Source organism: Oryza brachyantha, chromosome 12, assembly GCF_000231095.2.
Source record: "Oryza brachyantha chromosome 12, ObraRS2, whole genome shotgun sequence".
NCBI lineage: Eukaryota > Viridiplantae > Streptophyta > Magnoliopsida > Poales > Poaceae > Oryza > Oryza brachyantha.
The window spans coordinates 7954561-8026649 of NC_023174.2; the positions used below are offsets into that span (position 1 = coordinate 7954561).

Here is a 72089-nt window from a genome sequence, read left to right on the forward strand (position 1 = left end):
GATGCTTTACTATTTACCTGAATGCTTGTGTCTTTGTTATGTAACAATTGATAGCTATTATCTTGGTTGAATGATGATCCTGGTTATTGAAGATTGTGTGGATTAAGCATTTGCTGTCCATTTCGGATATGATTAATATTATTCAGTTCTTTCTGGGTTTGCATTTACGCAGTACAGTTCAATGGAGACTCATCTGCAGCAGCTAGCTTCTTTTTTATTTCGATAATGGAAATTGAATCAACCTGTACATCAAAACATATATCTGGTGAAGTAACAACTAGCTGCTACTTGAGCCAAGAAACTACGAAAGCAGGTGGGACTACTTTTCTGATCAGATTGGAGGCTGAAGACCTGGAGTCAGACGTAACTGTAACATCAACGACGTCATGATTTAATACTAGAATGATTTAATACCAGAGTGGACGGCGTGCGTTACGCGCCCTACCAACCTATCTGCAATCAGGCCAACAAAATAACACTTTTTTGAGTTAGGAAGATTTTATGTATTAATCCACCTTTATATATAAATATATTTAGTTTGTGAACAGTCCCTATATATGAAATATAATATTTGTAGCAATACAGCATGGCTTTTATTTTAGTACATGTTGGATAAAAAGAGTTCATTTTTGGACGTGCTTGCATCAACTCCTCTAGAAAGTATAAATTGAGCCAATCTTTGTACGGTTCTTCAGCACGATCAAATTGGCCTTGCAATGGACTGTGACTGCCTTTTTTCGCGGAGTTTGGGGTTCTTTGCTTGCTGATGTGTTCACCTTTGCCAATTAATTAGTGTACTCTCATGAGAAACCTTTTAAAGTGAAAGTGTGACAAAAATTTTACTTGTATTAGTTGAGATGGACAAGCAAAGCTGTAGTAAACCACATTTCCTGACTAAGAAGAGTATGGTTGAATCTAAATAGGAGGCACATTGTCTCCAACAATACATTGACCAAACACTATAAAGCTGATGTAAAAAATATACCAAAATGACGCAAAAGGTTAACAAAAGCAAGCTAAGATCTTGTATATAGTATTAAAACAACAGCAAAATCAACCAATATAAATCCACAAGCTCTAGCATCCATATTTGTGAGAACTGCAGAACAGCAGCAGCGTTTTTGCAAGTTTGATCCTATGTAGATGTTTGTTGCTTTCCTGATGATAAAAAGAGTATCGACTGCAATCTGAATTTCAAGAAAGCAATCGATATAACCATGTATATATGCACCTGAAAAACTACATCCACACATGAAACCAAAAAGAAAAGAATATGAACCACCACTGTGTCAATGTTGCAGATTATTTTTCTGGCTCCTTTGAACGGTGTGTTTGTTTTTTTTGTCAAGAACACTTTCTTCTTTTCAAATATGACCTTTACTTGAGAATTTGTGTTATGATAATTGGTTATGTTCGTCGTCTGAAGGTCCATGTGTCTCTCATTTGGGAAAAAAATGATATGATCTCCAGTTGGCTGACTATCTAATGAGTTCAAGTGTTTTTGATATGTTAAAAAAAAAGGAGGGACAGCTAGCATAAACCTACCTTACTAAAAAAAACTGAAGCTCATTTCTCTGAATCTAAAGGATCTGAATAATTATAAGCATTTACATACAATTCTGACAACAACATATATCTAATATAAGGGACAGTGTAAATCAATCCCAAATAACAATATATAAACTATAGATTCACACATGACACATTTGAGAAAAAGGTGACAAATAGATGCATTATTATTACCTGCAGTGCACAGCTAGTTTGCACATTGGACCATCCGTTACAAGAAGCATACCAAACATGTCAGCTACGTGCAAGTTACAACGTACAACTCATTGTTATGAGCCAGCGCGAATGAGGGAAAATGACTAATAGCTGATAACCTGCATAAGGAAAGGGCTACTAACCTGAAAACATGGCTGTATCATTGAAATTGATCTTCAGCGATGCACATTTTCCTTGGTAAACTCAAATCAAGCAGGCCCTAAATCACAGAATATTTACCATAGAGCCAAATCAAATTTGAGCGCAGAGAAAGGATTGGCACAAACCTGTCGAGGGAGGCGAGCAGAAGCTATCGTCGTCCATGCCGACGTCCTTCTCGCCGGGTCGAATATTTACCAGATCTGGGCAGCACAGTCTCCCCTCCACCGGATCTTGTATGTAGTATTAAAACCTTGAATGAAATGTAAGATGCAGAAGAAAAGAACAGATGATAAAGGAGGTTTATTTTGCCTTCATACCAAAGACGATGGTCGTACAATGTTTGCATATGAAGAGGCGTTTACAGGAAGGGACCAGATTAGGTGTCTGGTATGGTGAGATCTGTTAAGACATAAAAATACCGACCATCAATGCATTCTATGTTTACAGAAGACAGTACATGCTGACCTTTATCTAACGACGGATCACAACCTGAGCTGAGCAGAAATAAGCCATGAAAATAAACATCTTCATAAAAAGCATCTAAACAGGGAGCAACCAAGGCAAATGAAATTCCACATACATGTGAAAGAATGGACACTTCTTTCGAGCTAACGATAGTCCCGCCGACAACTCGGCCAACCACACGGTCACCTTCCATATCAGACCACACCAAAACACAGCGAGAAACAACAAATGATATCATAGTTCCAATCGTAGTTGTGCACGCAAGGTGCAGAAGAGATAAAGGAAAATGGATGTTACCTTAATTTGTCTTTAAATTTCCTTCACCCATAACCAGACAAGGCAGCTACCATCCAACGCAGGGAAGACTAGGAAACAACAGTTGTATTGTTAATTGGCTTGAAAGCAATCCCTGAGGCGCTGACCACAGAAGCAATAGATGCAGCTGCATGCAATCCTGCAGCTAGCTAGGTAGATGGAGTGAGAAACCGAAACAGCTCCTAAACTTAGGCGGTATCTAGATTGAAAAATTTTTTGGGAAAAATATCACGTCAAATATTTGATCGGATGTCGAAAAGAATTTTTGGACAGGAATGAAAAAACAAATTTTACGATTAGCCTAGAAACCGTGAGACGAATCTTTTGAGCCAAATTAATCACACGATTTCTTTCATAACTGCGCAATTAGTTTTTTTTCAATCTATGTTTAATGTTTTATTTAAGTTTTCAAAATTTCGATATGATGTTTTTGAAAAAAATTTTGAAAACTAAACAAGGTCTTAGTGCTGGAATCTAGCTAGCTCAATACCATAAATGCAATAGATGTCATGCAAGAGTAGAAAATCCTTCGCGATAAACTATATTCCAGGAGCAAGCAGTACACCTACCATCTTCATTCTCAATTAGTATTTTCGGAGCAGTTTTAGAGGTAGCACGAGATACAAGAAAAACGCATGGCAAAGAAAAAACTCACAAAAAAGCAGGTCGAACAGCAAGCGGGCATACCTATACCATCAGCAAACACCATCGGCAAACGTGGCTCAAAGCAGGAGCACCAAAATTGACATCATCTGACCGAAATAAACATGAATAGACCTTGGACCATACATGCAGACACCATTTTTACAACATGACTAGAACCTTGGGCGTCGCCGCCGTCGGGCCCCAAGCCGGCCAGAGCCACTGCCCCCCGCCGTCGGAACCCGAGCCACCTAGATCTGCCACTGCGCCTTGATCCGCCACCCGCCCGCTCCGAGCTTTGGCCGTCGCCGCAGCGCCTCGACCCGCCACCGCCACGCGTTGATCCGTCGTCTCCGTGCCTCGAGCTCCGCCCGCCGCTGCGGTGCCTCGATCCGCCACTGCCGCGCGTCGATCCGCCGTCAGCGTGCGTCGAGCTCCGCCCGCCACCCGCACGAGCCGGCGTCATCTAGCCTCGCTCCACCGCCGCTAGGGTTGACGGGGAGAGAGGGCGTCGCTGGCGCTGTCGCCTAGAGAGAGGGAAAGTAAACTGAGAAAAATAGGTGCTTGCCACTTGCGTTGAGGGAGTGAGCCTTTGCTAGTATTTTTTTTTCATACGTGTGTTTGGATTGACGAGGCAGAGATTTTTTTTTCTCCGCATCGAATATTTGGATGTTAATTAGAAGTATTAAATATACAGTGATAATAAAAATAATTATATAAATAAAGACTATTTTATTAGACAAATTTTTAAACCTAATTAAGCCACGATTAGCAAATATTTACTGTAGCATCATATTCATTAATCATAGACTAATTAGGCTCAATAGATTCGTCTCGCGAAATAGTCCAAAGTATGAGATAAAATTTATTAATAGTCTATATTTAATTATTTTAATTAATATGTAAAAATTAATGTGATACGGACTTAAAAAAGTTCTTAAAAAAAGTTCTATAGTATCCAGGCTCTATTTCTTGCACTCTGAGAGGCCTACAGTGGCAGTCGGTGCGTCGCGTGCATCGATCAGGTACATATGGCCATTGCAAACCACGGTCACTGTTGTGTGGGCCTACTGGCCCCAGGCGACCTAGGGCCCTACTAACAGACAAAGTAAAAAACACGCACAGGCAAAAAGTAGCACAAAAGCACATCGAGCCGCATGGGCTGGTTGAGGAGGTCTGCACTGTGCCGATGCATGCGTCGGTGGCATTAAATGCAAGCATAGGTACAGTAAAACCAAACAGTGAAATCTGACATGATGACGTCTCCCTAGCCCCAACCTGGCACCAATAACATGGGCCCACGCGCACACAAGCAGAGCCTAGGAAACACGGCCCTGGGTCCGCAACATTACTAGATAGTTGCTAGCTAAAAGATATACACATCGTGAGCAAAATAGCCAGCAGTTCAAAGAGCCAGCTATATTGCTAGCTATTTATATTTTTAATAGTTGTATACACATAAAAAAATTAGATACACTGTGCACCATCTCTGTGGCTCACTGTGTAGAGTAGAGGCTTAGTGGCCAACTAAAGATAACCAACTTGCATAGATCTTGACTCAAGGTAATTCATTACATGACTAACTAAAGATAAGCAACAGGTACAACTAAAGGTTTTTAACATAAAAATAAAATAAAATGTCCACACGTTACTACAAAATGTATAAATTGATAACCATACTTAAGCCATACATATTTTTTTTCATACCACAAAAGCAAATTGAACAGTGCATCGTTGAGGTGTAGTCACCAAAAGCCAAAAGTCATCTCTAACCCAACAACCTCCTTCATAGCCTCCTAGAATTCCAATCAACCTCATATTAACGATTCTAGAAAAAGAAAACATAAAGTAAGTCAGCTTACTCAATATAAATAACTGTGCTAATAAAAAACAATTCCATGAAAGATCTTACATGAGGTTATATAAAGAACGACTAGTGGGGAGCCCTATAGCCAAAACGTTGCCAAATGTGCTCAATTAAATCATCTTTTAGTTGAATCATCTTTTAGTTGAATGTGGACTGAGTGAGGACTGAGTGAGCACGTATAGTAGAATTTCTACGTCGAACACCATTGAAGCATGGGTTACTGTTTGAGGCATTTTGAACTTCTGGAGGAAGAACAATTAATGCTCCAGGAATTGCATTAAGATCAATAGGCTCCTTAGCCATTTCTCCCTCATCTTCTACTATCATATCGTGGAGAATAACACAAGCTTTCATGATCTGTCCAATAATCCTTGTGCTCCAAGATCGACGCACAATATTGAAGCGAGCTTGCAGAACACCAAAAGCACGCTCCACATCTTTCCTTGCATCTTCTTGTTCTGCTGCATACACCTTGTGCTTTTGTAGTTGGGGTGAATTTATCGACTTCACAAAGGCTGCCCATTCTGGGTAAATTCCATCGGCTAGGTTATAACCCGTGTTGTATTGCCTACCATTGACAGAAAACTGAACCCGGGGAGCTTCACCCTTTATCACCTCAAGAAACAAAGGGGACTGATTGAGCACGTTGATGTCATTATTTGTGAGGGTGCACATGAAATAAACAAGAATCCCACAAGCCACAACTGCCCGGGATGCAGTTGCGCACAAAAAAGGTATAAAAGCACAAGCTCGACGAAGTACACTTACTTAGCAGCGGAAATATGGCACGTCGGCCTAGCTTTTCAAAAAGACAACCAGACAGCAAGCAGAAGACCCAACAACACCACAGGCAAGCTCGAGCGAAGGAAGCGACCCTAACACGGGCAATCTTGACGAAAACCTGCTCTTCTGAACCACATTTTATGCAAGGGGTGAGTACAAAAGTACCTAGCAAGCCATAACCATAAATAACAAGTATAATACATGCAAGAAGTAAAAAAGAAATAGGGTTCATCAAAGGGGGTTTAATAACAAACCTATTATAAATAGTTTTGCCCTACTTTCATAAACATTTAATTAATAAAAAGTATAAAACGATACTTTAAAACAATAGCAGTATTAATTCACCATTAATCCTAACATTATCAAATCCACATTTTAATTATAAAAGAGTACTCATACCATAAGAATAGGAATCACCCTATGACGTATCTCCATTAACCGGGAGCACGGCGTATTCGAATACTGTACGACTCTGCAGTGTCTGCCTAGCTTTACCCGCACGATATCTACAGTTTGCAAGGCTGTAAATAACATAACATAATACTGCCCCAAGCTCATCTAAGATCCACCTAGCGGGTTAAAGGATTTTGTGGCTGTTGGCCCCGTCCCGAACGCAGAGGGGATGTGTTCCAACCCGCCACAACTTCCACCCACTATTGAGCGTCTCAGAGGCACATCAGCTCCTCCTGACCTCTTTTGGGTATACACAGTACCCTGGGTACACGCAACACCCTCACTCATACAATTCTCACCAACACTCAGTGGCTAGTACACACCTAAGGCCGATATTGCCATATATACAGATAGGCTGCAGATCATCAATTCACTGGAGCAGGATACGCTAAAGTTCGGATATCTCGATCATGCGGATGGACGCAATTACATCGCTTCACATGACATAAGAAAATTATTCAAGATATCATCTTTACTCAGAATTAACCTCCATACCACTTCAAACAAGTGATTCATATCAAAACACATTTTATACAGGGTTTTGGTGGTATTACCCACTATAATATTAATCTGATGTAATATACAACCTATACCTAGGTTATCAGGGAACATGATATGGTAGTTTATGGTATTGGCAATGATAATAAATTAAGTATAGGGCAATAACTAATATAACAAGATTATTTAAAAGGCACGCCAAAATAACTTTGCAAGTAAATAATGCATAAAATAACTAAGTGGTTCTTTACTTAGGTTCTCAAGTTGATCAAAGATAGATTAATAGCTTGCCTTGCAATATGTGGTTTTCTGGGAGCTTCAACGTAGCCATCTGGGTCCACATCAACTCCTGCGGCGACCTAATAGACTTCTCTTTTATATGATCTAGCGCACGCATGCAAGAACAAACAATAAAGAAAACTATAAAACTAAAAGCTATAAATAAACAATAAAATAACAACTCAAGTTGGAGCTAGAAAGAGATATTAGTTGGATAGGAAATTGGACGGATTCGAAAGGCTTTATAGGAGGGGCGGATGATTTTATGTGTTAAACAACAAAAAAACTTAGTGTTTAACCCAAGATATTGTCAGAGGTAGGAAATTGATATAGAAAGAGATAAATGGATTCACGGTCAATAAATAGTCATAGATAACTAAATTTAGAACAAGAGTAACTAATTGAATTGTATGCGCATTTAAGATTAAATTATACGTATCAAAACAGCATATGGATCATATACGGTTGGCTTAAATCAAAGGAATGACTAGATATAATGATAGATTATTGAGTTATTGAATTAAATCAATAACTTGAATTGTGTATGGCTTAACGTATAAGAATAAAAGAATTTAGGAATTAAATGAGGCCAGGTCGAAAGAAATAATATGAAATCAACGTTTCAAACATCGCCGATATGTTAAAATAAACTCCAGATTTAAATGCACAATTATTCAGTATAGTAGAGTGGCTAACTAAATAATAATACATTTAATCAAAGATCGCGTTGATTTCAAGTGATTTTGCCGGTATTAATGAATAGTAAACCCTATGATCAAAGTAAGGGTTACAATTTTGGAGTTTCGGATGATGACGAAACCAATGCCATTGGATCCGGAATAATTCAAGGAACCTAGAATAGGTCTTGGATTTGAAATCAAAGGTCAAATGGATGGTCAAAATGTTTTGGAGTGAAAAAGGGAATTTTGGAATTAATTTTGAATAGGAAAATCAATATTTTCTCTCTCTTCCTTTTCTTCTTCCTTTCAGCCGTTCCTTTCTCTCTCTCTCTCTCTCGTTGCACAGGGGCGGCTGGCCATGGAGGGAGGGCGCCGGTGATAGGAGGCCGGCTCCGGCCGGGGAAAGCGGCGCTGGCAGCGGGGGGCCGAGGGGGTCGTGCTCCCCTCGGTGGCAGCAACCAGGAGGCGGCCTGCCGGGCTGGCGCCGGCGGCCTGGATCGGGCGGCCGGGGCGACCATAGCGGCGGCGCTCCGGCGAGCTCCGACATGGGTGCGATGGACAGGGAGCTACAAGAAGGGGCCGTGGTGCTAACCGCGCAGGTGACTTGGTGTGGAGAGACGCAGGCTGGCGGGACGCCGTGCAAGCCGACGGCGGCGAACAGGAAAGGCAGAACAGCAGCGCCGGAGGTGCCTCCGGGGTGATTCCGGCGACAATTTTGATGGAGAAAATGAGGGGAAATGAGTATGAGGACACAATGATTCCATTTTTACCATTTAATTTGGATGAAGAGCATTGGTGGCGACGAATTTTGCAATGAAGCGCCGGCGGCAAAAACCTTAGCTCCAGCTTGGCCGGGCTCGACAGCGGCGATTCCAGCCATGGGAGACGGTGCAGATTCACGGTGGGGTAGAGGGGTCATAGCGACGCCTTCCTCTGTTGGCGGCGACCGGTGAAGATGGATGGATGGAGGTTGAGAGTGGGGGCTACGAGCTCTAGCTGTGGCTGGCTTGCACCGAGAAGAAAAAATCGGTTTGGCTTGGAGGCAAATGGATATACATCATGAGGAGATTAAAATGATGACGGCAACAAGGTCGGTTGCACCGATACTTGACAGAACGAAAACAAACAGAGACGGTGGAGAGGGGATGAGGATGATGACAACGTCGATTGCAGCGGCGCCGGCGGATGAGCTCTATTTCGTGGGAGATAGAGATGAAGATGACATCGACGAAGTCGGTTTGCTCGGAACTGGGGCGGTGGAGGTGTGGGTCGGCCTGGGCTGCCTCGGCCTGAGCTGGTCTTGGCCGACGAACTGGGTCACATGGGTTTCGGCCCAAAATTAATTTAGAGGAGGCCCGAGAAAATTAATTTAAAAGATTTTAGATAGAAAAGCGAAACAATAGTTCGCGCAAGATCAACGGAATTTTAGAATAGATGAACTCGGGGTTTTAATGATCACGATAAGCTTAAAAAAATTTGATACACTTCTAGATAAAGGATAAATACAAAGGCTTCGAAAGTTGGATAAAGGTAACATGAATGGAAACATAAGACAAAAATTAAATAAATGAGACTAGAATTTCCTAATATCGGTATGACTGAATAAAAATTTATATGAACACCGGAATTTTGTGGCAACAAATAATTGCAAAAGAAATTGGATCGGTGTCGATTCTCGGTTCAATGGTAGGGATCGGATGATAGTTAGTTACAAATAAATTTGAATTAAGGATGGAAATTTTGGATAAATTGCAGCAAATAGGAGAAGATAAAAGGGATGGGATGGAACAAGGATAAACTTAAAAGCTCCAACTTGACAAAGTCAAAGAACGACAACTTAAAATATTGTCGCAAAAATTTTACGCTAAAAATTCGAGGATGTTACATTATTAGACCCGGCAACACCAAAGAATGCATGCCATGGAGGTCATGTGAAGCTACCGCTTCAAGGATGATGGTTGGGAATCCGTACCGACCGGTGGTATATTGCCCCTTCCATGCTGTTGGACAATTTTCCCATCGCCAATGCATGCAGTCAATACTACCCAACATCCCAGGGAATCCACGAGACTCCCCAACTTGAAGCAGACGCTCCATGTCTTCAGCTGTAGGTCGTTGTAGGTACTGGGAGCCAAAAACATCAATCACTCCTTGGACAAATTTTTCCAAGCACTCAAGGGCAGTTCTCTCTACAACCTTTAAGTACTCATCAAGCATGTCAGCTGCAGTCCCATATGCAAGCATACGGATTGCTGCTGTACACTTTTGCAGTGGTGAAAGCCCCAGTCAATTAGTACAGCCTACCCTTTGAGTGAAATAGGGAGACCAACTACCTAAGGCATCCACAATGCGTAAAAAAACATGCCTTCTCATCCGAAATCTTCTACGAAACATAACATCAGAATAGAGAGGCTCTTCTACAAAGTAATCAGCCACAAGTTGTTGATGAGCACCTTCACGATTCCTATTGATGTACTTTCTGGTTCGGCGCCTAGATGAACTACCCGCCAACTTTGCCTTAATCTTCGTAAAAATCCGGCCAGCAAGAGAGTCAAGGGTTTGTTGCTCAGCTGAGAACTCTTCTAAAGAGTCTATAGAATCATCGGATTGATCCGACATGTTTGGAGACAAATTTAGAAAGAGGTATAGAGGTTGGAGACTTTGTGCTGCCGTGCATATATAGATGCAGCTATACTGGTCATGTATATACACACACACAGAAGTACTAATGCATTTTGACTACTATATTGAACTGTATTGGTACTGCATACCAATAACAATGACAGTGCATGATAATTCACAAAGCATTGACACTATATGTTGACTGACTGCATTTAGTGTTACTGCATGATATTTAGCAATGCATTTATACATGTTGACTAGCTGTAAAAATAGCAGTAAACAAAAATAAGGAACTAACTTAGTTACTGTTGCCAGCCAATTTCTCCCTTAGCATCTTCAGGGCAAGCACATGCTCAGCTCTAATATCCTCTGTCATCTCCTAGTGTCCATGCATAAGAGTTTTTGATATGATTCTAGTAAAGCAGACTCCCTCCTAATCCTTGCTGTTTCAAACTTCTTATCAGTAATATGTTCTTGTGAATCTAAGAAGTCTTCCTGTCGTTTTTTTGTTGCTGCTTCAATGTCAATGAATTTCTTCAAGTCTTCATCTAAACTGACATCATCATCTTTGACTCTTCCTTTACCATTGTGTTGTTTCTTAGCTTTTTTGGTCCCTATAGGACATTCCTTTTCTCCTACACCTGAGATGTCAATTGCCTCACCTTCATCATCCAAACTCCTTTTATTTGTTTTTCCAAGTTCTTCCAAAATTGCATGCAACTTGGGTTCATCACAAAGAATCTTCCAGCAATGCTCAACTGTGAATGGGCCTTCCTTAGGATAGTCATCCAAATAAAACTGCTTAGCCATGTCTCTTAGCTGGTCATCTGAATATCCGCTAAGATAAATTGAGGTAGCCTTCTTCCAATATGCACAGAAAAAACCCATCCATCTCTTAATTTTTTGCCAGCGATCTTTGAGATGTTTCACCTTTCTTTTTCGATTTGTAGGTGTAGTTTTATTGTAGAGTTCATGTACATCACCCCAGTAGCTCTCATTTTTCTTGCAATTCCCATTGATTGGGTCAGTCGAGTGAAACAACCATGCACTGACCTGAATTTAGCACACATGATTAGTTGTAGATTCATACATTTGTAGCCTCTCGTCCTCATCTGGATCAAATACTAGACGCTTTGCAGTCCTGACATTATTTCCTTCATCTAAGTTGATGATAGTTTTGCTTTTCGATCTATTTTTAGCATTTTGGTTTCCTGAGCCATTTTTTGGTGGTGCCAATTGAGATTCATTTTCCATAGGTGGCCATGGGGATGAAAAATGAGGAATGAATGGTTGTCCAGCTTGTAGAAAGTTCATAAAACCACCAGGTGGATAGTAATCCATACCACTGGAAAATCAAGTGAACTAACTGTTTCTGAACATAATAAAATGACAACTAGTGCAACAAGAGAATTACATATAAAAAAACTTACCAATTTGTGGATGTGGCTGCTGAAGATGTGGCTTGTGGCAAAGGTCCAGGCCACCATGCTACAGAAGGTCATGCCATTCGGCCATTAGTTTAGAGAAATCATCCAGTTTTTAATGATGTGGTCATACATATGCACATGAATATCTAATACATGATAAATTTAAAGATTAATTGATAATGGTACTTCTTATTAGTAGATAGCAGTCAGTAGCACCTTAATATAATCTATTAATCGAACAAACACCAATTAATTAAACAAGGCAGACAACTAGCAAGGGATGCCAGCGGCGGGCGGCTAGCACCAAGCAAGCAACAGCACGCAGCAGCAAGGCAGGCAATAGCACACAGCAGCAAGGCAGACATGCAGCAAGTAGCGTCAGTGGCCGGCAGCTATCACCAGCTAGCAAAATCAATTACCTGCTTGACCTCTGTTACTAGGAATAGTAGAACCACCACCAAGAAATGTAGGAACTAGAGTAGAGACTTGATTCCCAGCAGCACGAGTGGATCCAGTATGATACGAAGGAGTAGATTCAGTCTGATGTAGTGGCGGAGCCATCTCTCGCTTGCTCCGGCAGCTCATCACCACAAGCAACAAATGGATTTCAGATCTTTGAATCACGCCCCTTGCAACGAATCATACAGATTTGAATAGAGCAGAGAAAGAGAGATGGGAAGAGGATGGATGGGAAGAGGAAGCGACCTTTGGTTTTGCAGGCTCTGGAAATAGATCGGAAGGGCGAGAGCAGCTGGATTGGGATGGATTGTCGCGTGCAGTGGACGCGGGAGAAAGGGGAGGATTTGCGCGCAACAGACGGGGGAAAATAAGGATTCACGGGCGCCACAGATCTGTATGCGGGAAGAAGTCCGACCGAAATCGCTAGTAGAAGACGAAGAGGCCAACGATTTAGGTCATCGTTCCGTGTGCGAGATGAGCGATGAGGGAATCGCTGGCTCGATTTTTTGTGCGCATTCTCTTTCCTCCACATAGGATACATGCTGACGTGTACAACCAAATAGCTAGCTGACTCAGGCTTGTTGCGGACGCCCTCACAGGCAGCACAGCCGAGGGAGAGTGGACCCACCACACAGTCAAACGGTTCACCATGCACCCAGTGTAGACAGACAGACACTGAAAACACCAGCGGCAACGTGTCGTGCGGCCGCTGCGGCCACGCCAGCCTAAAATTCCCTGGTGCGAGCATTTCCGGGCGGGTTTGAAGACTTTAGATTCTGCTCATATCAGGTGTATGCTGGTTGTTTCTACAAATAACTACTACTAGCTCAGGCCATGTTTAGATGGCAAAAGTTTTTGTGAAGAGGTCACATCGAACGTTTGATCGGATGTCGGAAGGAGTTTTTGGACACGGATGAAAAAACGAATTTCATAGCTCGGCTGGAAACCACGAGACCATTTTTTTGAGCTTAATTAAGCTCTCATTAGCACATGTTGGTTACTGTAGCACTTATGACTAATTATGTACTAATTAGGCTCAAAAGATTCGTCTCGAGATTTCTCACGTAACTGTGCAATTAGTTTTTCGTTTCGTCTATGTTTAATGCTCCATTTAAATGTCCAAAAATTTGATGTGATGTTTTTGAAAAAAAAATTTAGGAACTAAACAAGCCTCATATGTAGTACTTCAGTTTATTTGTACTACTAAACACTTTGTTGAAATCAACAATCCAGAATAGCTGTCATAACTTCTGAATCATAACTGTATTATTATAGACTGCCATGTAATCATCTCATTTCACTCAAAATTGCTTATATATATATATACTAGCAGTGGCAGCAAGCAATCTGCCATTTTTTGCCAAAATATTATGAACATTGTCGTCACCACCACGATCAGAATACAGAGAAATATACATCAATGTATGCCAAAAAAGTAGAATAAAATTCAGTTGACAAATTGTTCACTAAGAACTTAGAAGATTTTTCATTGTACTATCACACGTGGCAACCTCAAAATTTTAAAGAAGTGATTGCACTCAAGATCCAAACATGCAACCAAACACCATCTTCTAGATACTAATATTCATATCTAACATTCAGAGATACAACCAATCAAACATAACCACAGGTTATCCAGCCAGGACAACAGGTTATCCAGCACAACGACAAAGCAAACAAACAGAGTAAGATCACTCTAGCCAGGCTGATGTAAGATACGGGGCTAGGGACACCCGGACAACCAACATGCCCATACAGGCCGGCCACATCCAGCAATCCCCGGACGGCCGGACGCTAGACGCCTAGACTCCGGGTACAGGTACGCGGAGGATGGGTCGAAGCAGGAGGTCGTCCTTCCTGCGCACGGTGACGCCGAACGCCTCGGACATGTCGAGCTTGGTGGGGTCAGCCATGCCGGGTGCTTCCCAGTCGAAGTGGAACAGGAGGCTGGCAAGCGCAAGCTCCACCATGGCGAGTGCGAACCCCATCCCAGGGCACATCCTCCGCCCCGCGCCGAACGGCAGGAGCTCGAAGTCGGCGCCCTTGAAATCCACCGCGCTGGCTCCTCCACCGGCATCCGCGAACCTCTCCGGCCGGAACTCATCGGGGTCCATGGGCCAGTAGCGCTCGTCGCGGCCCAGTGCCCACGCGTTCACCAGAACCGTGGTGCCCTGCGGTACGTCGTAGCCGAGCACGCGGCACGTCCGCTCCCGGGACTCCCGCGGGAGAAGAAGCGGCAGCGGCGGGTGCAGCCGGAACGTCTCCCGGATGACAAGTTGCAGGTACCGGAGCTCGCCGAGCGCGCGCTCCGGCACCGTGCCGTGCGCGCCGAACGCGCCTCGAACCTCGGCCGTCGCCTGCTCCATGGCCTTCGGGTTCCTGATCAGCTCCGCCATGGCCCAGTCCAGCGCTGCTGCCGATGTCTCGCTGCCGGCAGCGAAGATGTCCTGCACGCACACAAGGATAAGAACTAATTAACGGCGTAATGAGTTACTAGCATGACAAGTAAATGAGCACGCAGTTGATACAAAGATGACGGCTTTGATGACGTCCATGTCAAGGGGGATTTGGAGTTCGGCATCCTTGTGTATCTTGAGAAGCACGTGTAGAATGTCCTCGGCCTCGCCGGCTCCGCCTCTGTCCTCCTCCATGCTCTCAAGATGCTCCTTGATGATGCCGTCGAGGATACGGAACACCGTGTCTCGGCACACCTCGGCGCGACGCATGGCGCGGCTGAGGCGGCGGGCCAGCCAGGATGACGGCCATAGGTCAGCCGGATTGAAACCGGCGGCGAGCTCGCTAATGGGGCTGAGCTGACGCACGAACAGGTCGCGTTCCTTGCACCGGTCTCCGAACACCGTGCGCGCCGTCGCGTCCGAGACGAGCGCGGACATCAGCGCGCTGATGTTGACGGGGACGGGGCGCGGGCTCACCGAGGCCGCGGTGGCGACCGCGCGCAGGATGGCAGCCACCTCCTCCTCGCGGACGCGGCGGAAGGAGAGCACCCGGCGTGCGCTGAGGAGCTCGGTCATGGCGATCTTGCGGAGCTGGCGCCAGAGGTCGCCATACGGTGTGAAGATGATGTCCCGGCCGCCGTTGGTGATCACGCGGGTCGTGGCGCTCAGTGGCCGCGATGCAAATGCGACGTCGTGCGTCTTTAACACCTCGCGCGCTGCCTCCCGAGACGACAAAACCACCGTGGGCACCTCGCCGACGCGGAGCAGCATGACCGGCCCGTGGCGCCGCGCCTGCTCCCGCATCGCGCGGTGCGGGAGTTGGCCGGCGATGTGGTGTAGGCTGCCAACGACGGGCAGGTTCCATGGCCCCGGAGGAAGCCGCAGCCCGTTGCCGCCGTGCGCCAGGCTGCGCCGACGCCAGCTGGTGAGCACGGCGAGCAGCGACAGGAGGGCTAATCCGAGGTAGAGTGATAGATCTTCCATTGGTGTGTGCGAGCTTTAACTTGGCTTTGTGTGTACAGACAAGGCAACTGACGAATCAGCTAGCACAAAACTAACCTGCATTGCATGTTATAGACATGGACGCTACTTGATCTGATCTGGTTCAATTTGTTTAGCATTATCGGCGACTTTGTTGGGTCTCAGAATCCGTAATCAAAAACAACTGAGCTATCATGACGATAAGACTTCTATAATTTACATCTATAGTTGTATACCTCATTTGGGAAGAAACTGCGTATTGTGTTTTGTCTAACTTCCTGGAATTAATAAAAAATGATACTACTGTTAGATAGACATACGGTGCATGTGGGATAATGCTCGTATGGTTAGATAGATAACAATTAGTTATCTACAGATGTTTAGACAGGTGTTATCTCCTGTAATCAAGGTGAGTTTGTTAATCACCTGCCACACATGTAAAAGCCACGGCATAGGCTGTTTGTGCCATATATATAACACGCAGGCGACGTACGGAAAAGGTACGATCGTTTAACCCAAATTTCCACAACTACTTCAGCATTGATAATATATGTCTAGTACACCCTGCACCATATATAAGAAAAGGTGCATCATATAGCAGATCAGTATGCATGACACGTGGTGCAGTTTATGTTAGCACTCTACTGCACCCCACAGTGCAATCCAGGCATTATTCTAATAGGGATAATAGATTATTTTTGGCATCTAAATTATCATTAAAAAATTTTAAAAAACATTGGCATGATAAATTAATACGATATATTATATTATATTATATATATAAATATAAAAGTCAATAAACATGCTAGTCAAACTTGACTTCTACCATCAAATTGAAATTAGTATACCCCACATTCACACTCACACAGTTAAACTTCTAGAGTTTGAAATCAACCTTGGATACATGTAGAGGAATATATCTGATATTAATCTATCTTATCAATTATTTCTAAATTAAAAGAAGTGGATATATAATCCATCATTGTTTCTTGCAAGACAAAAGAACTGCTATAGGACAAGATATAGCACAAGCTTGTGCGTACAGCTGTAGAAGGAAAGAAAACTTGTCATGGAGCTAGGAAAGAAAACTTGTCTGAGCCAGAAGACATGACATCTGGGTATTTATTGATAGCGAGGATTTAGCACGCACAAGCTAGCAACTAGGCAAAAGAGTGGTTGCCTAATAAAAATAGGGACCACCTAAGCTACGTTTAGTTTCCAAAAATTTTCGAAGAGAGATCACATCTGACACGTACGGTCACACATTTAAAGTGTTAAACATAGTCTAATTATAAAGCAAATTCTAGATTCCGCCTAGAAACCATGAGACGAATATTTTGAGTCTAATTAATCCATCATTAACACATGATGGTTACGGTAGCACTTATGGCTAATCATGTACTAATTAGGCTCAAAAGATTCGTCTCATAATTTCTTCATAACTGTGTAATTAGTTTTAATGTTTATATATATTTAATGCTTTATTTAGATATCCAAAGATTCGTTGTGATGTTTATGGAAAATGTTTTTAGAAATTAAACACGGCCTAAACTATACTGGCAGATTTCCACCATCCCATATGTCAGATTTTATCTAATTTGTTTAACATTATCGGCGACTTTGTTGGGTCTCAGAATCCGTAATAAAAAAACAACTGAACTATCATGACGATAAGACTTCTATAATTTACATGTATAGCTGTATACCTCATTTGGGAAGAAACTGTGGAGGCGTATTGTGTTTTGTACTAACTTGCTGGAATTAACGAAAAATGATACTACTTCAGCATTGATAATATATGTCTAGTACACCCTGCACCATATATAAGAAAATGTTCATTATATAGCTAGAAGATCAGTATGCATGACACCTGGTGCAGTTTATGTTAGCACTCTCCTGCACCCCACAATGCAATCTAGGCATTATTCTAATACGGGCTAATAGATGATTTTCATGGGTGGCATCTAAATTATCATTAAAAATTTTTAAAAAACATTGACATGATAAATTAATGCGATATATATATATATATATATATATATATATTATATATGCAAGACTAATATGTGCACTCCATTAGTATAAGTTATTCTACACTCCCTTCCTTCCAAGGCCCATCTCATCTCCCACCCTCCTCCCAAGGCCCAAAAACCACCTCCACCTTGTTTAAAGGCGGGTCAAATGGTTAATCCCGTGGGTCAATTCTTTTATAGACTTTCCCTCATGTTTATCTAAGCTCACCTCTCGTCTCACATGAATTGTGCAGTAACACGATAACAAAAATACAGTAACACTATGACTAATTTGCGTAACAACGTCGAAACATACCCATGAGGGATCTACTTTTTTAGTACATTTTTTTCAAACAATATGATACAAAAATTCTTAAAAAATAATATATGAGGTGAGAGATAAAGTTATTTAAAGTTCAAAATCTTAAGAAATATCTATATGTGCAGTAATGATGCGCCTCCTATACAGTAATAGCGTTATGTTGCTATAAAATATATATATTGTTACTGCACAATTGCAGTAACGTCATGATAGATGTGCAGTAACATCGTGATATACGTGCAGTAACACGTGTGTTGCATAGTTGCAGTAACGTCATGATAGAAATACAGTAACATCACGATAGAAGTACAATAACATCATGACTTTATATTGTTGTTATAGTACAACTAATGCATGTGAGAGAGCTAAAAATATTGTATTTCTAACTTTAGAGAGCAATATATCATGTGTTTTATATTATTTTTCAAAACCGTTTTCACTAGATTGGTTAAAAAAATGTGATTTAAAAAACTAGATCCGTCATGACTATATTTTAACGTTGTTACTGCATTTTTATAACGCATGTTACTGTATTTTTGGCTTCGTGTTACTGCACTTTTCAGATAAACGGGAGTTGACGAATATGAGGTGTGGAGAAAGGTCAAATGACGGGTTTGACCGGTGGGAGAGTGCTTTGACCAGGCTAAAAGAGGTTTTGGGCCTTTGGAAGGGGGTGGGAGAGGATTTGGGCCTTATGAGGGAGGGAGGCATAGAATAGCTTATTCTAAGGGGTGTACATATTAATTTTATTATATACATATATACATACATACATACATACATACATACATATATATATATATATATATATATATATATATATATATATATATATATATATATATATGCATGTATCAGTCAATAAACATGCTAGTCAAATTTGACTTCTACCATCAAATTGAAACTAGTATGCACACATTCACACTCACAGTTAAACTTCTAGAATTTGAAATCAACCTTGAATACTTGTAGAGTGATATATCTGATATTAATCTATCTTATCAATTATTTTTAAATTAAAAGAAATGGATATATAATCCATCATTGTTTCTTGCAAGACAAAATAACTACTATAGGACACCATTATGGCCACCAAGACCAATTGTTTGGATATGAAAAACAAAATGTGTAATGCGCATCAAGGTTTTTGCTTGGCTGCTTTTCTTGGATAGACTAAATACAAAGGATATGTTGGATAGGAGGCATTGTGCAAAGGAAGATGATCTAAGTTGTTCCATATGTAGGCAGGGTATACGAGAAACAAGGCTACATCTCTTTTTTGCCTGCCCCTTCAGTACATCATGTTGGCAGCACTTCGGTATTGCTTGGAACCACAACCTGGAATTCTTTCAAACGGTTTCTGTCACGCCCAGAAATTTACACCAAATTTCTGAACAATAGCATGCATTAAATCTCGGTCCAGGAATCAGCCCGAGTACACACTATGACAAATTAATACACAGTTCCACGACTTAAAAACAAATAAAAACAATTATCTATCGAAATGCAGCGGAAAAGGAAAACAAGACTAGACCATCTAATCTTCAGCTTCAGCTAGCGATGACGGCTCCACACCACAGGCATTGTTGACGGCGGACTGAACCTTACTTCAACCTTCGGAACAACCTTTTGACTCAGGCTCTGGCACTTGCTCTGGTGGGGGAAAAATTAAGCAAGGCTGAGTACAAACCACCATACTCAACAAGTAACACCCAAGAGAGGAGAATAATGAATGCAATAGGGTAACAAGGATAGGCTAAGGTTAAATTGCACAAAGCTGCAGTAATTTAGCAAAACAGTAGATAAACAAAATAGGCTGAAATAAAAGTAAAGTAAGCATTTAAAATAAACATCCACTGTCCAACGTTACACCACGTTGCAACAGGCTCAAACCACTGTCGAATACACCACGTAGCGACAGGGTCAACCCTCTGCCCAACGTTAAACCACGTTGCGACAGACCCAAACCACTGCCAACGTTACACCACGTTGCACAGGGTCAAACCAGTTCCAAGATTAATCAGGTTATTAATGGTTCAACTAATCCCAGTGAATCTGTCAGTTCGCCCAATAACCGCGGGCACGGCTATTCGAATAGTTTTACTCTGCAGAGGTGTACAACTTTACCCACAAGACATGGCTGCCAGGCATGTTACCATGCCCCAACGTATCACCACGATACCTCAGTACGGAAACCATGATGAGACCTTTCACCTAACCCTCCCTAGACAATCGCACCACACTTCAGGTTTCACCCCCTCCTTTACACCAAGTCGGGCAGTCCCCTCTTGTGCCTTGGTAGATCCGGAAGCAGCAGAGGCTTTCGTTACACCACGATTGCCCGTCCATACTCCATCACGCCTACCCTTGCCTCGGTACGTCGAATAGGGACAAGCTAGATTACGAGTCTCACCGTTGCCCATTCTAGCTTGTGGTTAGTACGTGTAAGACCTTCAGGGTTTTCTGAGAACCGGTCCTTAATTGCCATGGGCACGACTCTCAAAACCATGCACCCACAGCTCACCATAAGCAATATTTTAGTTGTATTAATCCTCAACGGGAAATTAATAATGATTACAACCATTAAAGGTCTATCAAACTGTAACAGTAATTAAACGATAATTGGTGAGCTAGTTGAACTAAGCATGGCTAAGCATTGACTAACCCTAAGTCTAGTCAAATTAACCCTGGGATGACAATAGGGATCAACGGGTATAAAGGTAAATGCCCAATAGATAAATACAATAGATAGATTTGCATAAAACAATGCATGTTTGAACGTAAAAGCGGGGGATTTTATAATCATAGGTTCAATATGATCAAAGAAGGGTGCCACTTGCCTTGCTTAGACCCACGAGGAACTTCTGCGACGACTCCGAGAACGAACGGCGCTGCGACGGGGTCAAAACCTACGACAAACAAGGCAAAACAAGGAAAACAGGCTATAAAACTACTGAAACAGAGAAAGAAACTATTTTTAATGGATTCTTGGTATTGTTTGGATTTAATGAAACTTGAATGGACCTAAACGGAGACTAGATGAATTACTTATGAATTTTAGAAGTTTTCTGGGTTTTTTAGCTAAACAGAAAAGTCCTAAATCAATTATTGCGCAATTAATGGGGCTGCTGATATCAGCGAGGAGAGAGGAGCTGACGGCTGACAGGTGGGGGCCACCTGTCGGTGAGGGAGAGGGGAAGTGGGCAGCTGACACGCGGGCCCGACCGAGAGGGAGGGGCTGACTGGTGGGACCCGCTGGCCAGTGAGAGGGAAACAGAGAGGGGGAGGAGGGCGCGGCTGGCGGCGAGCGGCGCGACGGTGCGGCGGAGACGGCGAGGGCCGAGGAGAAGGAGAAGGTGGCGACGACGACGGAGGGAAGCTTCGGGCGGAGAGGGGGAAAGTGGTGGCGGGGCAGAGGCACGGGGATTTTATAGGGTGGCGGCGCCGGCTAGGGCGGAGCGGCCGGTGGAGACCGGGTCGGCGACGCGGCGAACTCGGCGGCGGCGGTTGCGGTGGCGGCGCGGCGTCTGGAGGAGTCGGGGCGGAGGCGGACTCGGCCGGCGCCCGGGTTCGGTTGCTAACAGGCGGGGCCCGCCTGTCAGTGGCGCAAGGAAGGAGGGAGGCGAGACGGACTTCGCCGCGGCGCGGGCGGACGAGCGGGCGAGCTGGGCCGACGGCCCAGGCGGAGGGGAGGCGCGCGCGGGAGGAGCGGCCGGCCGGCGGGGCTGGCCGAGCGAGGAGTTGGGCCGGCTCGGCTGGGCCGGCCCGGGAAGGAGGAGAGAAAAAAGAAAAAGGAAAAAGAAAAGGAGGGGAGGAAAATTGGACTTCGGCCCAATTTGAGAAGGAAGGGAAAAAGAAAGGAAAAAGGAGGGAAAAAGGAAAACCCCATTTTTGCCGAATTTGAAATTAATTTGTTTGATCAAATTTTATTCTTCTGCAATTTGAATTTAAATCCAGTTAATTGATTTGGAACCTCGATTTAATTAAATTAATTTCTTTTAGAGGGATTTTTCCTGAGTTAATTAAGCTAATTGTTATTTACGAATTTCTTTTTACAATTTTAGGCTTGGGATAAAACTCCGGGCGTGACAGTTTCCCTTGCAAGATGGCAGTTCAGCAGAAATGGTACAAAAGGGTTCCTGGAAATCTTTTTCATTGCCTCTTGGCATATTTGGAAACAGCGAAACAGGCTAGTCTTCGATAATGTTAATCCATCTCTCAGTTCATGGAAGATCATGTTCAGGAAGGAGATCCTTCTGCATATAGCAGAATGAAGGAGTCAATGAAGCAACCTATTTTAGATTGGTTACAACATATATAATTTAGCTCGCTTTTCAGTTTTTTTTTCTGTTGTACATAAACTCTCTCTGTTCCTTTTATAAAATTTAAACTGCTGGGCAAAGCCCTGGCAGTCTTCCAAGTTCAAAAAAAAAAAAAGAACTACTATAGGACAAGCTTGCGCGTACAGCTGTAGCATGGAGCTAGGGAAGAAAACTTGTCTGAGCTAAGAGACATGATATCGGGGTATTCATTGACAGCGAGGATTCAGCACGCACAAGCTAGCAACTAGGCAAAAGAGAGTGGTTGCCTAATAAAAATAGGGACCGCCTAAACTATATATTTGACAGATTTTCACCCATCCCATATGTCAGATTTTATCCAACCCATTATAATCCAACGGTCCAAATCTATTTTTCTCGTTGCTTATATAACCCCCGGCCCTAATTTGGTCCTTCCCCCACCCAGCTATGCCACAACCTCGTCTCCCCTAACGGACTCCTTCACAAATAGCAGCAAGCTTAACGCCGCTGTCATGACCACCACCTCCCTTCTTTACACCACTCCCATTCCATACCACCTCCCTTCTTAGTTTGCTCCACCCATAGAGCAACTCTAAAACTTTAGATGTGACAAAGATGACCGGTAAAGATAACTTTACACGACGCATATCATATTGTATTGTCCTTTCATATCCATATCATGCTTGACACATATTATGCTACGTCATATCATAAGTCACGGCAGATAGGGGTTGGCCGTAAGATGAAGTCGTGGAGGTTGGCCGAAGCCGTTCAGCCCTAGTCAATTGTTGGATCACAAAAAATAAATCAGTTAAACCATAGGTAAAATGCAACTTCTATTTACCAATTTCGAAATGATACTTTTCTGAAGCTATTTCAATAGATAAGGAAAAAGCAACCCGGGTAACAAAACCACCTGTATTAACTACCCAAATAAGTAGTGACTTAGAGCTAATCCGAAGATCAACAAGAGCTAAACATGTACTCCCTCCTTGATTGATAAGCGTATTACATCCATGATTTGATACTAACAATCAAGAAGCAAATCCATGTAGGAATGCCTCCGAGCACGCTTTAGTTGTGCTATCCCAAGCCTTATTTCAAGGCCGCTGCATCATCTCTGCTACTACTAGAGTGGGAGACACTCCTAGATGCCAAAAACACATGGAAAAGCGAAAACACATGGTAACAAGGGTTACTAAGTGTCACTGTAAGAGCCCTAGGTTCATAACCAGGTATTTATAAATTCATTTGTTGTCCTTTAGATTGCATATTTACTATATTACAATTTGATCATATGCAATAACAAAATTAACTCTAATCGGTAAAATTGAAACCACTTCTATTTGAGCAATAACCTGAACAGAAGTATACATATTTAATATTTTATTCAAATATTAGTTTACTTATCATCACTAAATATAAATTTTGTTGAATTTTAACTCTCTATTTAGGTCTCCTAAAAATTCAAACCAAGTTTCAGCCTAACCCAATTCATCTTTTCACCAGATTTAAAATACTTGGGATTTATGTGTGAAACTTTCAAAAATGGAAACTAGGTGACTCAATCTATCTCAACACCAAAACACACATTTTTCACACTCTTATAGCTTAATCAAATTGAATTTACCAAGAGAGAGAAATAAAATAAATCCTGAAAACTGCAAGAGTGAATCTGTACTCAATTTTTCACCCACCTCTCTCACCCTCCTAAACAGCCATGACTTGGGCCCACTTGTCATTGACCTTGGGTGTCTCTTTAGCCCCCACAACACCCTCTTGGGCGTGCTCCCACCTCAGGATTTAAGGGGGAGGGGCAGAGAAAACCCCTTCATCTCCCTCCCATTCTGTTCTTGTTGCTGTTCTGTTCTTCCATGAGCTAAGCTCCCTCCTCATTTTCCTCCTCCCCAAATCTTCACAAAAATGCAAGGATCCAGCCCTGCATGTCACACCACAAGATCCCCAAGGTTGTAAGCTTTCCATCCATCCAAATAGCCTGCACATGCATCGGTTGATGAGTGAGATCGAGAAGAAAAGAGGAGCTTGCTGCTTGGTGTAGAGCAGCAGCAGCAGTTGTTTTCCTCCTCTTGGTGAGCTTTCTTCCCCATCCATAGCTACTCTCTTAGGTTCCCCATCATGCTGAGCATTCCTAGTCTCCTCCATAGGTCACCGGTTCAAGATTTGAAGGCTAGTAGCAGGCTGCAAGCTGTTTTCTCTTCTTTGGTGACAACAGCTCGGTGTCTTTGCTTCCCTGTTTTGGTGAGTTTTCAGCTTCTTCAACTCAAGCTGAAAAGTGTTTTCTTAGCAGTAGAATCAAGTCCTTAATGTATGTTTTCTTGCATGTGATGCTCTTGGCATTCATGCACTAGATCGAGCCATCCACACGTGCTGTTTTGGCTGAAAAATGAGTGAACTTTGAAAATCCATAACTAATTCATATGAACTCCGATTTCAGTGAAACAAATTCTTATTGCTTCATAAAACATATCTCTTCATTGTTATAAAATAAAAATGACCAACTTTTTACTGTTTTTCTCTGTAGGAATATAAATAGCTATATGTCTCCCTTGTGTGGTCTAGCTCTTCATAGATTCGTAAGAAATTATTGGTAAAAGCTAAAATTGTGAAACCAATTTTGTTGAGCTTATATTTTGTTACTCTTTGCTGTTGTGAAAATAGGCTTGACAATACTCCCCTTAAATCATGTTTAGGAGTGTATTTAGCATTCTCATGATTTTAACTTCTAAGATCCATAAATAAATAATGACAATACATAAAGCTGTGGAATAATTTTTCTTAGCACCTGTGAATGATGTACTGCCCACTAAAAATAATTATACATGTAAAAACTTGGTTTGAGTTGCAAGTTACTTGTAATGCTCTAAAGTAGACTTAATTATTTTTGGAGCTGTCATTATCTGACTTGAAGGCTTGTCATTTTCATATCTCCTAAACAATAAGTGATAATCTAGTGATTCTTTCACCTAAATTCAAGTTAACATGTGCTCTACTCACTGTATTTATTTCATGATTTATTGATCATTTCGCATGTGCATGTTTATTTGGCTCTTATTCGCATATTGCTTCTTTTCGGTAGATTTGGAGAATCCGGAGAGTACCGAGCCATATCCAGAGGAGGATAGTGACTACCCTCAGCAGGAAGGCAAGCACCTAAGCATATAGAACCTATGCTTTCTCTATAAATATCTTTGGTTGCAAAACTATACCTATATATGCATGTGTTTCCTAGATGTTAAAACGTCTGTTTTGGGTGAATTGGTATATCCTAATTATGCATTTATTCCCTGTTATATTGCTGACCTTATCCCTTGTCACCACCGTATAGGAGTGTTAGGCTTGTTTACTTCATTCATGCTTAGCCATGCTTAATGCTAATAGAAGTATAAGGATTGACAGTACTATCATTTGTGGTGTATAGACAACTTGTACTAATGGGCATAAAACTTGAGCACTTACACTAAATTATGGTTGATGAAATATGTTGGACTTGGACGGGTGGTAGGGCGATGAAGGAAGGTTGGTTTCCCCTGATGCAAGTAGCCCCGTCTGGGTCGTTAAGGATCGAACATTTTGACATCTATTCAAGCACCCTTCGTACTTACCACATGCCTTATTTGGGACCGGCTTGTTCTTTACTAGCTCTACTGTGATTATTTATACCACGTTGGAGAGATGTGAGGGCAGGTAGCCCTTTGGAGGGCCTCGGGTGCCTATGTTGGCCGGGGGTGCCTCCCGCGTGGTGCGCCCGCCTTGGTCACACCACACAGGCACGTGACTAAGTCGTCGGGAACCCCGGCGTGGTATAGGTGGTTGGGGTGGGATTAGGAAAGACATGTAATGAGCTTGTATCACTCGCGTACAGCACTCGACGGGGTGTGTAGCTTTTGATCCTTGTTCATTTCATGTGGGTACAGTTGTACACCTCTGATCAGAGTATAATCTATTCGAATAGCCGCGTCCTCGGTTATGGACATTGCTTGATGTGTTAGTCAGTTATGTTAGCATCAAGTGTGGATTAATATGGATGAGTTTGTGTTTGATGGTGGTGTTGGCATGCTGTGCCATGATGGTGTGGACTTGGGTAGTCCCTTGTTGTTGGTGAGAGCGCCGTTTGGACTCTTTTGCTTATGCATTTCAGAATTGTATACTTGCTGTCAATAAGTTAAAATGATGTTATATTTACTATTACTTAACCACTTTTACTGTTATTTGCTCAATAAAATTGGCTTTATGCAACCTAGATGGCTTAGGTTAAGGTAAACCTTGCATACTCCTCTCTCCTTTTATATATAGTTTTGGGTAAGACTTGCGAGTACAATCTTGTACTTAATCCGGTGTCTGCAATTTCAGGTGAGGATTCCGGGTATGAGTTGTGCTTCTTGTGTGGTCACTGCTCTGCCGGGGGTGGCGAGGGCAGTGAGTGATCCTTTCTCTTGCAGCTTGGCTCTTGCCCGGTTGGTTTGCCCTTGTGGGGTTGTGGCACCGCCGGCTTTCGTTTTATGCTTATGAGCTTTATTTGAGTCTTCCGCTGCTACTCCTTCTGTGTATGTTGGGACCTTGGACCCTATGTTGTATCATGTACCTTGCCACTTATTATCCATGATATGGTACTGTTATGACTATTAATTGCTTACGATGAAAATGTGAGGCTAGTCGCATTCCTGGGGACTAGCTAAGCATGAGTAACGGGTTTTGATCGCTTGAGATAATCGGAGATAGCGGTTTGGATCGAGTCACTGGGGTATGCTTTTAGTCGCTACCTTCGAGTGGTTGATGGGCATATGACGGAGTAGACTGGCAAACTATCTTACGGTTATGTCTTGCGCTCACTACTCGGCATTCCGATTATTATAACAGAAGGTTGTCAACCGTGATCATGGACACATTGAGGACGAGTGGCTATTTATGCGTGTGTGGATCTCACTCCTCCAATAGTATGTGATGGTCACGTTGGACATTGGATGTTATAATACTTGGGGTGTCCACAGTCACACCCAGAAATGCTCACCTAGGAGTGAGGCTGAATTCCTAGACAAAGATGCCGGGTGTTTTGGGTGCAATCACACTGGAACAACAGAAAAGGGACAGTTATAGACGAGATAGCATGCACTCGTTGAAGATGGTATTAACATAACTTCACGCTCACGACAACGTGCTCCACTCGACTACCAATGTCGCCTCTGTGTTGGCAAGGTATCCAGTATAGGCCCACATAATCATAGTTGTGTGCTCTTGGTGCTCATCCCACACTGTACTTGTGCCTTATATGTGCATGCTAGTGTAGGGTGTGGTCATTGTCTTATTACATGATGATGTCTTTTAGATAGGACCTAAAGACATATATGCAAGCATGACTTGGTGTGATGTCTCTGAGAGGGTTAAGGCACTTGGAAAAGAGCAATGCTCAAGTTGATCATTTGGTCATAATACCTCGTAAAGTCAGCACATGAGAGCAAAAAGGAAATGCTAGAATACGGTGTACCGCACATGTTGTTAGTGATATGATGGTTTTTTCTGTGCTAGCAACCACTCAATCCATTACTTGGGTTGGATTTTTTCATTCTTCTATCATTTTTCAGTTTCTTTTTTTATTATAATTAAGATATTTTTAAGGTATCATTTATATTTTAGAGTATCATCCTTGCACCAATGAGTATTGTTGGTACTATCTAGGTATCAGTTGTTACTGATAGGCATCAACTAATACCATCCTATATTATCAATTGGTTCCAACCGAGTATTAGCTGGTAATAACACTGGTATCAACTAGTACAAGTGCATACCAGTTCTGGTTACGATGTGGTATCTGATCTGGTACATGTGAGATATCATGTTTGCTATTCATAAGAATCATCCCATTCAAGAAACTCGCTAACATACGCATCTAAGAAAGAGGATGTGTCTGCTCAGCTACATACAGAATCAACACACTCGACATAGCTTAAGCATCCTTTTTCTTCACATGCAAACATTTTGGATGCAAGGCAATCAATCCACTCTACTTTCTCTATATGCAAATGTTTAAATCTTATCATTTATGGATATTTTTTCAACTTGGGTATGTGCTTATCAATTGTGGACAGAGGGACTAGTGTTTTTCTCTGTTTTCTGGATTTTTTTAGCTCCTCAAAATGGTTGCCATGGTAGGGATACGTATAGGCTATGATTGCATAAAATATTTTTTCTACCATGTAAACGAGAAACCATGCTAGCAAAATATCATGGATAGTTACCGTAGTCGATCGTAGCAACCTGATCTTCTCTTCCACACACATTCATCTCATCACACAACTGTGTCGATCAACACCACACGTCCAGAGAAGGAACGTCATGAACGGACATGGTAACGCCCACATTCGACCAGGGTTTGGCTTGGGAGGAGAATTGGTTAGGGTTTTTCTCACTAATGATTAGCCTCCTCGCTCCTAAATATATAGGATCTGAAACTGGGTCTCCAAGACCCACTAGATTTCTACTAGGATCTCTATCTAAATTGAGCCTCTATTGGATTACCATCTAATTCCCTTATTCTATCCCACTAAATGTGTGATGCATAGATCCATGTATACTCGGTTAGAACCCCAAGACTACATTTCTAACCACGTATCAACATCGGCTCCTAAAAGAACAAATTGACCCACCGAGCAAACATAAAGATCACACGGGTGAACCTCTGTTGTATCCTTCTATTATTCCCTTTCCCTCATGATATCGGTTAAGCTCAAGGCTAAATATTTGTCATCTTTTCAATAGCTCAATCATTCACTTAATCTTGTAATACATTACTAATCATCTTTGGCATGGCCATGCACTTTCATAATTTGTAACGTCAAGGGGCCCAATGATATCACATCCTACTACATGTTTCATAGTATGACCCAAAACTACTTTTATAATTAGCCAATTGTGGAGTAGCATTTAGTAGTTCCTAAGCAATCCACTACATATGTTAGGAATCATGATAATCTCAAGTAAATGTATTATACATACGCACTCAATGACAATATGGATGGCACATCACATATATCTATCGTAGTGTCTCATGTTAGATCTCTCCAGTAGCATGTTCTCCAACATGTATCCATATTATCGATTTGGTATCTCCATACCATGATTTATGAGACATGATCATCAATCAATGCATGTGTTTCTCATATAATCACATTTGTTCCATATGTGATATTTGATACGAGATCGTTTTAAGAAATAGTAACTACAACATAAAGAGACTAATGAACGAATCACATATTCATTAGGTAATAATAACACATATCCGGCCTTTGGTGTCGGTTCTTAAGAGTTATTTGCACCAGGCATATTTCTGGCACAAAATCCCTAGCACAAATGACCCAACCTATTTGTGATGGGTCCAAAACCAACATGGATGACGGTTCAAACCTCACTGCCACACGCCCATTTATTGCCTGGCACAAATGACGCTATAACTGGCACAAATAGGACTATATACCTGGCACAAATAATGTGTTTGTGATGGGGATTTGTTAAAGCTGACACAAATATTATTATAAACCTAACATAGGTAGCTATATAACCAGCACAAATAGCTATATGTAATTGAAACGAATAACGGTGTGGAAACGACACAAGTAACTACGTATACTCGGCACAAATCATATTTTTAAAAATAAAAAAAATTAAAGAGGTGGTGTCTTCGACACAAATCATACACGCCACATATTTCACATTCAGAATAGAACAAAATATCTGGCATACAAGCCTCAAAACTCTCTGACCGGTACATAAACACACATACTTCCAAGCCACACTTACACATTACATACTACATTTGTGCACTGCCAATAAAATAATCTGGCATGCAAGTCTCAATACTATCTGACATGCAAATATGAGTATTTTTTCCATTCTTGAGGAGGTACCACTGTTTTCTATATAAAATTTGATATCTTCTAGTATCTAAGGTATCAAGAGATACCAAATTTAACATAGAAAACAATGGTACCTCCTAGAACTTTCTTAAGGATAGTAAAATTGCTCTACAAATATATATGAAACGAAGACGCTATTTATCCTAGAACCGAAGAAATGGGTACCTCATCAACTTCTCATGTCCATCCTATAAACAAAAAAAACCCGGTCAGTTCAATAATCTTTGGCAATAATCATTAACAAAATGGACAACTTGTAGATCCAAAGTTGAATTGAACGATGGACCTCCATGGCTGACACCTCTTCTTGTACTCATATAGTAATAAAATAATAATTCTAAAGTTTGTAAAAGCAATATTATATAAAGATAGAATTTGAAACCTATAGGTGACGCCTTGAAATAAACATCTGAATAATTTTTTGTTACGAAACCGCACATTAGTATCATAGGTAAATGCAGGAAAATATTACACGCCATGTCGGCAATGTAAAATTTGGGTGTCAAACGTGGTAAAATAGCCATGCCAAAGTTGAGAATCTACACATGGAAAATTATTTCACAGGGAACCATCAAACAAACCAAAAAATATTCAAACCATACATGGAATCTTTGTTTGGGAGCCTCTCTCCCCATAACCCATATGTGCAGGTATCTTTAGCTTCCTCTTTTCACCGACACACATGTAGGGATACGGGTAGGCTACAACAGTGTAAAACAAATTTTCCACCACATAAACTAGGAACCATGCAAATAGAGGATCAAGGATCATTACCACATGACGCGTTGTGTAGCAGAAGATGGTACTAGAAAGCCAAAGTCGTGTCGGTGATTTGCCATGCCTCGATGTAGAGGAAGTAGTCAATCGTTGTAGCCCGATCTTCTCCTTCATGTGCATCCACCTCAGGACGCAACTTTGCCAATCAGCACCACAATCTAGTGATGCCTCTTTTTCTATCCACATGTATAGGGAAAGAACTTCCTGCGTGGATGTGCTAGCATCCGCGTGCGGCTAGGGTTTTGTCTCGAGAGGAGGATGGCTAGAGATTTCTCACGTGACAAACCATCGTCCTCACCCCTTATATATAAGACCTAAAACCATGCCTCTACGGTCGTAGGTGTCCTACTCGAATCCCTACCTAAACTGATCCTGTATTGGATCAACATCCAGTTCCCATATTATAGCCCATTAAGTGTGCGACTCATAGGTTCATGAATACTCGGATGCAACCCGAAAATTCCTTTTTGGTCCAACGGTGACTCCTAGGAGAACATATTGACACACTGAGCATCCATAAAGATCACATCGATTGAATCTATAGTATATCTTTGTGTTAATCCATTTGCCTCACAATATCGATTAAGCTCAAAGCTACATATGTGTCATCTTTTTAATAGATCAATCATTTCTCGATCCTAGAATAAATTATTTAACTGGTGATTGACTCCTGAATTACCTTTGGCATGGCCATGCACTTACATAATCTATAATACTAAGGGGCCAAAGATATCTCTCGAATGGAGAGACAAATTCTATCTTGATTATCCACATCTAACTACATATTTCATGGTATGCCCAAAGACTACTTTTATAACCATCCAGTCACAATGTAGCATTCAATAGTCCCAAAGCAATCTATTACACATGTTGAGAACTATGATAATCTCAAGTCAAACAATCATACCACATGAGCAACTTATCCCAACGGGTGAACACGTTTGATCATGAGGTTTGTCCATAAGAACTCATGTATTAATCTATCTTATCTATCTAAGAACTTACTTAATTACCAACTAAAATGATGAGGACATCAACACCATCGATACATCATATCCACATCCCCACAAGTACAACTTCATGGTCCTATTACCTGCGCTTGTCCATGTCAACTCAACTATCATGTGAATTCTTTCTTGAGTTCATGTTCCTCTTCTTTATACTCCAAAGACGCGTGTACTCTTGTTTTACTCAGAAAAGATGGAGAGGATCCAAAGGGGAGAGGATTCGCGTGGGGTGGATTCGGACGGTAGGACATCACCAACTTCTAACGGCCACAACGACTTCATGTGCACTCGGATTTGGGCGTGCAAATACTTCATGGAAAGCTTATAAATGAAGTCCCAGGGTGACAGCCTAGAGGGGGTGAATAGGTGTCCTAAAAAATTCTTCGAAATAGCAGCGGTCAGTACAAGGGCCAGACCATCCAGACCAATGGTCGGACCATCCGGTTGTCACTCTCGGGTTGGACCGAGAGCTCTAGCCGGACTGTCCGGGTTAGAACATCGGACTGTCTGGTTAGTGGGAACATCAGACTTGGAGGTCTCCTTTCCCTGTGAAGTTCCTGAGAACGTGAGGTGATGGTGTGCAGAAAATAAACACAGGAAGATCACAGAAACAGAAAAAACACCGAAACCACAAAAGTGACAACACAAGAGATTTGTCCCGAAGTTTGGATCTTTCGATCCTAGTCTCCGTTGAGGCGCTCGTGCGAGCGGGATCTCTTTCGATCCTTTCCCTCTCTTGGCTTCCTCCCACAAGGCCAACACGGGTCTCCGGATTCACACCTAAGGACTAGCAACCCCTTCGATCGACCACCAAGGTCAAGATCAAGGCGGCTTGCCCAGCCCTAGGTTGCAATCCGCTCTACCCTTCAGCCCTCTATGAGAAAGCACAAGAATCCACTAGCAATCTTACCTTTTTCCTTGCGGAGGTTAGGCAACAACCTTCACAAACTTGCTCCCAGGCGATCCACACGGATTGGGGCTCGCGGGAGACGCCTATCCGTCTAGGAGATTAATCTCCAAGCGTAATAGGTCACCTTGACTCCACGTGCATCCATCAACGCCCAAGAACAAACACTATCACTCACTAACCTAAACACTCTCCCTAAGATATGATCCAGCGATTAATCTCTCTAGGAAGTGTTTTGGGTTAGTGGGGAGGCTTGAGAGGTGCTAAACTTGCCCTAGAAACCAGTGAATTCGAACAGAAAGCCTCACCAACAGCTAGATCTAGAGGGAGCCTCACCAACAGCTAGATCTAGAGGGGGCCTTATGTAGGCTGGCAGACGTAACTTAGCCGTTGGAAAAGAAACCTAACCGGACGGTCCGGCTAGGGGGCCGGACCGTCCGGCCGACACTTAGCTCACTCACTTAGAGTAGGGGTCGGACCAAGGTTCGGACCGTCCTGCCACCTGACTGTCCGGTCAGGGGCCCGGACCGTCCGGTCCCCGCTGCTTGGAAAAACAACAACAATCCTCCACTCAACTTAGACTCAACCCTATATACTCTTGGATGTATGTTGAGCTTGTGGTGACCCCTCTTAATAGTACGGAGTTCCTACAACTCAAACTTAAAAATAAAATCCGTCTTCGAATGCCTTCGTCTTCATGGAACCGTCGCTTCAGGTCGTGCATGCTCTACATGTAATCCTTCAATCGAATTGATCCATAAAGTTCTCTGCAATCACAACTCATTAGTGCACACATGCTTGACTAGCATTGTCATTAATCATCCAAAACTTTGTTTAAGGGCTAGATGCACTTCTAATAAAGTCTACTTTCAAATAGATCCAACTACATGTCATTATCTGTTCTAGAGTGGCCGATATTGTTGTTTTACTCCTGATTGTTTTCTGTCCATGGGTATCGCATCACCTCTTTTGGTCTAGTGGGTTGTGTATCAAGTTGGGCCTATTAGGGGCGTGTCCTAGGGTTGGAGCACGACCCTGTGGTCGTTCTTCCTCTCTTTGTATATCCCTAGCCATCGCCAAGAACACCTGGGTTTTGATGAATAGAATTAGCTACTGGCTACCTGCTCGTAGCGCGCGTGTTGACTAAACCGCCCGTCTGCTTGTATCGAAACCCTACCATTTTGTGTTTTTCATAGTGATACTATCATTTTCATCTAGCAAATTAATGCTTGTTCTACGTGCTCTTGCTTGTTCTTCGATTGCTTGCAGGACGAGTGCCCTCGTGGTCGGGTTGTCACGCACCATAAGTTTGCGATGACCATTGGAGACGGTGTATCGGTTGCTAAGGTATCCCCCCACCTCTCATCGAAAGATCGGGACAATAACCCTCACGGCTTCACATATCGATTAATTTAAAAGCTACATATGTGTCATCTTTTCAGTAACTCAATCATTCTCTCGATCCTATTATAAATTGTTTAACTGGTGAATGACTCCTGAATTACCTTTGGCATGGTCATGCACTTCCATAATCTATAACACTGAGAGGCCAAAGATATCTCCCCAATGGAATGACTAATTCTATCTTGATTATTCATATCTAACTACATGTTTCATGGTATGCCCAAAGACTGCTTTTATAATCATCCAGTCACAATGTAGCATTCAATAGTCCCAAAGCAATCTATTACACATGTTGAGAACTATGATAATCTAAAGTCAAACGATCATACCACATGAGCAACTTATCCCAACAGGTGAACACGTTTGATCATGAGGTTTGTCTATAAGAACCCATGTATTACTCTATCTTATCCATCTAAGAACTTACTTAATTACCAACTAAAGTGTTCATCCTACTTTTATTGATATGGAAGTTGACACCTATTGATCTGATAGAAATTTGAGAAGAAATTTACGCTTTCTTGTAAAAAGGTGTAATAATCCAAAAGGACAATTACACTCTAGCAATTTTAGGGGTTAATTTTATAATTGTGACTTGCTTCATACTTTTCGATGTCATCAACTCTTTTCGATGAGTGTTGTTTATTATGTGTTGCCTATTAAGCCTCTTTTATGTGCTATTTTCTTAATGTCTAACCATACTTTCTAAGGTATATACATTTATAGGAGCACTAAAGATGTATTGTATATATATTGTTGCATTTTTATTAATTCCTGCCTATAAAGGATTTGGTTATGTGATGTCTGATACATTCCGAGATTGTTGTGTGTATATTGCTGAATTGTTGTGTGTATTCCTGTTAACACCAAAATTTGTTAAGATTTCTTAGTGGATTCGGTTAATGAAAGGACACGATCAACCAATGGAAAGCTTATCCAGAAGAGTCTGAATTCAAGAAAGAATCGTGAAGACCATGACATGACGGTTAATTCTATCTATTAATTAGGCAAGTTTTAGTAGTTTTTCTTTTTATCTTTTAGAAAACATGTATCGCATACCATATAAACCAGATTTAGAGTCTGATCAGGACTTATTATTTCCTTTTTATCTATTAGGAAACATGTGTCGTGTCCAATATGGACTAAGATTCACCCATTGGTACAAATATATACACCCGAGATCACTGTAAAAACATCTACATCTACATACATAGATCAAATGTAAATTTTGGCGCATCACAACGCTCCTCGCCGAGGTTTCATCACCGACGGAACTTGGCACCTGACGCGGGCTACATTGCTTCGATCTCCAACGGAGGGGAAACTCCTATGTTCTGTCGGCCCCGGGCAATCGTATCGACTAGATCAGAACTGTCTTGGTTCAGTCTGATCTTCTAATTTGGTTGTACGGTTGCTAGTTACCGTATTAGTTTCAGCTTACGTTACTTTCGTATCTTGAGTTGATCCAATCGACCACTTTGGGTGATCTACGTTGGTTTGATATTTGTTGTTTGACATCTTTAATTTAATACTGTCTCGGTTCGGTTCGATCTATTAGACTATGTTTATCAGATGGTTTATATCCAATTGATGTATCTTGCTTATTGTTCTATCGGGTTCTAGCCGATAAATTATCAATCATCATCTCATCGGATTAATCACGATCTAGATATGTTTAATATCTTGTCTAACATCGCTAGGCGTAGTCTTGAACTGTTTTGGTTTGGTCCCATCTTCTAAGATTATTTCTAGTAAGCCAGACTAGATATTTTATAGATCTCGACTGATTGTTGGTCGTTTATAGCCGATGATCTTTGCCAACATGTATGCTTATTACATTTATATCAATAGAGTAGTCGATTGCTTTATACCAATGAGCTTTATTTATTTAGGCCTATTATTTTGTGCCATCGACTTATGAGGATTACATGTTAGTTGTTTTTGACTGATCATAGCAAAGTATTCACTCTTTATTTAATTATTATTCAAGTATGTTCGTATCGGATTCCCAGTCGATCCAAGCTTTCCACGGCCGATTGTTCAGCTGGCTAAACACCGCCACAACAACGTCCGATCAGTTAGATTCTATGTCTATCGACTCGATAGTCGATCGGCTTGTTTTACTCTTCATCTTGTCAGTTGCAGGATCAAACTGACTGGCACATCCGTAATTTTTAAGAATTTAGGTTCTGCACTGGAGCGACGCAAAGACTCACATGCTTTCGTGTGTGATACGTCAGAAATCAACTTTTGATGTCAATAATTCTAAGACTATCTGAAATGAGTTGTTAATGTATATTGCCGGATTGTTATGTGTATTTTGAGAATATACAATGTATTGGGATATATAAGTGCTGCTGTGGTATTTATATTTCTGTTGGGCAAGGGTGCACAGGGGTTGGGCAGGGCAAACAAAGGGGCCAACTGAGCTGAGGAAACGTGAGAAAAAACGACGTCATGATTAGATTGGAATATGAGATAGAATCTAACTATGAGTCCTACTCCTATCCTATTACAAAAGGAAAAGAAAAGATAAAGGGGGAAAAATGAAAAGAGACCACAACCAAGTGAAGAAGGGGAGTCGGTAGAGATGGCAACGGGGATCTGATCCCCGATTCCCCATGGTGAATTCATCTATTATGGGACGGGATGGTTGCTATCTAGCCACCATGGGGAATCAAATGGTAAAAAGGTTATCCCTGTCGGGGATGGCAGGGATGGGGACAGTGCACCACTCCCCGTCCCCGTTCCCCGCGGTGACCTGTTTAGCCTGTAGAGGGACTAAATATAGACCTTATATATTATTTGGCCCAAAAAAATGAAGCCTAATAACCATGATATATAAATCAAAACCCTACTCCACATCGCACAGCTGACACCGCCCGCCGCCCCTCTCCATCAGCTACCTTCACGCGCCGGCACCGTCCCCTCCGTCGACCACATCCTTGCGCTAGCGCCACCCTCTCCGTCGCCCGATAGCGCGGGCCAGCGTCACCCTCTCCGTCGCCCGGCAGTGCGCGCCGACATCGTCCTCTCCGCCGCCTGCCTCTGCCCGCTTGCGTCGTTCTCTCCGTCGCCCTCTCTGCCACCTGCCTCCGCCCGCCGATGCCGCACTCTATGTCGTCCTCTCCGCCACCTGCCACCACCCACCGGTGCCGCCCTCTCTGGTGCCCGCCAGAGCACGCTGGTGCCGCCCTATGTGCCGCCCGCCAGCGCCGTTCTCTCTGCTGCCCTTTCCACTACTTGCCTCCGCCCGCCGACACGCGTCGGCTACTCCGCCACCCGCTGGTGCCGCCCTCTACGTTGCCCGCCTCCCGCGGTTGGCCTCCCACCACCACCTGCGCCTGACCACCGGCAGACGGGGCTGAGGAAACCACGGGGAATTTTTTTTCCCGCGGTGATCGATGGGTTAATTATAGCCCCCATCGAGGTTGACACGGATGGGGACGGGGAATTTTTATCACCACGGGGACGGGGACGCTGTGGTGATCCCGACGGTGAATTTCCCGTTGACATCTCTAGGAGCCGGACTAAGGGGAAGGAAAAAAGATCATGCGCGAAAAAGGATATCATAAGCTGGAGAGAGGAGATCGGCCACGGCTTGAGGTCGGCTTGGCCAGGGGATGGCTGGGCTGGGCTTTGGTTTTGCCTGGGCCTTGGCACACGATGCACAGAACTCCGGTTCAGCCCAGGAAAAGAAAGGAAAGGCCTACGACCTGGGAAAACAAAAGAAAGAAAGAAAAAAGGAATGAAATTGTCGCCTTTTGTTTAATTTACGTCCAACAACTTTTATTCGTTAAAACATTAATTATTTTTTCTCTATAAATTCCACTAAAACCATGTTAATCAATTTTGGCGCAATAAATACGACCAAAATATTCACGGGCTTTAGGTCCTTTTATTTAATAATTTTATATTCACCTAATTAACTTTACTGAAGCAAAAGTAATGTTTTTATTTCCTTTTCAATTATGATTCAGCCTAAAGAAAAACTCGGACTGTTACACAAGGTAAGGTAATACAAACTACAGACACAGTAGCGTAAGCATAGGGATTAACCATGTAACATATAATTGCGAAATAATTCATACCTACTTTATAAACACGAAAATACTTTAAAAAGATACAATATGCTCAAGGATTGCAATGTAACTTGGCTTGCGACTCTGGACAAGCTTGGGCAACCACCTCGTAATAAACCGGAACCTCGGAATCACCAAAATCGAAAGTATACAATGAAAACACTCAAAACAATATATTGGTCAAATAAACAGCAAAAGAAACTTTTTTATTGGATTCTAGACATTTTTCTAGATTTAATGAAATTTGAATGGGCTTAAATGAAGATTTTGAATTAGTTATGAATTTTGAAGTTTACTGATCTTTTCTAGTTATGCAGAAATGAATTTAATGAGCTATTACACAATGTATTAAAGGAACGACATCAGCGGGAGGGGCCGGCAGCTGACGGGTGGACCCCAAATATCAATGGCCCATAGGAGACCTGCTCAATGTGGACTCAGTCCATGGGTGCAGGAGTGGCGGGTGCACCACGTGGCATCCATGTGGCGGCCACGCGGGTGGTGGAGGCTGACACGACCTCCATGGAGCAGGGTGGTAGCATGCGAGAGTGAAGGACCTAGATCAACCCAAGGTACGATCTAACGGCTATGGATGCACGGGGAAGTACGTTAGTACGGTGTTTGATGGTGCCAAGGCCGGCGATGGCGGTCATGGCTAGTGGCCACCGGCGACGGCTAGGCAATGTGGTAAATGATGCACGGGGTGGCGTCAAGCAAGGTGAAGCCGAGTGGGCACTTACCGAGCAGGGGAGCACGAAGACGATGACGGCAGCGGCAGCGGCAACTAGAGAGGAAAAGAGAGGGAGTGGAAGACTGGTTGTTTTTGGAGCGTGGGTAATATGTGGTGGTGGATGCAAAAAAGGAGGAAGGTATCGGCGTAGGGCTTTTTAGCCCAAGGGTGGCCGGGGACAGTGGAACGGCTGCAAGGGCCGTCCGTAGCATGTTCATTCATCGAGATTTACTTTTCTTGTCTTCGTGTGAATCATGTCTTCCTCGGCTCCTTAGCAAGAAATCATATATGTACTTTACGATTTTCAAACATTAGTATCTAGTTTGTTTGGTTTATAAATAGGATTACTGGGAGTCAAGAGAACATTTAGTTATTTAAAGCCTCATCTTTATGCTTATATTATTTATAAGTGAAATGACTTATTAACAATTAAAAAATATTTGTGGGTAAAACTTTAATGTAAATGTTCTTAGCAATTTAAAAGCAAAGGCTGAAAATTAAACTACGATGAACAAACTCAAAATCAACTACAAATTTAAGTTCTAAAATTTAAAATTTGGCTAAAGTGAAAAGATGAGATTTTAGTATGAAGATATAACCGAAGATTCAATTTCCACAAAAATACTTAAAAGAAGATGCTCTTACGAAGAACATGAGGTTAGATTATTATTTCAGGATTATATTTATCATTAATACTTTATACATTGCTAAATACCTTAGGAAATATGTATGGAATTTATATAATCATGTGAAAGTATAGTTTGGTTATATGTTTTTTTATTTTTAGGGCAACATTTTTTATTTCACACAAGGGCCTTAGATTTGTAGAGAAAATGATGTGCACGGGGTGGCCCGATCTTTCGGTGAGTTGTGATAACTACGATTTAGGAGAAACATTGACGATCCGACTACAACCGTACTAGATGTTGTTGTGTTGCGCCTTAGCGATTGATACACCTCTCCTTAGGCTGTTGATCTTGCCGATACAAATCAACCTTATTCCTGCGAGCAAATCGAAGAAACAAGCAAGAACAAGATAAAAGCAATATGACATTGCAAATAGGAATTGAGTACAAATGATATGTTGGGGTTCAGTAACAAGCAACCCGGCAATCTAACCGGTCACGGGATTAACTCGGCAAAGTAGCAAAGCTAAACTTTGATCTAAACAAAACCCGAATAACCCTAAAGGGGTACCTAGCTATTTATAGGGGTGGAAGGACGACCAAGGGTGCCCTAGGGTCGTGCTCCACTAGATTGGGGCGCACTCCACTTGGGCCCCCTTGGGCCTAGGTCCCAAACAAAGTTACAAGCCCAAAGGCCCATGACAGGTGATGCAACACCATGTTTCTTCATTCGGGGATGACTTAGAAGGAATTTGACGACGAGGCTGCATTCGTTGGAAAGAGGACTCTGAAACCTTTCCATCAAGTACTCATAAGCGAAAAATGGAGCTTGTATGAAGATTTGGCGGCCATTTAAATTCAACGCTGCATCAGGTGACCGAATCGGATTCCAGCACCTGAAGGACTTGATCTTGATATCATCTTGTTCATCCATGATGGGAGCAATGGTTGTATCCGTAGTAGGCATGGTCACATCATCCTCCCCTTCTTCATGGAAAACCGTCCTCGGTTTTTCCATGTGGTACTCTTCGCGAAGTGCATGATCCTCTCCATAGAATTGTGTACATGAAAGCAAACGGAACAAACTTTCATCATGTAATATCATTAGTTCTTTAGCAAATAGTGTTAATCTCCTATGAAACGAATGTACCTTGTAATAAGGATGCACAACAAGGTAGGTAAGAACTACGTCGAAGTGGTTATCTTGTAGCTCATCTCGCGCCCCTTCTTTAGAAATTAAGTAACCACTTAATATGTTTTCCATGCTGTAGGGTAGCCATGTTGAGCGATGTTCTCGTTCCCCTTCTTCAAAACTAACCCATTTCTTTAAATCATCACATGACAAACTCGAGATAACATGCTTAGTCATAATTTCACTTTCTAGCCTATTGTTTCCTTTTACAACTATATGCGGTTCCAAATCTGAACATATGTAAACTTTGTGCACCAAATATTTACCATGGTCGCTATATGTACCAAAGATATGAAATATAGCATTAGCTGGACATGGCAAATCAGACTTAGCAAACATTTTCCTTCAAATTATCGAGCTCACAAAAATCATCAAATATAATATAGCCCAATGTATTTAAAAAAGATAGCAATTCACGTTCCTCTATTTCATTAGCAATGTGAATAACATGCATAAAATTAGCAGAATAAGAATAGCATGTTCACTCACTAGTTGTGGCATTGATATAAGTGAAGCATTATCGCATAACTCTTCTCTCATAAGGAACATATTGCAAATCAACTTGTGACAAAGGCAAATCAGATGTAGTTTCCACCAAAGTTTGCTCTAGATTAGCATGGATAGCGGATAAATTCAGTTCATTAACAACACACTCACCTTGAATAGTTTCAGCACCATTAAGATTACCTTCGATGCTCTCTTCAGATAATGTAGATGCATCAGCCTTCTCTTTTTCATTTGTGAGTGATGGGGATGGCATTTCGATCATATTTTTCTCCTCCTTTTGGTGAATGTTCGAAGCTCCCAGTAAAATATTAGTGATAGGTGGCACAAGAATAGCTTGTTGCTCTATTGCGTCTTCCAAAAGTTTTCTCTCAACATGGCAAGCAAGTATAAACAAATGGCTTATGTGATTATACGTTACATTAGCAAGCCCAACCTGAATATTGGAATTAAGTCCTTTCAAAAATCTAGTCATTGTGTTTTGTTTTAAACCACTATAAGTGATGCAAATTTTAAACTCGTGAAAATATTCCCACACAATTTTGTCACCTTGTTTTAGATGTTCAAATTTCTCACGAAAGGTACATTTGTAATAAGAACTCACAAAACGCTTTCTCATCATAGTTTTGCATTCATCCCAAGTTTCAGGTTTGTTACTCAGATAACTCCACCAAAATAATGCAGAAGCGGTAAACTTATTACTAGCAGCCTTAATCATTTGAGCATAAAAAAATCATAGTTATCCAATTCATTGTCTACTGCTAGCTCCCAATCAATATATGCAACAGAATCATACTTCCCATCGTAGAATAGTAACTTAGATTCGACTCGTGCAAAATTATAGCCCGATACCTCATATGCATCACGTGGAGAAGGCGTCATATCTCGTCGAAGGTGTACAAGTCGATGTTCTCGTATTCCTATGCGCAATCCTGCCATGGTTAGTAGAAAACAAGAAACACACAAGAGTATGCACACTCCTATCAACTACTAGGTAGTTGCAGCTCAAATATTACACACTCTTACAAGATCTTACCGATGCAAGCGGAATGGTGACATACACCGACTCAACCAAGCACCCCAATGGAGGTTGGATGTATCGATGCCTTGGCAAACACTTGCTGTACGACTGTAATCAAATCTGTGGAGCTCTGGGTAGGCTTAAATATGTAGCAAAGGAATAGCAAATGCTCGAATCAGATAATGCAAAGTTGAATAACGGTTCAAAGTCAAGTACTGTGCTGGTCCTAGTCTAGAACAAACTAGAGACGCGAGCCTAGACACAAACGATACCACAAGATAACACGACACAAGTCAAGCATCACCATGATATATGAAAGCAAACCCAAAAGATACAATATTTTTTTTGTTTTTTTCCTCTTCTCTTTTCTCTCTTTTTTGGTGCGGCTTTTCGTTCCTTTTTTTATGCACCTTTCTGCCCCTTCTATTTTTTTTCGATTTTTTTTTCACCAGACTTGACCAAGGACCAAAAAGCAAAGTTATAGGGACTCAAATGTAAATATCAAAGATTATAGGGACCTAAATGCAAAATTGCCATCCAAAAATTTTATCTACACAAAAATGGAATCGTGACGACACGATGATTCTGTTTTCGCAAATGGATCTCCATTCCGACAACAAATAAAATTATTTTTCAAATTTGTATGGAAAATCACGGTGTAGATGGAAACCAAGAGGGAGGAAGTCGGATCTATGGTGAATCACGTGAGGGCTGGGGGCTTGCAGCAAATAGACTTGGCTGTAGATGGAAACAAGACTATAGATGGAAACAAACCAACTAATTGATCGTAATCTGCAAAACTTCCTCCAAAATTAGATTTGTTACCTTTTCTTTCTCCTTTCCTCACACTTAACAGATCTTCTTTCTCCTATCACGTGCAACAGAAACAGGAACACGGTAATGGCAGAAAGTAAACTCTAGATGCAAACAACACAACTCTCAAACTAACCAACGAAAAAAATCACAAAACCACAAAAATAGAACCGTGGCAGCGAGTCGATTATATTTTTGTAGTTCCCGATGAAAACAAAGACATGGTGGGTGGCGACAGGAGTGGTACCAGACGTGAACAGAACTCGAAACTCTAGATGTACTAACCCTAAGACCAACCACATGACTCGACAATGCAACGCAAAACTGAAAAGAAAAATGCAAGGCACAAAGATGGCTAGGTAAAGGATGAACTAATCTAATCTAATATTTTTGATGAACTAATCTAATCTACTATTTTTTGGCTATTTTCTTGTTTATGGGAAGATAAAAACTCACCAAGCAACCTGGCTCTGATACCACTTGATGTGCACGGGGTGGCCCGATCTTTCGGTGAGTTGTGATAACTACGATTTAGGAGAAACATTGACAATCCGACTACAACCGTACTAGACGTTGTTGTGTTGCGCCTTAGCGATCGATACACCTCTCCTTGGGCTGTTGATCTTGCCGATGCAAATCAACCTTATTCCTACGAGCAAATCGAAGAAATAAGCAAACACAAGATAAAAGCAATCTGACATTGCAAATAAGAATTGAGTACAAATGATATGTTGGGGTTTAGTAACAAGCAACCCGGCGATCTAACCAATCACGGGATTAACTCGGCAAAGTAGCAAAGCTAAACTTTGATCTAAACAAAACCCGAATAACCCTAAAGGGGTACCTAGCTATTTATAGGGGTGGGAAGACGACCAAAGGTGCCCTAGAGTCGTGCTCTACCAGATTGGGGCGCACTCCACTTGGCCCCCCTTGGGCCGGGGTGCCAAACAAAGTTACAAGCCCAAAGGCCCATGACAGGTGATGCAACACCATGTTTCTTCATTTGGGGATGACTTTGATGGAATTTGACGACGAGGCTGCATCCGTTGGAAAGAGGACTCTGAAACCTTTCCATCAAGTACTCATAAGGGAAAAAGGGAGCTTGTATGAAGATTTGGCGGCCATTTAAATTCAGCGCTGCATTAGGTGGCCGAATCGGATTCCAACACTCGAATGACTTAATCTTGATATCATCTTGTTCATCCATGATGAGAGCAATGGTTGTATCCGTAGTAGGCATGGTCACATCAGAAAACCCCATCTATACATGTTGTTCTAGTGTCTTCAAACTAAATATTTTAAAACTTATTAATTATAATTTTAAAAGCTTGACCTTAACCTTGGCCAAAACAACATGAATTATAAAGCTAGAGAGAGTATTTAATTCGATTAGTATTATTTTTTCTATTGTGTATATGCATGAAAATTATTAGAATTTAACTAGTATATATAGAGAAGTATTTTTATGACAAATCTCATGAGTTTAACTAGCATTATGTATATTTATTAATAAGAAGGCTAACAAGTTTGGTCTTGTGCGGTCTACTCTAAAGCACTCCCAGATTTATAGCCTCATGGTTAGCTTTATATTAAGCATAACCAAAACAGTTTATTAACAATAAAAAATAATTTATGGATTAAATTTTTATATACGTTTTCTTAGCTATCTAAAAGTAAAGGTTAGAAATAAACTTAGATGAAAAAAATCTCAAAATCAACTTTAAAATTAAGTTTTAAAATTTAAAATTTTACATATGTACACGTAACAGCACGACTACAGGGCTTTGTCATTCGTGGCCCCGACAACCCGTAAATTTAAGTACTCCTGCTTAGTTCTCGTGCTCGTTGACCTCAATTTTTTTTAAGAACTTATGATGAATTGGTAACTCCGATGGCTTGAATTCCTTGATCCACCCCTTGAACGCTGAGTGTCAATTTATTTACCAGGCAAGTTCAACATCACCTGAAAATGATAGATTCCCATGCAATTAAGCACGATAGTTCTCACGTGATATGATGGTGATAGGTTGATGCCCTGTTGTTTTGTTTGTCCAAAAACATTTTTATCATTAGGCTCGTTCGCGAGTGATGGTAGGGCCTAATGTTTGCCTGTTTTGTCTATATGCACGCTTTTTTTTACCTGTTAAATGATTTGTGTTTTACTAAAAAATTATATAAAAGTTATCAAAAAATCAGATTAATCTATTTTCAAATTTGTCAAAAAAAAATCAGATTAATCTATTTTTCAACTTTATAATATTTAATATTTAATTAATCATATGCTAATAGTATTTCTCGTTTTACGTGCGTCTTTTATTGTCATTTCTGCCGTCGGGCCGAGCCCATTAGAAATAATTAATTTTGTTTCTCTTCTTCCCCGTAAAAAAATTTTTCTGATCCCTAATTTCATTTATCTGTTCCATCCTAACAATTCAACTCAATATAAAACTATAACACGGTGTATGACCTATATATCTTAGACTGTTTTGCAGATTATAGAACAAATTACTCTCGTAAGTTAAACTTTTTAGCGGATCATGCATGAATATGAGGCAAATTTTTTTAAACGAGGAAATCCACGTGGGGCTGAACCTTTTTTTTTGTTATTTTAACCCTTATTAACTAATTTTTTTAAACAAACCCTCTAATACTATCGTTTGGGGGAAAATACTTTCGGTTGGCCATGCCAAGTCGAGCGGCTGGATAAACAAATGCTACCATACCACAAACAGTGACATAACAATGGCCAGCTAGTTCAAATCTAAAAATAATTTTTGAATATCTTTTAAATTTAGACAAAAATAAACAAATTTGCAAGTTTACTATAGTTATTTGGTGGCTAACAAACCTTTTTAAATAGACATTTTTAATTAACATGCTGACATACTATTTTTTCTAAACAGAACCTTTAACTCATTCCACATCACTAAAGATACAATGATAATACAAGCTGCAACATCGAGAAGATGTGTTTGTTTGCTAAGATCTTGGCCATTGGCATAAGCGGTGTATACCAAATGTTTATTTTTAGCAATAATTTATTTTTCAAAAAATTCAAGAAAAGGGTAAAAAGAACTGCATTGGCTTTTAAGGTCCTGATACTTTGGAACATGATACTTCAAGTAGCTAGGGAACACCTTATTGCCAATGCTTGCTACCTCCTTGTAAGTTCTACTAACTCATACCGGTGCCGGGCATGGCCTACTGAGTAGCCACAAACACACAAATATGTCAGTGGCACCACAATCATAGCCTTGCACTTGCACCTATTCAAGTGCTCCACTTAAGGTAAATGGCACCTGCCATACTGTTTCGGTGCACCAACACATCAGTTCATGTTTAAGCCATTGATCTCTCTTCGATGACATATTTTAATCAGTTTTGCTCCGACGCAAAATTATTATGGCCGCCACATTCGACTCTCCAATTCTTTACCTAGATTCTCTCGTTTTTCGCATGCATGTTTTTCGAACCGCTAGATGATGTTTTTAAAAAAATATAGAATTTTTTTAAAAAATCATATTAATTTATTTTAATTTTTTATATTTAATAACTAATTAACCATATACTAATTAATTATTACGTTTTACTTCTTCCCCTCCTCCGAACGCGGCCTGCGTCATCCTAAAAGTTTAGAGGAAGAAGCACTGCTGACGACGTCCTCTTGTCATATTGTGGTCTCGCCCGCTCCTGTGTGTGCACGGTCGGGGTGCGCGTGGCGTTATGTAGCGGGCGTGGTTTCGGTTGGGGTTGGCGGGCCTGAGGAAGCGCGGGTGGAAAAGGTGCGGAGCGCCGGAGCTGAACAAAACGACTGGCTGTCCGCTCGAGCCAGGGGATGGACGCTTGTCTCCTCCCCTCCCCCCTCTCGCCGTCTCCTAGCGTGGCTAGCTTCCTCCCCTCTCCCCTCTTCCCTTCCCTTCTCTTCTCTTCTCTCTTTTCCCCCACTCCACTCCACTCCCCCTGCCTCGTCGACTCGCGCCGCCCCTGATCTGATTGATTGATGCGGGGGCGCCCGTGATGGCGGCGGGAGCGGGAGCGGCCGGCGGCGGGGAGGGCGGCGGTAGCGGAACCTCTCCGGCTTCGGCCGCGGTGATCGGGCCCCACCACCTCGGGGTGGCCGCCGCGGAAGGTGAGGGGTTGATGTTTGAGGGGGGGTTTATATTCTGCTCCGCTGCTGGGGTGACTGGTACGGGGGGGATGGCAGCTGCAATGTCGCGCGGTGGGTTTTGTTGCGGCACGCATGCGTGCGTGCGGGCACGGGGTCGGTTCGCGCGGCGGCTGGCGAGGGTTACGTGGGTGGGGTGGGGTGGGCTGGGGGGAGGGGGCACGGTTCTATGGGACGCCGGGAGCGGTGTGGGCGATCGTTGTGGGGGATTGTTGTCTTGAGAACATTTCTCGGGGGTGTGGAATTGTGGTTGAAGGCCGCGTTAGGGTTTCGGTGCGCGCAGCGGTGTGGCATTGCGGCGGCCTTTCTAACCGGAGGGGCTGTGCTCAGGCAGGTTCGATCGGGACGCGTTTGAGCCGAGCGTGATTTCATATCGCTGGTTCATGATAGGGTTCCAGCTGCTCTTGCAGTTTTCTCCTGTATCTGTGGCTTCAATGCTGGTATGTTTACACAGCCACGCTAGGTTGGGGTCCTTGGGGATTGCAGATTTTTTATTTTATCTTTGCGTGGTCTTCTTATGCTTGTATATTGGGTTAAAAATGATGCTTGAACCTTGGGGAAGATTGTGTCCGGTGTTAGAGGTCAGTGGTTTTCTATCAGAGAGGATGGGCGGAGGTAATGCGTTATTGTTGGAGGTGGTCCACATTTGAGAATCAGGAGACGAACACATAGCTACTTGACTTTTGGCATAAAGGTGACAACTTTGGTGGCATTGCTTTCTCCCCCACTTGAGCTCACATTATAACATGGCCTTTTTCTGCTGGCTCATCAGGTCTTAGTGGTAAATTACCTCAGTTTCAAGCATTGGGTGGAACGGGCAGATGCCTTCTTTTAATCATGATTAGTATCTGCACATTTGTCGATGACCTGCCTTATCTTCTCGTAGTAACCAAGTTTCCATTTTAGTAGAAAGAATGGCTACCTGGACTAATATTGCCTGTTCTTATTTGAATGTGGTACCACATGTTTTTCTAGGAGAATAAGAGCTAGTATTTTTTTAATCATAAATTCTCACTGCAACTCTAGGTTGACTACTGGAAGGGGTTTCCATATAAAAGATTAAATTATGTGAACTTTGTATTTTACTTGCAAGTGGATATGACAGTTCCATACCAAGATTTTTCATTTAATATTCATGCAAAGTTGATTTGTTTGTTTCTAGTCTAGTACATGGTCTTGTTATTTTAGTATATGAATTCAAACTTGAACTAATGGATCACCAAATGTTACCAATAACATTTTAACTGTTTGGAGAATAATTTGTCTCTCTAGTATACTGGTTATGTGAAGTGATTCTTAGCAATGTTTCTCAATGATATTGCAGAAGCAATGTGGCAAATGACTTTAGGAGGAGGAGGAGAGTCTATGGAGTCTGTTCCATACCCTGAGCGTATAGGAGAGCCAGACTGCAGTTATTATATGAGGACTGGACTTTGTAGGTTTGGGATGACCTGCAAATTCAATCACCCCCCAAATAGAAAGCTGGTAACATGACCTGTGCATTGTTTATTATTTGTTTTCATCACATATCCTATATTCCGGCTTTGAAACAATTTTACTTGTTGTGCGATCATTGCATTCCATGTAATTCCTTGGTCCTTTTCCCATTGCACAAATATTTGTCTGACACTTTGACGTCACATTTAATGCTTCTGGGGCAGGCTTTCACAGGAATTTTTTAAGTGATGTTGTACATAGTATTTTCCGTAAGTGTTAGGTGTTCTATTAACTCATCGCTTTATTTTTCTACCATATATGGAAGAAAGTGTATGGATGACATCAATTCAGGTTGTAAAGTTGAGATGAATGATTCTAAAATTTATGTTATTAGATATATGAAAAAGGTTTTAAGAATGACATTTGTTTCTCCTAATTCCTGAACCAGTGGCAAAGCCTTTATACCGTGGGACTTGGGGGACAGAAGCACTCAAAATAGCTAACTGGAGTGGACTAAAGTAGTCAAGACAAGCCATACATGCATAGTATCTCAGTACTAATACATGATTTGATCAATCAGACATCTGATGGACCTAGTGTGACTATTTTGAATATGAAGCACCTGTTAAGAGTTTTACTCCTTCATAATTTGCATATAACAGAGAATAGGTTGTAATGCTATGAAATAGTTCATTCAACAGAATTTTGTTTTCTCAATTTATATTTATGTTTTAGATACATGATATTTCTCCAGATTAATTTCATTTTAGTAATGACTGGGACTTGGTCCTGGAAATTTCGCTGATATTTCATGCTGTATATATATATCTTGAATTGACTTAATTTGTCTTTCCCTTTACTTTTCTTTCTAAATTCTTATCTGCTGAATTTTTCTGGGATTAAGAATTCTGAAAAATCTGTATCATTGTCCATAATGATGTTAACCTGAAGATTGAAAATACAATGTTGTCTGGATATATGTCAAAAGTTCAAAGCAACTCCAAAATTAAATTGAGCACTCATACGAAGAAATTGGATTCTTTAGTCACTCATTAACTATGTCAACTGATTATAGTTATTTGTACAATCATTTAGCTAACTTACTGACTACTCATTTGTACATTATAGTGAAGATGGTATAGTTCTAACTTTCTTTGATGCATTCAAACTGCCATATGTTCTTCTCTGTACTATTGTATACTACCTCTGTCACAATAATATAAGGGATTTTGGCTATACAAATGCATAGCCAAAGATCTCTTAATTCCCTGTATGCCCCTATAAGTTCTCCCAACCCCTTCTACGCCCCTGAGATTTGCTTGATCTCTTATGTACCCCCGAGTTTTTATTTATGTCCCTTACATGCCCATTCCGTTAGTTGACCATTAGTTTGACCGTTAATTATTGTAGAAATATCTTCAGTGTCCTTGGTATATTGCTAAAAGGTAGAAATGTTTGATTTGTAAATTATTTGGGTTGTGAATAATAATAAGAGGTAAATTACTAAATATTTTTAAAAATAAAACATAATTTCATTAACAATTAAAAAATATTTATTGTAAACAAATCAAGCTCCCCATCAAATTTCAAAATTACTTTTCAACGAATATGCACTGAAAAAAGATTCATTGTAAAAAACAAAGGGGATGGAATTATTTCATCAGAAACTATAAAAACATACTTAAAATTAATGTGTGGATTTAATCATATTATTAAAAAAATTATTTATTAAGTTTGGCATTAACTGATTATATCCTTTTATTTTAGTATAAGTTATTTTTTGCACATAAAAAATTATCGAGTAGGTAGCAAATATGTAAAAGAAGGGTAATATAGTCATTTGAAAAATATTTAACGGTCAACTAATGGTCAACTAACGAAAATGGTATAGAGGGAATCAAAATAAAAACCAAGGGGTATACAAGGGATGGAGTAAAATTCAGGTGTATAAAGGGGATTGAGCAAATTTTTAGGGGCATGTAAGGAATTTTTCCTATATTATAGGACAGGGTAGAAGTATATATAGCGCACTACGAAGTGATATTCCCTACCATTTTCCTTCTGGAGAGAATAGATGATGTATTATCATAATCATTGTTTTCTTAGAAATATAAATTATAATGGAATTGTTGCAGAAAGTGTATAAAACGCCACATATCCTATGTCCACAATTGTTTTGGGTTATTTTGAGATAATATGTTTGCACTTTTTTGCAAACATGGATGTGATAACACCTGGGAAAATGATATGTGAAATTGGTCTACTTTTTGTTTGAATGAAAAAGAGCATATGCTTTTATTTTGTTTCTGCTTGATGATATGATTTTTTTGTTGAATTATCAGGCAGTTGCTGCTGCAAGGATGAACGGAGAGTATCCTTATAGAGTTGGTCAACCTGAGTGTCAAGTGGGTACTCATGTTTTGTTGGCTTCATAAATCATTTGTCTTAATTTGATCTTTTAATTTACCATGCGATATATGATTAACGGTTAACAGTTACTGGGTTTCAGTATCCATGGCTGCAAGTCTGCAATTTTATATCATTTGCTATACTCTGGTTGAGAATTGAGATGTTTTATCTACGTTAGGTTAGACTTAAGTTCCCCTGTTTAGAATTTTGGTAATCTATCAGTAAAGATTATGGACATGAGCCATTTCAGCACAGTTGCCACCAATTTTTTCTGTGGCAGGTTGGCAAAAACATTTGTTTGCATTATTATTGAATTAATAGGAATTAGTTTTAAAGAGAAATAACTTTAGGAATCTAAGTTCTCCCAACGTCAAATAAATTTGAACGGAGGGAGTAATAGTTTACATGCTCTTCAAAGAGGACATGATTATTTCTATTTTCTTTCAAAATTTTCATCATGTCCATGTCAGCACTTAAAGATATGCTCCCTCTGTCCCAGAATATAGAGACTTTTAGAGCTGTGCATGGGTATTACGAAAGTTGGTGAAGGTAAATAGGGAAGGTTGTGATTGGTTGAGAAGGAAAGCATCTGAAAAACTTTACTGGTGAAAATTTGTCATCTTTTTATATTACTTTGTCTGCTATACTATTGTGTACTAAATTGGCTTTTATGCTTACTCGTCAAATATGAACATTATGCTTAGAATTATCATATTCTCCATTGTTTCAGTACTACTTGAAAACTGGAACATGCAAGTTTGGAGCAACATGCAAGTTTCATCACCCCAGAGAGAAGGCTGCACTTGCAACCCGTGTACAGTTAAATGTTCTAGGCTACCCGATGCGTCCGGTTTGTTCCATAATTCTATAAATAAGTTGTCACCTGATTGCTATTTAACCGTAATATTTCTCTACCTCTTAGCTTGCCTGCATGATTAGCTTTCATTTACTTGCAGTTTATTAATGCAGAATGAGAAGGAATGCGCTTACTACCTAAGAACAGGGCAGTGTAAATTTGCAAGCACATGTAAGTTTCATCATCCACAGCCCTCTAATACAATGGTATCTATGCGGGGCTCTATGTATTCCCCTGGACAGTCTGCAACATCTCCTGGTCAACATACTTATCCTGGGACCGTAACAAACTGGACCTTGTCAAGATCTGCATCATTTATTGCAAGCCCCAGGTGGCCCGGTCATTCAGGCTATGCACAAGTAATCGTTCCTCAGGGCCTTGTTCAAGTTCCAGGGTGGAATCCTTATGCTGTATGTTCTTTACCCTTTCTTCCACTTAATTTATGCAGTTATTCTCTATTCCTCAGCGTGCTGTATTATTCTGAATAGCAGCATGGAAATTGACTGTTTTACTTTTACTTTGTTTATCCATCGTCCATAATCATAATAACCTTATTCAATAGTTGGCCCATTTTTTAATTTGGAACAATTAACTTCTATATTTATTCTACATGGAATTATTTTTTTAGGTTTGCTTCTGTATGTTTTCCATCTATTTACTGCTGATAAAACCTCCAATATGTTTGTTATACGTTGTACTCTGTCCTCATCCCACTCTACCTGAAACATAAACTATTTGAACCATGAATTTGTTACTCAGTGGTATGTCCTACAAACTTTTTGATTGTTAGTTGTTGAGTAATTAAATATGGAATCTTCATGGCTTGAGGTGTAAACTATGTCTGAGAATTCTTCATTTCTTGGTTTATTGTCATGACACCTTTCTGTTGTTGCAAATAATATATGTTTTAACAAGTATAACCTAGATTTGGATCTCCGCTTCTTAAAATTAGTAGCGATGATATTGAGATGTGAAGTTTCTAAAAAGATGATGTGAGATCTCAAGTGTAACATGATTACCAGAACGTTTTTGTCATCATAAAGGAAACTGGTTACAATTTAACCTCATCTTCCTCACCATCAATTGCATGTATTCACATCTCTTTTGTTGGATAAACATTTGTTGCTTTTTTTCCAGTGTTAGGAGATGTTCAATCTTGCCTTTCAGATCACTTTTACATGAATGAAGGTGTACCGATATGGAGTTATAGGTGGTACAAAATTTAGATATTCCTTTCAACTAGTTATGAATTAAATGGTTGCAAGTTTGGAAAAATATTGTTTTGGGTTCCACCTCACAGGAAGAGCTGTTCACAAATTAATGTGAGCGCACCTACTCTTTATGACTGTGACAATATTTTTCTGTATGATCTCTTAGGCACAAATGGGTTCTTCATCTCCAGATGACCAGCAGCGAACACCTGTAACCACTCAATACTACGGTTCACGTCAGAGTGAAACAGCTGGTATGGGAGATCATGGAATGTTTCAGTCATACCAAGGAAGCTCTGTTCCAATTGGAGTTTACACGGTTCAAGGGGAAAACATATTTCCTGAGAGACCTGATCAACCAGAGTGTCAATTCTACATGAAAACTGGAGACTGTAAATTTGGTGCTGTTTGCAAGTTTCATCACCCTAAGGAGCGGCTGGTACCTGCTCCAAACTGTGCATTGAATTCACTTGGTCTTCCATTACGTCCGGTAAGAGTATTTTTCTATGTCAAAATTTCTTGCAGAATATTATAACCATTCCACTTGTAGTGGCTATCATGCATGTTCCTGCTGTTATACCGTCTTGTTTCATGTCTGTTTAGGGTACTAACCTGGGTAGGTGAAAAGCATTTGGGAAAGCTATATATGAAACAGTTAAACCTGAAGATTGCTTGTATTCATATAGCATAAAGTGAATTGAAAGTACTATTACTGGAGTAAAATGGAAACACAGGTTGTCCTTTCTTATAATCTCCACAGTAGCGGCAACATGTCTGTATGAGATTTTCTAATCTATTTACTGGCATTAGTGGTGAACTGATGATGTAGGAGAGACATAAACCTAGCCAGAAGTGTCTTGCAGTAATAAGCAAGTTCCCATACTAGTGGTTTAGGTGTTTACTTTCTCTGTAATATTCAGGATCAAGTCAGTTATTTCTCCAACTTCAATTTGCCAGAGTTAACTGCCGTTGCAACTTCTGTTGATTGATTGAAAGCTGGAGTTTGAGTTGAAAATTGGATATGTATACCAAGTAACTTCATAGTGTAGTACTATTATCACATACTTTCTGTGACCGTATTTCCCTTCTAGTGAGTAGTGACCATACAGGTTAATTGAAAGTGCCCTTTAATACTGGGTTTATAAACCCACTTTGCAAATTCCATTACTTTGGCAGTATTTCATCTGTTTTTTTTGTCATCGATGTCTATTAGTACTATCACACAAACTATAATATTCAAGTTATCTGTTATTTGATACTATTTGTCATTTGGAGGATCTTACTCTTAACATCTCTCTTCCCTGCTAACAGGGAGAACCTGTCTGCACCTTTTATTCTCGCTACGGCATCTGCAAGTTTGGTCCTAATTGCAAATTTGATCATCCAATGGGAACCCTTATGTATGGGAGTGCAACATCACCAACAGGTGATGTGTCATCTTTGCACTATCAGCTGTCACCCTCACCAGGACATTCAGGAATATTGCTTGATGGAGGATCTGGAAGGTCTCATCGGGTTCCTCAATCTGATTCCCAGCAAATACCCTCTGGCGATGGAAATACTGAGAGAGAGGCATCATAAGCCCTCCTCGGCCTTTCCTCATGTTACCTACCATTCTTGACTCTTCAGTAATTATCTCCAACAAATTCAAAGAGCTGAAGCTGTACAGGCCCTTGTCCATCCTTTTGCTGCTTCTCTGAACCACCACACACCGGTGCTTCATCATGTATCACACTCAGGCAGGAAAAAGTTCTTGCTTGCCCCCCAATTCCTGCATGCCCCGTGAAAATAAATGGGGCAACCATTCTTATTTATCCCGACCATATATACACACACAAGATACACTCACTTCCTGACACTGTTCGGTGAATGATGTGCCTCAATCCCTTTGTTGTAGTTATACAGGTGGTCTGCAGTGGACAAAGCTTACCAAACTGACTGTATTGGGGATGCAACACCTCTTCTATTTCCTTGTGCTCTTCCTCCTTTCTAGGCATTGAGGAGTAAGCACAGGACTTGCTGCTTGTTCAAGTGTGCATGCTGAAAACAACGGAAATAATGCGCTGGCTTCATTGTAATAATTGTAATTTATGTTCTACGGACTGAATTATTTGTTCAATAAAAGAATCGTCCATGGCTGCGCGATCTGGTCATTGCTCTCACACTGAATGTATTGGAGTTTACATTGCGATTCTGGCGAGATCTTGTAGTACTCGACATAAGCTTGATTTTATTTTTGGGGTCACTTGCATCCCCAAGGTGGTCTGAATAATAGGCTTCTATAAGTCCTTTTTGTGGAGTTCAGAAAACAGAACTGTTCGAATTCTCATCCTTATGTAAAGTTGCTCTGGTTTCGGACTAATTTTAGAGCCCTTTGAATCAAAGGAATAAAAAAAATAGAGGAATAGAAAAACCATAAAGATTCTGACAGGAACATAAGATTCTGACAGGAATGTAAGTATATAAGATTTTTGACAGGAATGTAAAGATTTTGACATGAATACAAGTATAAAACAGAGGATTGCAAAATATAGGAAAATGTAGGAATGACTGTTTGATTGGACTATAGGAAACATAGGAATTTAAGGAGAGATAAAGACTTGGGATTTTTTCTATAAGGTTCTACCTCTTGTTAAATTTTCTCTAAAACTTGTATGGCAATAGACATTCCATAGAAATTTCATAGGGTTCATTCTTTTGATTCAAAGGGCTTTATAGAAAAATTCCTATAGGATAAAATCCTCTATATTTCCTATGAATTTTCTTTGATTTTTTTTAAAACTTGTATGGCAATAGACATTCTATAGAAATTTTATAGGGTTCATTCTTTTGATTCAAAGGGCTTTGTAGAAAAATTTCTATAGGAATGAAATCCTCTATAATTCCTATGAATTTCCTTTGAATCAAAGGGGCCCTTAGTCCCTTGTAATGTTAAAACTTATATTGATATATTGATAAATTCCTGTGAAAATTCGGTTATGATTAGAAGTGAACGAGGGATGCTCATTTTTCAGTTCAGTCTCGAATTGGGATGAGCATATTCTACTCCCTCCGTTCCCAGGATCGAACTGAGGCGGGAGGGCAGCCCACCGGGCGTGCCTGTCAGGGTTTCCTTCCGTGCAAGCCGTCCGCGCCGCAGGACACCAGATACGCGGTTACCGCGGATGCCACCGAAACCACGATATTAAATCTAAAAAATTTGAATTTAAATCCGTGGGGTAACCGCGCGGTTTTGGCCCAAAACCGTGCGGTAGCCGCGGCCTGTACAATTCGAGACATGTAGAATGCAAAATAATTTTAAAAAATCTAAAAAAGAAAAATATGTAACAAATGAATTTGTATACTAAGTTAAGTACTAGTATGTTACAAATATAACCAAATCTTATGAAGCACTCCCGAGGTAAAAATTATAAAAGAAATTAAAAAAACTATCAAATTGTAACAAAAATAGAAAATTAGTGGTTATCTATAATTTTAACAGTTTGGATATGTTTTTGGAAAATCATGGTCATAAGTTCTCCATGTTGCTACACAAGATCAGAGATTCTATCTATCATAATGCATATATATTTATTTAACTAACAAATAAATCACGTATTTTGTACCAAGAATCATGTGTATTTATCTTGCATACATATCAAGTTACAAATGTTGCCTAATTTTTCTTTTGAGGGGAATCAAGAATATATTAAGTAGGATCAATATCCTCCATCACTAGTTGTAATATGAGGTTACAAGAGTTCTCTCCAAAACATAGAAATATCGTAAGTTCTAGCATAATTGACGAGCTCATGGCTCACTCTATTCTGAGAGCGATTGATCTTTCGAAGTACTATTTTCATGTCTCCATCCAGGATGCATCTGGCTTCCTGAATTACAAACGCTAGTTCCGACCTATCAATCTACCTAGAGGTCATCAAGCTAACCACCATAGCACAATCAGATTCCACCACCAAGGGAAGCAAGGTACATTGGAGGGCCTTGGTAATTCCTTCCTTGAAAGCAAGAATTTCAAACTCAAGAGCACTACTACACTGATGAATAGACTGTCAGGTTGTGAAGATCGGCATGCTAGAAGGATCACAAAGGATCATTCCTATTCTTACCTGCTTATCTCATTCTGCGAATGAACCGTCAATATTAAGTTTCATCCATCCTTGATTTGGCTTAATCCATTTAGGTCCTGACTGGACCAAGCTTGCTATCCTTAGCTTACTCCTTTTTGCATTTCTCTGTGTATTTCTCTGGGTAGTAGTTTATAATTTGCTTTCCATCTTGCACAGAAACATTGGGAAATTGCTTGATTAGAAGCAAGCTATCAACATATACCGATAAAAATCTGCAAGAAGATACAATTGGACATGCCTCCTTGCCATGTTTTAGTTCATTTCGGATGAACCATATTCGCCAAAGGAGCATCAGGGTCAAGGTAAATTGAGTTTCAGAAAGTTCATGTAGATAAACTAACAACCATTCTAGGCCTACATTTCGCGACCTAGTTCTTAGTAAAGCTCTCCGCTCCTTCTCCATTGCTCCCCACAGACTATGCCCATGATCACACTTACACAGGGCATGGAAATCATCTTCATCCTCAATGCCGCACGAGGAACAACGTCTAGTCTGTAGAAGGCCTCGACGTTGTTTATTTACATTTGTAGGCAAGCTATCAGTGACAATTTTCCATGCAAAAGTCCATACTTTCTGAGGTACATGACACTTCCATACTGCATCCCACACCTTCCATTGACCATCACTGGATATCGACGATGAAGCACCTCCCAACTCCAGCTCACGGAGATTAACAGCTGAAGCATCTAGGCCCCCGTTGTTAATTTTGGTAATTAATGACAAACGCTAATTGTGAACTAACCATTACACTTGAGATATGTGTTTTAGGTTAGGTTCACTCATGTGTGCTCATGGATGATCATTGATGGATCTATATTTATGGCGCAAAGCAAAATGGAAGAAGTCGGTAAAACTGGCGCTTAAGTTTTTAAATTGATCGAGGTGATGGGGCGATCAAGTTTTACTAGTTTAATTTTAGTTTTGCTATACTATTAAGAGGGGTAATGACCTAGCAAAGAGTTGATCTTAATTGCCACATTAGGTCATTTGCGTGAACACTTGAAACATATTTTTATTCTTGCAACTTGCATTGGAGTCGGCCAGACCTAGGTCGGTCAAACCGTGGGATGTAGGGCGGTATGACCGTCGGCCAGAGGCCGGTCTGACCGGCCACCTTGTGGCGGTCTAACCGGCTAGTTTGGCCGGTCTAACCGTGGTTATATGGGTGGTCTGACTGGCCCACTAGAGGCCGAATTTTGGCCCCTCGGGTTGCCGATACAGAGCCAACGGAGCCACAGTCGGTCAGACTGAGCTGATGGCGGTCTGATGTCACGCCTAGAAATTTACACCAAATTTCTGAACAATAGCATGTATTAACTCTCGGTCTAGGAATCAGCCCGAGTACGCACTATGACAAATTAATACACAGTTACACGACTTAAAATCAAATAAAAACAATTATATATCGAAATGAAGCGGAAAAAGAAAACAAACTAAACCATCTAACCTTCAGCTTCAGTTGGCGATGACGGCTCTACACCACAGGCATTCTCGACAGCGGACTGAACCTCACTTCAACCTTGGGAACAACCTTCTAACTGAAACTCTAGCGCTTGCTCTGACACTTGCTTTGGTGGGGAAAAATTAAGCAAGTCTGAGTACAAACCACCATACTCAACAAATAACATCCAAGAGAGGGGGAATAATGAATGCAATAGAGTATCAAGGAATAGGCTAAGGTTAAATTGCACAAAGCTGCAGTAATTAGCAAAACAGTAAATAAAATAGACTGAAATAAAAAGTAAAGTAAAGATTTAAAATAACCATCCACTGTTCAACGTTACACCACGTTGCAACAGGCCCAGGCCGCTGTCGAACGTTACACCACGTAGCGACAGAGTCAACCCTCTGCCTAACGTTACACCACGTTGCGACAGACCCAAACCACTGCCAACGTTACACCACGTTGACAGGGTCAAACCAGTTCCAAGATTAATTAGGTTATTAATGGTTCAACTAATCCCAGCGAATCTGTCAGTTGACCCAATAACCACGGGCATGGCTATTCGAATAGTTTTACTCTAATCAGAGGTGTACAATTTTGTCCACAAGACATAGCTCCCAAGCATGTTACCATGTCCCAACGTATCACCACGATACCTTAGTACGGAAACCATGATAAGACCTTTCACCTAAACATCCCTAGACAATCGCACACACTTCAGGTTTCGCCCCCTGCTTTACACCAAGTCGGGCAGCCCCCTCTTGTGCCTAGGTGAATCCGGAAGCAGCATAGGACCATCGTTACACCACGATTCCATCCATACTTCATCACGCTCACCCTTGCCTAGGTACGTCAAATAGGGACAAGCTAGACTACGAGTCTCACCGTTACCCACTTTGGCTTGTGGTTAGTACGTGTAAGACTTTCAGGGTTTCCTGAGAACCTGTCCTTAATTGTCATGGGCACGACTCTCAAAACCATACACCCACAGCCCACTATAAGCAATATTTTAGTTATATTAATCTGCATCGGGGAATTAATCATGGTCACAACCATTAAAGGTCTATCAAAGTCTAATCAATAATTAAATAATAATTGGTGAGCTAGTTGAACTAAGCATGGCTAAGCATTGCCTAAGCCTATCACTAGTCAAATTAACCCTGGATATCAATAATAATAAATGGGAAATCAACGGGTATAAAGGTAATAACCCAATAGATAAATAAAATAAATCGATTAAAACAATGCATGTTTGAATGTAAAGCGGAGGAATTTTATAATCCGGGTGCCACTTGCCTTGCTCAAACCCACGAGGAACTTCGGTGACGACTTAGAACGAACGGCGCTGCAACAGGGTCAAGACCTATGACAAACAAGCAAAACAAGCAAAAACAGACTATGAAACTACTGAAACAGATAAAGAAACTATTTTTAATGGATTCTTGGCATTTTTCTAGATTTAATGGAACTTGAATGGATTAAATTCGGAGACTAGATGAATTAGTTATGAATTTTAGAAGATTATCTGTGTTTTTAAACTAAACAGAAAACCTTAATGGATTTAATGCGCAATTAATTGGAGGATGACGTCAGCGAGGAGAGAGGAAAGCTGACATCCGGGACCCACTGGTCAGTGGAACGGCAAAGGGGTCAGAGTATGACGCGTGGGGCCCATGGGTCATATGCTCAAATAGAGAGAGGAGGGTGAGAGGCTGACAACCTGGCCCCATGGGTCTGATGGGACGGGCCCACAAGGCAGTGAGAGAGGGATAGAGTTTTAGCGGGGCCCACAAGGAAGAGGGGAGAGTGACGGGCGGGACCCGTTACCCAGAGAGAGCGAGTAGAGAGGAGGAGGGCGGCTGGGTTGGCTGAACAGAGGAAGAGAGGACGCCGATGGCGCTGTGGCGGCGGACAGCGGTGAAGGCCGACCAACGGTGGGGACGGAGACCGGCGGCGAGCGGCGTGCGGCCGAAGGCCAGCGGCGCAAGATAGCGCACAACCGAGAGAGCTAGCGAGTGAGCGGGGAGCGGGGGCAAGGGGGAATCGACGACGGCCGTGACGGATCAGCGGCGCACGACGATCCGACGACAGGCGGTGGCGACCGACGAGCGGCGGTGCTAGGCAAAGCACAGCGAAGGCCGGCGGTGGGAACGAAGACGGCCGGGGCGGCGGAGACCGAACGCGGCGCACGCCGGCGATGGCCGGGTGGCATGCGCACGGAGGACGAGGAGGGGGATGCAGCGGGGCGGTGATGCGGGAAGGCAAGGGTGGCAAAACAATGGCGTGACGGCGACGACGTCGGGTGGTGACCCGACGGCGGCGGCACACAGCCCCTGGCACCTGCCGACGGCACGGGGAGCCCGGCGGTGGCGGCAAAGAGGAAAGAGAGGGGGACAGGGGAGAGGAGTGCTCATCGGCGGCGGCAAAGGCGGGGACGGTTGGCGATGGCACACGCGGTGACAGCCGGCGGTGAGCGAGAGCGGCGGCGGCATGCGAGATCGATCGGCGGCGTCGAAACTTGGGCATGGCGGTGGCAGCACGACGGAGTGGGACTCGGCCGGCACGACGAGGTGGCAATGCCGGCCGACGGCGGCGGCATTCGGCGGAGGGTGGTGAACAACGGCCGACGATGATGACCGGCGGCGAGGAGGTGAAGTGACGAGGGCGGTGCTCGGCCGCGACGAGCGGTGGAGGAGCTCGGCAGCGGCGCGAGGTGATCACGAGAGAGGAGCGAAGGGGAGTGACGGCGCCGGGTGGAGGGGATTTATGGATGAGGGTGTGACGGTGGCGCCCGAAGGTCGGGGAGTTTGTTGGCACGGCACGCGGATTGCGGCCAGTGGTTGAGGGCGGTGGTTAGTGGCAGCGCGGCCGGGGCGCGGCGTGCAGGCGGGCGAGCGTGAGTGCAGCGGCGCTAGTGCGATGCGGCGACCAAGCACGGGCGCGAGGCGCAGCCATGGTGCGGGGCGAGGCGACGAGGGCGCGGCACGGCAGCGAGCTGCGCGACTCAGTGCGAGCGTAGCTGGCGCAAGCGAGGCAGCGGCCGAGGGCGAGGCGGCGACGCGATCCAGCAACGACACTGACGTCTGCAGCGCGCGACGTGAGGCAAGGTGAGGCGATGGCAAGGCGCAGAGGTGCTGGCGTGGAGGAGGCAAGAGGCAGCTGCGCACCACTGTGGCGGCGGCGGCGAAGCGTGGCCGGTGCAGGCAGCGAGGCACGTCGGCGCGCGGGCAAGGCACACAGGTGGGAGGTGTGAGGCGAGGGCGCGACCATCAGTGTGGGCGCGGCAGCCAGGGACACGGCGCGGCGCGGCGGCAGCGGCGGAGGACGGCCGATGGCGCGGCGCGGCGCACGGCGGCAGCGGGGCGTGGCTCCGGCGCGAGCGGCTGGAGGAAGGGGACGAACCCAATTGGTGCCCCCGACCTATCGGCAGCCGAAAGAGAGAGGAGAGGCTGAGCGATGGGCCCCACCTATCGGCGCGATGAGCGGGCCGTGGCCTGGGCCAGTGCTTGTGCGCGTGAGAGAGGGCGACGGGGAGAGTTGGGCCGGCTTGCTGGATCATGGGGAGGAGGCGGAGGAGAGCGGAGCGGGCCGTGATTGATTGGTTGGCCCAGCGGAAGGGAAGGAGAGAAGAGGCGATCAGGACTTCGAGTGCGGGTTAGGACACGGCTCGGGAAAATTGCGAACAGAACATGTACTCGCAAAATAGAACTAAAACGTGCACGAATCAGAGATTCACACGACCAATCAAATCCAAAATGCGAAACCGTGAATTGTTAGCGGAACAACGACAGGGTTGAACGACTCGTTAAATCTCGATTTAACGACTCGCTAAACTGGAAACTATATGACTTTAACGTAAAATCAATCTACACATGCGAAATTGAAGTTCGCACTGTAGATCAATCTCACGCTAGCTAATTAGATTAGAAAATCTAAGCAATTACACGGTAGATCAAAAATAGATTGATTCGCATGAGTAAAACGTACGCGAACCTGAGATTTAGTGAAGAGATCAGCGACAGATCACGGCTGTTCCTTGCTGTTCAGCTAGAAAACCTAAACAATTAAACGGTAGATTAATTTAGATTGATTCGCAAGAATAAAATATATGCAAACCTGAAGATCAGCAACGGGTTAGATCGGCTTTGGCTACGAACAAGGAGCAGCAGGGCTACTAGCGGCTTGATGTCATGCCGAACAGGGGCGGCACAATAGTAGCGGTGGCGCAGGAGGCAGCTGGAGGTGCACGCGAGAGGGAGACGGGGAAAAGAGACAAGGCTGTAGGGGGGTATTTATAGGGGGTAGCTAGAGATAATTCTAGTTATCCATCTCCTATTAAAAAGGAATAGATAAAATTTCAAAGTAATAAGAAATAGAGTCTAATAGATTAGGAATTGATTTTACAGTTCGGGGCGCAGACAGGGAGAGGTGGGAGATGTGCGACCAGGGGGAGGTGGGACAGATCGCACAGAAGGGGGGAGAGGGAGTTGGATGCGTGCACCAGGAGGGAAGAGGGCGCAGGGGGAGGGAATGCGATGGAGAGGGCAGGGGAGAAGGAGTTTGGCTCCGTAACGGCTTGGAGAGGAAGTGGAGATCGCACAAGGGGGGAGAGGGAGAAGGTTGTTCGGCCAGGGAGGGAAAAACAAGAAAAGAGAAAAAGAAAAGGGAAAAAGGGAGAAAGAAAGGAGGGAAAAAGAAAAGAAAAAGGAAGGAGGAAAAAAAAAGAATTTGCCTTCAATTTTGCCGATTTTTATTAAGTTTGATTTAAGCAAATTTTATTGATTGCAATTCAAGTTTAAATCCTGTTAATAATTTAAAATGCTTGAGACATTTTAGAACATTCCGAAAAGCTTCGAATTAAATTAAATTAAATTACACCGGGTTTTCTCCTGAACTTTAATTAACAAATTATTTTTAATGCATTATTTAATTAATTCTTAGCTAGGGTAAAACTCCAAACGTGACATCTGACCAAGCTGAGGTCGTTCTGATCGGCCACTCAACTACGGTCTGACCGGCCGGGCCCATGACATCATCTGTCAGAGCTCCAACGGCTAGAAAACTAGTCATTGCACAGTAGCACGGTCTGACCGGTCACATACCTCCGGTCAGACCAGCAGTACATAGAATTGGAGCATTTCGACCCCAATGGCTAGAATTTGTTGGTGGGGGTATAAATACCACCCCACCAGCAGCAAGGGAGCTCTCTTAGCTGCCATTTCAATTGCTCAGACTCCTTGCATCTCTCTCACACTCATTTGAGCTTAGGGTTCATCCATTTAGTGTGTTAGAGGGAGTTCTAGCCAAGAGTCAAGTGCATTGCTTCATTATAGAGATAGTGTGGTACTTGATCATCTCCACGTCGGGTCATCGCTTGTTACTCTTGGAGGTTGCCGCCTCCTAGACGGCTTGTGGAGGAGTTGCCCGGTGTTCTCTCCAAGAAGTTGTGGAAGAGGCCTGGCGCCGGCTTGTGAGTGGCTCGGTGTTCGCCATCTCTAGAGTGGAGAAAGAACAACCCTAGTGATCGAGGCTTGGGTAGTCCTCTCCTTGGGCCAGCTTCTGCTTTGCCCACCCCTTGATGAAGGGGACGTGCGGTGGCTTTGTGGTTGAGCGGTGGAGTTGAGCTCGCCTCAACGGGGAGTAGGAAACCGGCGAGTTTCCGGACCTCGGTGAAAAATTGCTTGTCTCATTGTCTCTCTTACTTGCCTCATTTACATTTCTGCAATTTACATTCGTAGAGATTTACTTGTGATCATTTCACCCTAGGATTGCAAAACTAGACTTAGGAAGAGTGATTTACTTTCCTAGTGATATAATTGAGCCACTATCACTCTAGAATTGCAAAACATAACCTAGTCACTTGTTTAGTCTTGCTCCCCACCAAGCCTAGTAACTTAGGTTAGTTTTGATTAGAGGTGATTTAATTTTAATCGCCTATTCACCCCACTCTAGTCGACATCTTGATCCTACAACAGCAAGCCTATATGCTCTTCGAACTGTAAACCGCCCGCTCTCCTCTGGTTGCCAAGCCAAACAATCATCATCTATTCTATTTGAGATTCTGATCTGCAAGATTTTAGATGCATCTACTGGCAAGAAGGTGGTATTAATCTTGTCAACATGCCAAGCACCATCTGCACCAATCAACTTTGACACCCATTTCAACCTACATCTCCCTCTCGTACCAATCAAACTTCTTGAATGATCTCTAGGAATCCATGGATCACTCCAAATTCTGATGGATTTACCATTACCCACTCGCCAAATTAAGCCTTTCTTCAGTAGTTGAAGGCCATGTTCTATACCTTTCCATCCTGATGACACATTTCTATAATGTTGCCTAAATTAATTGACATGGGAATGAATTAACAAGTGATATTTATAATTTTGATTTTTTATAATAACCTAACCGGACAACGTAAAAACATATGTCTACAAGTCAATCTCATAAAAAATACCATCCTCATGTCTAGTTTTTATATAAACATGTACCTATAAACAATTTTTACCTAATAAATTGTTATAAATTTACCTTTTCCCTCCTTTTTTCAGTAATGAATTTTTAATCGTTCGTAAATTTATTCTTGTCGAATACCTCTACTAGGGGTATCCGTACCATATACATATACATATAACAGGGGGTTTACCAAATAGCAAAGCAATTACATCTGTATGGTATTAACCGGAGTTTGGTAACTGCCGGATTACATGCTGCATGTATCGGATCCGAGTTGTAATCGAATTAGGATATATCTTAGTCTCATCAGATTAGGACTCTACCTATAAGTCCTATATCTCCCACTATATAAGGGGGACAGGGGCATCCCTTAGGGGGACGGCCAGACACACGTCATATTCAGATCGGCTATTCTCTAGTTGATATGTACTCAATCAATACAATCGTCAAGCAAGAGTAGAGTATTATCTCGTAAACCGAGAGCCTGAACATGGGTAAATCGTCTTCTTCATCCTAACCATCAAGTTCCTAGCTATAGCCACCCGATAGCTTTGTTGCCGATCCAAATCATCGACAATTGTTTTCATCTATTTTTGCACCAAATTTCACTATAAATTAATCTCCAACACATATATTTTTCTACTAAATTTTCTCAAAATTTTTAAATTCTCCTTAAATTTAAATAGCCATATCGTGGTATATCCAAGCCGTGCCTCGGTGGAGACCATGGAAACGTGAACCCCGGTGCCTGTCCTCTGGTTCTCCGGAATGTTACGTTGTGATGCAAAAGGTGTATTATAAAAAAAATTTCTATATGTATTCTTAAAGATATAAAGTCAATGTCAGAAAATAAACTTTGGTGAAAAACCTTAAAATCGACTCTGAATTTAAGATTAAAAATTTAAATTTTTGCTATATAAGTAAAAAGGAAAAGACGAGGGTGTTAACTTTTTGCCACTCTTATAAATAAGTGGCATCATATTTAGACTCTCTCTCACATAGTACTGTGAGGGCATTCACACCCAAGCTCGCCACGTCGAAGAGAGAGTACCATGCAACGCCAATTCTATGCCCCATGGCGAGTGGCCTTGAGCGTGGTGAGGATGCCGCATGGGGCACGTGTTGGCGACGTCGACTCCCCGACGGGTGGCCTAAGCCAACGGCTGGACGCCTACACCGCCCTATACCTGTGCCAAAGACTGATGACGTCGCCTCGATCCGTGTCTCCTCGAGCTCTGGTGGCTGCCGTCGCGTCGGATCTGCGCCACTCGAGCTTCGGGGGGTGCCGCCGTGCGGATCCGCGCTAACCCGAGCTGCCCGCGTTGGATCCGCGCCACCCGAGCTCCGTAGGGCGCTGCCGCGACAGATCCGCGCACCCCGCATCAGATCCGCGTCGCCCGAGCTCTAGCGGGAGCCACTGTGACGGATCCCGCATCGCCCGAGCTCTAGCGGGCGCCACCGCAACGGATATGTGCCGCCTCGAGCTCCAGCGAGCGCCGCCTGTCAGATCCACGCCGCCCCGATGTCCTCAGATCTATGCCCACTGCCAGCGAAGGAGGACGGGAGGAGTGGCGCCGGCGGCGGGGAACGGGATGAGTGACGTGACGGTAGGGGAAGGGGGAGGAGCTGTGTGTGGATGGGAGGGTGGGGATGGACGGCTACCTGGGGCTGGGGGTGGATTTGGATATATTTATTAGGAATTTTTTAATCGGAGGGTTTTTACTGTAAATATTTGTACCGTTTGGTAAATAAAAAAAAATATGTGGGCTAAAATAGAAAATGTAGGGGCTAACATGAAATTATTTTGTCAGATTGAGTCACTCGCACCGTGGAGAATCAGTTTTTTTCTGGATTAGTGGTCTTATCCTAGTTGGATTATGGGGATCTTTAGTGGAGATCCAACGCACTGTGAATAGCTGAGAGACTCATTTGTTAAGAGAGGATTAAAGGTTAAAATCCGCCCGGTTCTCCCCCTGTCCGTTTAGGCAAAGCGACCAAAAATGGCCCACGCGCAGTCGGCCGGCCAGAGGCCATAGCCCGCCACGTCCGCACGCCACCCTCCAAATCCCCATGCCGACCGCATCCTCCTCCCAGAGATGCCGCCACTACCCCTCTCCTTTTAACGTCTAAACCCCACCCCCGCAGCGGCCACCGCTCCAGTACTCTCCCCTCCCCTCGCCTCCGCCGATGGCGTCCCACCTTCTCCTCCGCCTCCCCGCCCCTCCGCCGCGGGCTCTCGTCCTGCGGCTCCCGCGCCTGCGCGTGCCCTCGCCACCGAGCAGCGCGGCCCCCTCGGCTCCGCTGCTGCTCGGGGCCCGCGTCATCCTCTCCTCGGCCTCTGCCATCCAGCCGGCCCGGGCGAGGGGGTCCTCGATCGGCGGCGCTGGGGAGGAGGACTCGGACGGCGAGGCGGACGGGGGCCCGCCCCTCGTTGGGGAGGACTCGGCGGTGTTCCGGCTGGGCGACCAGCGGGTGGCGTCGTGGGTCTACTTCAGCGGGATACTCGCCGTCGTGCTGTGGGGGCTCAACGTTCTCTGGATCGACCCGGCCACCGGGGTCGGGACTAGGTTCCTCGAGGCGGTCGCCGCGGTCTCCGACAGCCACGAGGTGCGCCGCAACTATATTTTTTTTTTCCTTCTCCCTTTCCGTTGCTTGGTGCCGATAATTTCATCTCTGAGTACTATTGTGCATTGCGTACCAATTACAGATGTGATGATTTGGGTATGATTCTGTTGCAGTTGTTAGGATTTATCGGAGTGGTTAATTTCCTTCTTTTAGCCAAACCTAATTTGGCCTTGGTATATAGCTCATGTATGTGATGCTTCAGCTTTATCGTATAAGGGAACTTCTGTTCTGTTAAGGATTCAATTGGTATCTCAGTAATTGGAGGTAGGAACCAGGAGTTTGGAGGAATAGGGAAATGAGGAAGATGAAGAATTGAGGTTCTAGATGGTTTCCTTGTTAGTTCAACCATGCCAGCAAAGCTTGGGTAGAATTTATATGGGGTGATTGTTTGTCTTTTTGAGGGTATATTTGCAAACAAAAAAAATTATAAATAAAATTTTTATATATGTATTCTTAGCGATCTAAAATCTAAGACTAGAAAATAAACTACGGTCAGAAACCCTCAAAATCAACTCCAAATTGAAGGTTGAAATTCAAATTTTGGCTTATAAGCATAAGCAGAAGCGAAAAGATGGAGTGATAGTCTCACGGCTACACAATACTTTGGGCTGTATGCTAGTGCTGAACCGTATCGCACAGCCCAGTCACTCTTCGGATACTTGTTACTGGGCCTTCGAGCCCAATTTCGAGCTTCTGGCCCACAGACCAGTTTGCTGACAAGTGACAACTTCCCTTCTATGTGAAGCTAATGTAGCTACTAAATTAGGAAGGACTAAACATGCACGTTTCAGGAAACTTTGTTCATGGCAGAAGAAGGAAACGATTGTGCATTGCATGTACATAGTTTGATGCTTGCCAATGAAACAATTGAATGTGATATTGATTTCTCATGTGTCCAAGTTTAGGGCAACACAATTAGAATTTGGACCAAATAAGAGTAATTAGGCTTCATGCATGTGAAACTGAATGCTCCCTTCCTATATACTTACAAAAATCTATAAAGTGGGTATAATAGAACTCCTAAGATGTATAACGGAAACTTTAATCTTTTGAAACCATAATTATGGACAAGGAAAGAGTCAAAGCTGTGATTACCGGGAAATATTTTCAATGATTTAAGGCTGTAAATTTCAATAATAACTTCAAAGCCCTTCTTTGTGGGTTGGAAATGCTTGGTCAGCTGTCAGTTACACGTGCTGGGGAAGATAATTCTAGTTAACAGTTTATTATACCTATTGACTTGATTTGAAGTACTGCAGAAGGTTGGCCTGTTCATTAACCTATTGATAATTCACAAAACTTGGGGCTAAACTACAATTTTCTTCCCTATTTATTTTCCTGACTGTGAGGATAATTCAGTGTCCGACTTTAATAAAGTGCTCTATATTTTCAGGTAAAGTAGCCTCTAAAGAATCAATAGCAAGTATATTTGCAAAGCTCTGTACAGGACTATGCACCTATAATTCCAAAAAAGTGTGTTGGTGTCGAATGACGTGTCCGATACCGATACGTCTCGGATACACGTCGGCCAAGTATCGGAAAATTAAACAACAAAGTTAACTAATTTAATTATCCGATAGACCGATACACCGCCGACACATCTCCGACACATATGTGACACGTTCAACCGATTAAGCCACATGCTAAACTTGGGAGTTGGGAAGAGTCCATTGTGAAAACACATTGATATTTTAGACAGGGGTGGTGTAGACCGAGGGAATGTCACATGGAGGTGCAAGTATTGCAACCATGTTGGCTTTAGTATCTATAGACTTACTGAAAAGCTACATTTTCCTTACTTGCAGTACATTATTATTTTTATTTTTGTGACAAACAATTGAGAATTTGGAAAAAAAATGCGTATGTACTATGTTTATTAAAAATATGTAGCTGTGTTGCAGAAAATGGTGAATCCCCATGTCCATGTCGGGATGTATCGTTTCGATGTATCCGTCAATTCATGCCCATGCATCATAGGGAGGGATATTCATCATTTTCCTATCGCACCATTGGCAAAAACAAAACTTAGGATAGTTCATTCTGTTGACATATGGGGACTAGGCTCACAATAACATAATAACAGCTCATAACGGCTCACAATAATCACAGCTCATAACTGATGGCATTATGGGCACGGATTATTGTGAGCATGCTGAAATTATTCTCTTTTCAGATTAAGTATCTAGGTTCCATTCAACATGCTGAAATTTAGAACTGATAAGCGGATAACATGGGGAGGGATGTGCAGAGTAGTACAAAAATAATGGACATCTCAGAAGCATGTGACTTCATTATCTTGTATAGATAAAATACTGTAGTATTACTATCTAACATGTTTGGGTACAGTCAACATTTTTTTGCTTGAAATGTCATTGAAAATCAATTACATATTTAGATTTGGCAGTCAGTGTTCTAGCATTTTGCTTTACAGTTCTTTTTTGTGTCTTTTATCAGTGGTTTAACATACAGTTGACATCTTGTATGGTACTTTGGTAATGCTCTCAAGTACTACATACTACATGTATCTATTGTATAACGTTTTTCAAATGGATAGATATGATTACTAATGGACTTGTGGTTGCAGGTCACTATGCTTCTGCTTACCATCATTTTTGCTATCGTCCATAGCGGTATGGCAAGCTTACGTGAAAATGGTGAGAGAATGGTGGGGGCACGAGCTTACCGTGTAATGTTTGCTGCAATCTCACTGCCTTTAGCAGTTAGTACTGTTGTAAGTTATTGACAAACCTTCTTCCTTTCTTTTCCTATGGAAAATTAGTGCTTCAATGCCTAAGCTTTTCTGTACCTTATAACATTGTCCTTTCTTGTAGGTCTATTTTATAAATCATCGGTATGATGGTATTCAGCTATGGCAAGTTCAGGGTATTTCAGGCATTCATGAGCTTGTTTGGATCTCATCTTTCATCTCTTTCTTCTTTCTGTATCCATCTACTTTCAATCTATTAGAAGTGGCAGCTGTGGACAAGCCAAAGTTCCACATGTGGGAAACTGGAATAATGCGCATTACCAGACATCCACAGGTAACTCCTAGAATTATCAGCCTATGTTGTCTATCCTTGCATTATGTTTTCACTTATGATGTACAATATGTTTTTTCTTTATGGCATTCTAGTTATCAGTTATCTTGTAGATGGTTGGACAGGTAATTTGGTGCTTAGTCCACACATTGTGGATTGGCAACTCAGTAGCAGTTGCAGCCTCCGTTGGATTAATTGGTCACCATCTGTTTGGCGTTTGGAATGGTGATAAGAGGCTGGCATTACGCTATGGTGAAGCCTTTGAAATTCTGAAAAACAGAACAAGTGTTGTGCCTTTTGCTGCAATCATTGATGGAAGACAGAAACTACCCAAAGATTATTACAAGGAGTTCATTCGGTTACCATATATCGCAATCACTGCATTAACTTTGGGAGCATACTTTGCCCATCCCTTAATGCAAGCATCCAGCTACAAGCTTCCTTGGTGATTGATGTACATATAACATCCCGATCATTGCAAACAATGTCCACAAAAGAACACACGATACAGAAATAGTGATTATGCAATATGTACTTTGATAGACATGATGAACTTGCACTCGTTATTGTAACGCTGGCCTGCTCACACTTCTTGTGGCTAACAAAAGAGTACCCAGGTTGATGTATATGAGAGTTCCAAGCATTCAAGATGTAGATGACCGGTTACTGTGCTTCAGAAAACATTTTACTGTGCATATGGAGAAAATTGTGGAAACTATTGGATATTGTGTGGGATTTTCCAGTTAACACTTTTTGGAGGATTAACTGCAAGAAGGTTGTAATCTTTAGGTTAATACTAATTTGCACTGGGTTTAATTTGGGTGATCAATGTTGACAAGT

General features: G+C 42.2%; 3 protein-coding genes and 2 long non-coding RNA genes across 12 annotated transcripts in view; 2 read left to right on the plus strand and 3 right to left on the minus strand.

Annotated features, from left to right (window-relative positions):
* Positions 1-518: 518 nt before the first annotated feature.
* Positions 519-4022, minus strand: LOC102701960. Of its 7 annotated transcripts, none has more exons than XR_001551679.2 (7): positions 3394-4022; positions 2689-2756; positions 2507-2577; positions 2244-2325; positions 2052-2156; positions 1744-1984; positions 519-1187 (listed from the first exon to the last, which is right to left on the minus strand). It is a non-coding gene; the product is annotated as an uncharacterized LOC102701960 (long non-coding RNA). The 7 variants fall into 7 exon arrangements; XR_005812958.1 differs by having other exon boundaries at positions 1744-1807; positions 1908-1984; positions 2244-2577; XR_001551680.2 differs by lacking the exon at positions 2507-2577.
* Positions 4023-4652: 630 nt separating this feature from the next.
* LOC121055941 lies at positions 4653-9083 on the minus strand. Its single transcript, XR_005812897.1, has 3 exons — positions 8679-9083; positions 5984-6124; positions 4653-5176 (listed from the first exon to the last, which is right to left on the minus strand). It is a non-coding gene; the product is annotated as an uncharacterized LOC121055941 (long non-coding RNA).
* Positions 9084-13934: 4851 nt separating this feature from the next.
* LOC102702706 (dolabradiene monooxygenase-like) lies at positions 13935-15883 on the minus strand. The gene is made up of 2 exons (XM_006663905.3): positions 14945-15883; positions 13935-14863 (listed from the first exon to the last, which is right to left on the minus strand). Exons 1-2 carry the CDS (start codon positions 15854-15856, stop codon positions 14219-14221), a joined length of 1557 nt encoding a protein of 518 aa, XP_006663968.2. The 5' UTR covers positions 15857-15883; the 3' UTR covers positions 13935-14218.
* Positions 15884-47349: 31466 nt separating this feature from the next.
* On the plus strand, positions 47350-55726 carry LOC102702988 (zinc finger CCCH domain-containing protein 66). 2 transcript variants are annotated; one of them, XM_006663906.3, is made up of 7 exons: positions 47350-47608; positions 48969-49129; positions 51424-51486; positions 52221-52340; positions 52460-52756; positions 53724-54047; positions 54869-55726. In XM_006663906.3, the coding sequence occupies exons 1-7, from the start codon at positions 47497-47499 to the stop codon at positions 55136-55138; spliced, it is 1347 nt and encodes a 448-aa protein (XP_006663969.2). In that variant the 5' UTR covers positions 47350-47496; the 3' UTR covers positions 55139-55726. The 2 variants fall into 2 exon arrangements, with proteins under 2 accessions (XP_006663969.2, XP_006663970.1); XM_006663907.3 differs by lacking the exon at positions 47350-47608 and adding an exon at positions 47862-48338 and having other exon boundaries at positions 54869-55705.
* An 11998-nt stretch (positions 55727-67724) lies between these two features.
* Positions 67725-72089, plus strand: part of LOC102721697 (15-cis-zeta-carotene isomerase, chloroplastic) — a 4454-nt gene continuing 89 nt past the window's right edge. Inside the window, exons 1-4 of the mRNA XM_040529428.1 lie at positions 67725-68193; positions 70796-70942; positions 71043-71252; positions 71363-72089. The exon at positions 71363-72089 is cut by the window's right edge and continues 89 nt beyond it. Of these exons, the coding sequence (XP_040385362.1) occupies positions 67774-68193; positions 70796-70942; positions 71043-71252; positions 71363-71698 (1113 nt within the window). The 5' untranslated portion in view covers positions 67725-67773 and the 3' untranslated portion in view covers positions 71699-72089. The remainder of the gene's footprint in view (positions 68194-70795; positions 70943-71042; positions 71253-71362) is intronic.

Excerpts from the sequence above, each read along its gene's own strand:
- LOC102702706 (XM_006663905.3), bottom strand. The coding sequence starts at position 15,856 with ATGGAAGATCTATCACTCTACCTCGGATTAGCCCTCCTGTCGCTGCTC. Across the intron at positions 14,864-14,944 it reads TCATCAAAGCCGTCATCTTT|GACATCTTCGCTGCCGGCAG; the intron begins GTATCAACTGCG and ends GTGTGCGTGCAG.
- LOC102702988 (XM_006663906.3), top strand. The coding sequence starts at position 47,497 with ATGGCGGCGGGAGCGGGAGCGGCCGGCGGCGGGGAGGGCGGCGGTAGC. Across the intron at positions 52,341-52,459 it reads TAGGCTACCCGATGCGTCCG|AATGAGAAGGAATGCGCTTA; the intron begins GTTTGTTCCATA and ends TTATTAATGCAG. Across the intron at positions 52,757-53,723 it reads CAGGGTGGAATCCTTATGCT|GCACAAATGGGTTCTTCATC; the intron begins GTATGTTCTTTA and ends ATGATCTCTTAG.